General features: G+C 39.1%; 2 pseudogenes; both read left to right on the forward strand.

Moving 5' to 3' along the window:
• Positions 1-30,446: 30,446 nt before the first annotated feature.
• Positions 30,447-30,546, forward strand: LOC127109299 (uncharacterized; annotated as a pseudogene).
• A 3,588-nt stretch (positions 30,547-34,134) lies between these two features.
• On the forward strand, positions 34,135-34,699 carry LOC127101861 (uncharacterized; annotated as a pseudogene).
• Positions 34,700-72,089: the final 37,390 nt, after the last annotated feature.

Genomic DNA, 72,089 nt, shown 5'->3' on the forward strand with positions numbered 1-72,089 from the left:
ACTTAGTCTTTGTACTAGTGTTTTGTGCATAAACTAACTGTGCTTTGTGTTTCAGGTTCGGACATTTAGCATTGATGGTTGATTTGTTCTCACTTTGTGAGATACAAATGATTTGAGTTCTAACATATTTTTGTTTTGTAGGTTCTAATTGGTGTGCTTAAGCCCTTGAGTTCATTTGAGTGCTTGAGCATTGTTCATTGAGTTGTGTAACTGTGAATGGTTCCACTGTTTGTCTGTTGGTTTTTGACTGAAATATTAATTGTTTAGCTTTTGTACAGGTACCTTAGTGCTTGATTTTACCTCTTGCTTGAGCTTTGGATTATGGTTGATACACCACTTAGGTAGTTATCCTCTTACTCCATGTAGTCTGGAAGTCCTGTCACCTTTTTGGCAGGCATTTTGCTGGCAAGTCCTCCTTCAGAGGCTCTGTTTGTGATTGTTTACATTTGTGCCAAAGACCTCCAAGATGAGGCATGTGTTACTTGATAAGACCTCCAAGAGTTGAGGCAATTGACGAATAAAAGGGATTAGTAGCCAATCCCCTGTTATTCAGTGAGTCGTTCTCTATGCTCGCACTACGTGCTGATGCTTTTGAACATGTACCCAAGATCTTTGTCCAGTCTCTGTCAAGTGGAATAGGATCCCACTTTCTGGATCCCCACACTTTCTTTGTCATGAGCTCACCCCGGCCAGGGTTAAGAGCATGAGGTCTCATCCTCATTTCCATTTTGATCAGCTTCACCCTAACCCTCAATGTTAGTGGTTAAGAGCTCCAGATTACCCTTGTACAGTTTGGCTTGTTTATCGAGGTTGACATGACCCCTCTTGACTAAAGCCCACCCATTGTTTGAGCCTCTTGTATGCATATAGATTGTGATGTTTGCTTTTGATGTGTTTGCTTTTGATATTTGTTTGTTATGATTGGGAGTCGGATATAAGTCTATATATTGGCATTTTGTTTCCGTTTTGTTGTTAGGAGTCGGATATAAGTCCATGTATTGGCATTCTGTTTCCTTTTTGTTGTTAGGAGTCGGGTGTAAGTCCATGTATTGACATTCTGTTTCCTTTTTGTTGTTAGGAGTCGGGTGTAAGTCCATGTATTGGCATTCCGTTTCCTTTTATTGAGGATCTCTTTTGAGATTTGTGTGATTGCTTTTGCCTTGTGCTTGCTTATTCCAAAGGATGGGAACTTACTTGGATCATCTATATGATCTCAAGAAAGGAACTTCTAGTGTGATTTCATTTCACATCCCTAACCTTTTTGTTCTTTGGAACTTAACCTTTCCTTCATTTCTCCATCCTAACCCAAACCAAAAACTTTTGTGCAAATATTTTGACTTGTTTTCAACATTAGAAACCTAAGCATTATGCTTTTGATTTTCAAACTTTCTTTTTATAACACTCATTTTGAATTGAATCTTTAAGTCAACTTTGACCATTTTGTGCATACTTCTAATTGGTAAATATAACCCATTCAAATGCTTCTTTTGTGGTTTCAATGATCACTTCTTAATCAATTTTTTTCATAACCTTCAGCTATTAGGTTTGAGTTATCTTTGTGGTAGATGTAATACTCACCTTTGTCCTTAGTGATGGACAATGAGCCTTTCATGCTTATTATAGGGTTAACCCCTCACTAGCATGTTGAAGTTATCCTCACATGGCGGACTTGTGGTTTTTCAGGTTGAGTTTTCTCCCTTTGATAACAAAAGACCTTAAGGCTTTTGGACCAATCAATCCACTCATTTGTTTTGAAATTTTTTACCCGAACTACGAGGTTTTGATCCTAATCTTTTTATAAGAGGGTACGCAGGCAATGGGTTTATCCATCCAAACACAAAATGTAAATAAACTTGTATATTCTTTTCTCATCTCTTCAATCATGTTTCCACAAATAAATTTTCACAAACAATAACCTTTGCAACAAGCGTGAAAAGGGCTCCCTAGGAGTACCTAGGATGTTTTGGGTGCCTAACACCTTCTCATTGCATAACCAACCCCCTTACCCAGATCTTTGTTTCTTTTACTAGTTTTGTTTGTAAAACTTTTTTAGGTTTTTGTTCGCTTTCTAACCATTCTTTTGGATAAATAGAAGTGCGGTGGCGACTCGACTTTGTATGATTTACCTTGGATTTAGTCAATATCTCCAATGGTAACGAACACACCACTACAAGCGACAAGATTGTTTGTACAATGCTCCAACCTAACTACAACTCAAGTGCGATAACCCCCCGATGTGACAGGTTATCGCTTTTACAATGGTGAACTTTAGGCTTAGTGTTGTGAACTAAGTTGGATCCCTGGCGAGTGAAATTAAGACGCCTATTTATAGAGATTCTGAAAAGCTAGGAAAAGACAAAGCTGCCCTCCAACTATCCTTAGTGGGAACGAGCCAACAAAGATGGCGCCCGCCATCCCCACCATGGCGCCCTCCATGTGAACAAAATGAAAGGATCATGGGAACGTGGCAGTTACCACCGGTTGACATCTTACACGTCATGACACCCCCCTTGGTGGCTGCCATGTTGGACGCCATGTGTACAATTTTCCATAAAAACTTCTATTTTTTGCTCGTTTGGCTTCGTTTCTTCACAAAAGTCTCTTGTAGGGCAAAGTACCTGAAAATAGGACAAAAAGAAAACATAACACAAGAAAATGACAATAAAAACCTAATAAGCACGTGCAATCCAAGTCAAATACACAGTGTGTTTCAGTGTTATCAAATTCTTCCATACTTGAACTTTTGCTTGTCCTCAAGCAAAACTTTTATGGATCACGAAATAAATAAAAAAAGAAACATACAAGTATTCAATTTAGGCTAAAAGATTCTAAGCTCAATCAAGGATGTGTTGATAGGTACTAACTGATGAACCAAAAATATCGAGGTTACACTTCCCGCAAATGCGGTCATAAACTTCTTTCCTATACAAACCAATCCATATCATGTTACTATACTTAAGCCTACCTTTTTCATCCCTTTTATAAATCCCTTTTCATTCAGGCTCAATCACATTAAGCCCGTTATTCGTACATACTCATAGTAAGGTGACCGGTTAGTGATTCTGATCCTTTTAAATAGGGTTTTGGTACATAATTTTGGTAACCCTTTTTATTTTACCCAATTGCAGTTGCGGGGGATCGGACCGTAATTCGCCCCACCAAGTTCAGCACCAGATCCCTCTAAACCAACTAACAATGGGTATTATATTTTATCATTTTTTTTCTTTTTTCACGGGGCTCTGGTACATAATTGGTGTAACCCCTTTGTTTTCCCTATTGTAGTTGTGGGGGATCGGGTCGTAATCCGCCCTACCAAGTCTAGCACCAGATACCTCTGAACCAACTAACAACGGGTATTTTTTATTTTTTTTTGGCATACAAGAATTTTAGAATCATTCACTTATTTTCTTCGGTTTCCTTACGTAGAGTATGCTTAAGCCGGAGTTGAGTGCTAAAATAAACTACTTAAGGGCTTTATTATTTGAGATTAAAATTAAGGCTATAATATAGTAACTATCGGGATCAATTTCCAAAGTCAAGAAGCTTACGATGTTGAGAAGATATCTATTTTTTATAAAAGTTTTCCCAAGTCTTTAACATCTTATCCTAAACTTGTCTAAAAGCCCAAAATTTTCAAAATAAAAGTTGTTTTCTTTGTCAATTTTTTTTGTAAGGCTCAAGAAATGGGGAAGTAAGGATACACTACACAAATGACTCGTCTAACACATGCAATTTATTGAAAAGAAACTAATAAACTAAAATAAACTAAAAAGCGATAAATGCAAAAAATTAAAAGAAAAGGAAAGCATAGAAATCTCTTCCCACACTTAAACCGAACATTGTCCATAATGTTTTGATAAAAGACGATGAAAGAGTAACCTGGATGACACTACTGCTGACCACTGGTACCCTCGCCTCCTGGCTTTGAATGCCTGGGACGACAACTCCTGCTGCGACGACACTCCTCTCTTGAAAACTCTAGTCGATCAAATCTAGCTGATAATGTGGCATCAGATTCCCGCAACTGTCGAAGGTTACCCAGTATAGAGCCTTGAGTGGCCTCCATCAGGGTAAAGTTTCTCTGAAAGTTTGCTTGTTGACGCTGCTGATCAAAGAAGAGGGCTTGTTGGGATTGCATGATGTTGCAAAGAGAACTATCAGTTTGCCGCTGTGATTCACGCATGAAGTCCATGTTGTCCTTCAGCTGTTGAATCATGGCAGATAATAAGACATCCCGCCTTTCTTCTCAAGCTTGTAGCTCTCGTCATATTTCTTCAATAGTGTGAAATCCAGAGGATGTACCTGTAGAAGGGGGAGTAAAAGATGGTGCAGTGTGTGCAGGTGATGCATGGTGTGAAGGCATGGTCGGAACGGGAGACTGGTCTCTCTGCTCACACTCATCATCGGTCCCTTCACCTTCTTCAAAAGGTATGTTGGGTGGCAATGAGCCGGTAAAAGGTGGAGCTTGCAGATCATAAATCCAATTTCTCTCAAGGCGCACATCTGTACATCGAGAGTAAGGTAAAACTACACTTGGGATAGCTACACTATGAAGTTGATTGCATAGGTATCTTACACTTGCCTCAAGACATAAGGTTTCCATGAAATCGGGGTCATGGTACCTAGTGGGTAACATGGGACACTCAGATAGGACTGCATATCGCTTTCTCTGAATTTCATCCCTGAACACAACATGCATATCATCGAAACTCTGTATCCTGAAAAATATGGTTAGTGGAGAAAGCTACGGAGAGTGATAAGACCTGAAACCTGAAACATAAATATTACGAAGGTTAGTCCAGTTAAGTACATAAATAAAACATTGAATGAAAAACAATGCAAGAAAATAATAAAGTGAGAAAATAGAGAAAAATCATGGGTTGCCTCCCACGTAGCGCTTGTTTGACGTCTTTAGCTTGACGATTAGAGACTCATATTTGAGAAGTAGGGACAGGTGGATCGACCAGAGTGTGGCAAGAGTAATTAGTAGGGATGTTACCTCCTTGGTAGTGCTTTAGCCTTTGCCCATTTACTATGAAGGGATTACAAAAGTGGTTCTTGATTTCAACTGCTCCAGACTTTAGGATCTTTGAGACCTTGTAAGGGCCAGTCCATCTTGAGCGCAGCTTACTAGGAAAAAGTCGCAAACTGGAGTTAAAAAGGAGAACAGGATCGCCTATGTTGAAATCCTTTTTTACAATTCTCTTATCATGCCATGCTTTAGTTATTTCTTTATATATTATGGAATTTTCATAAGCATTGCGACGTAGTTATTCTAATTTATGAATGTCTAGAACGCGCTTTTCACCACCTGCTAGGTAATCCAAATTTAGGGTTTTAATGGCCCAATACGCTTTGTGTTCTAGCTCAAAAGGTAAGTGACAAGATTTTTCGTAAACTAATTGGTACGGGGTGGTTCCGATAGGGGTTTTATAAGCGGTTCTATAGGCCCATAATGCTTCTTTAAGCTTTTGAGACCAATATTTTCTAGATATTGAAACCGTTTTCTCTAAGATTTGCTTAATCTCCCAATTTGATACTTCCACTTGTCCACTAGTCCGTGGGTGATATGGTATTGCTACTCTATGCTTAACTCCATATTTGTCTAAAAGTTTATCAAAAAAATTGGATATGAAATGTGATCCATCGTCACTTATAACAAGGCGTGGTACTCCAAATATAGGGAATACGTTATTTTCGAATAACTTAATCACTACTCGTGTGTCATTTATAGGTGAAGCTATATCCTCAATCCATTTAGACACGTAGTCAACAGCTACTAAGATATATTTATTTCCCATTAATGATGGAAATGGTCCCATAAAATCAATCTCCCAAACATCGAAGATTTTTACTTCTTGGATATTTCTTAATGGCATTTCGTCACGTCTTGAGACGTTCCCAGTACGTTGGCACCGATCACATCTGACAATGTAAGCATGAACATCGCACCATAATGTTGGCCAGTAAAGGCCAGCTTGGAGAATTTTAGCGCATGTCTTAGATGTGCCTACATGTCCAACATAAGGTGCGAAGTGACAATGTTTTATGATGTTTTCTACTTCTTCTTCAGGGACACAGCGACGAAAAATATCGTTTGTCCCTCTTTTGAAAAGGAGTGGTTCGTCCCAATAAAAATATCTTACATCACCAAAGAATTTCTTCTTCTGTTGGTAGTTAAGGTCGGGGGTATGATATCAACAGCTAGGTAAGTAACAAAGTCAGCGTACCAAGGTTTGTTGGTCACTGGTAGAGTTTTTTCAATGTTCCAATCCATTGAAAAGTCGAAGTCATCATCCTGAATGGTTTCGATTTTAGCCATAAGTCTATCATATGTAAAATCGTCATTTATAGGCACTAGGTCTGGTTTTAAATATGCAAGCCTAGAAAGGTGGTCAGCAACTACATTTTTCGTGCCCTTCTTGTCTCGAATATCCAGGTCAAACTCTTGCAGTAAAATGACCCATCGAAGTAACCTAGGTTTAATGACCTTCTTGCTTAATAGGTATCGAATAGCTGCATGATCTGTATAAACTATAATTTTAGCTCCGACCATATAAGATCGAAATTTATCAATAGCAAAAACAATAGTGAGGAGTTCTTTCTCGGTTGTTGCATAGTTAAGTTGGGATGAATCCAGGGTTCTACTGGCATAGTAAATTACATGTAATTTCTTGTCTTTTATTTGCCCTAGAACAACACCAACAACGTAATCGCTAGCATCGCACATGATTTCAAAAGGTTGATTCCAATCTGGAGGTTGCATAATAGGTGCGGAAATCAGTGCTTGTTTCAAAAGGTTGACTTTGTGTTTTTGCTTTGAAAAGCAATGTTGCGGATAGCAAGAGTCGCCACCGACTTTTCTTTTATCCAATAAGGAAAGGCGGAAAAGAACAGGAAAGACCTTGATTAGATTTTGAGTTCGGGAGGTACATTATACAAAGGGAAGGTGTTAGCACCCTTTGTATCCATGGTTATCCATGGGCTCTTAATTGCTTAACTCACTTATGTTTTCCTTGTTTGAGAAAGTGTTTGAGAAATGTGGTGTGTTTAGAAAATATTTTGAGAGGAGAGTTTAACTTTGTAATGATTCTTGTACGAATGTATACAAAGTGTTTATCTCGTTTGATTTTGAAAGATGTTTAGAAAAATATAACTCGGCGATGATTCTGGTGCGAATGTATACCAAGTGGTGATTTTCTAAAAGATGTTTTGAAAAGTGTGCGGTGTGAAAAGTATTTTAACCTGTGAGCAAGCATCTAAGAGTTATACCTAACCAAGGTCTTTATAGGTATTTCCTATCCTTAGGAGGGTAAAATTGTCCTCACTATTGAGAAGTAAGTAGTCTTATCCTTTGGATGTAAAGGGACATCGTGGGGTCGTCGATTGGTCATTGAAGGCAACATTTGTAAGGATACCTTAGCATTCAAAGGGACGATCATCATTTAATCGTAGGCTACAACGAAGGGTCATCGAGGGACAAAGTCATATATTCGAAGGCAACGTTCGAGGGACAAGGTTTATCTCGTAGGGACATTGACCTTTTGATCGAAGGGACTATGACTTATCTGTTTAGGGGTGATGATGATTTAATCGAAAGGGTCTTTGCTAAGGGTATCCCCACATTCGCGGGACATGACCGTAATATCGTAAGGCAATAAAAAGAGGGATAAGATCACGTATTCGAAGGCAATGTAATTAGCCAAGTAATCAGAATAAATCTCCACAATGGTATCCCACAAATAAAGTGGAATACCGAGCTACCTCTTCAAGAATCATGGGAGCCCTTACAAAAACTCAGCAAACATGTTAGAATAACGGGATGGGGTGCAATGAAGAGTTGCACCGAACAAAAGAATCATAGCAATAATAGTGTCAGGCAAACAACGTGTAAACGCAATAGAAAACATGTCGAACAAATACAAGACAGATCAGAATGCAAATAGAAAAAAACAACTACTGTCGTGTTCGCTACTGCCTCGCCTAGCGAGGGCCTGGCGAACCCTCGCTACAGGTTCGCTTAGCGAGGTGCTAGCGAACGACTGCGGGTTCTGGGTTCTTCTTTGATACTGGTACGATTTTGGAAACCCCAAACCCTATGGCATCCATTACAGAAATTACGTGATCGAATATTTAAAGTATTGTTTTACACATTTATGCACATATAAACTCACATGCAAAACCTAACGATATTCGCCTTTCCAAATTCAACCATAATGCCTCATGCATTTAGAAATTTCAAATTGGGAGCATAGAGTAGTGGGAATAGGGCAAACCTGATTGGAGGGATCAAATGAAATTGAATTTGCACCGTTGGGGTTTGCAGGGCAATCTTAGGGTTTATGTCTGATAGGGTTGGTGGAGGTAACCTTTGTGCAGATGAGTTCTCTGAATTAGCTTCTAGGGTTTTCTCCGTTGTTTTTCTGATCTCTTGTTGTCTCCCCCCTTTTTTTTCAAATGAAGTTCTGGAATTTATAGCTGATTTTTTCTGTCTTGGTGGGCTCAGACTGAAGGCAATTCAGGCCCAGAATTTTTTGTATATCCGCCAGCTTCGCTAGGCGAGTGAGCTAGAGAAGGGTTCGCTAGGCGAACACTCAGCGAGTGTTCCAGCGAATGCTCCCAGACTTGGATAAAAGCATAGCTAGTACTTACTCGCTAGGCGAGCAGGTAGCGAGCAGGTAGCGAGCATTCCAGTAGCAAAATCAATAAGGTTCGCTGGAGCGAAGGAGAAAGCGTGGGCTTCGCCTAGCGAAGGTTTTGCTCGCCTAGCGAGCATGACAGTTCAGGTCATCTTCTGGATTTGGTAGCCTGTGCGCTGGATCTTTGTTCCTTTGAAAAATGAATAGACCTCTGTTGAAAGTATAAAAATTAACAGACAAATTTTGGGGTATGACAGCTGCCCCTGTTCAATATTCTTAACACGAGAGAATTAGAATGGTATGTACGCCATTCGTGATATGGAGGTGGAGGATTATTGAACACTTAGAATGCCCTGAAAATTTGCACTTGTTAATTAAAAGATAGTCTTGATGGAGATGGGCTTAAAGATGCCATCCAGAAAGTTTGATGATGAGAGCTTCAGAGTGCATTGTACATTAGACCATATCTGAAGACATGGGTGTCACACTGAGTCGTACGCTAGACCGTATGATGAATTATCCATTAGGTGATATTAGGGTGAGCTGAACCTGATGAGGCAAGGGTCAGAATGGGTCAAATGCTGGACCATATCTGAAGACATGGGTGTCACACTGAGTCGTACGCTAGACCGTATGATGAATCATCCATTAGGTGATATTAGGGTGAGCTGAACCTGATGAGGCAAGGGTTAGAATGGGTCAAACGCTGGACCGTATCTGAGTTGCAGAATGAGTCGTCCATTAGGCTGGCGACTTCACTGGGGATGAAAGATCAGAATGGATCATACGCTAGATGCATCTGAGTTGCAGAACAAGCCGTCCGCTAGGCTGTATCTGGAGAAATAAAGATCAGAATGGATCGTACGCTAGATCGTATCTGAGTTGCAAAATGAGCCGTCCATTAGGCTGTATCTGGAGAAATAAAGATCAGAATAGATCGTACGCTAGATCGTATCTGCATAGCAGAATGAGCCGTCCATTAGGCTGTATCTGAGATAAAAAGTGGTCGTACGCTAGGCTACATTTCAGAATGTATCGTACGCTAGGTAGTATCTGAGTTAGCAGAATGAGCCGTCCGTTAGGCTGTATCTGGAGAAATAAAGATCAGAATGGATCGTACGCTAGATCGTATCTGAGTTGCAGAATGAGCCGTCCGTTAGGCTGTATTTGGGATAAAAAGTAGTCGTACGCTAGACTACATTTCAGAATGTACCGTACGCTAGGTAGTATCTGGAGAAATAAAGATCAGAATGGATCGTACGCTAGATCGTATCTGAGTTGCAGAATGAGCCATCCGTTAGGTTGTGTCTGATGATAAAAGGGATAGTCATACGCTAGACTATATTTTAGAATGTACCGTATGCTAGGCAGTATCTGAGGGGATGAGTATCCAAATGGGTCGTACGCTAGACCGTATTGGAACAATTGAAGGAGGCATACATTAGGCTGAATCAAAATGAGCCGTACGTTAGGCTATATCTGATAATATTTGTATATGTTGTATTTGGCAATAAATGTTTGGGATGGGCTCAAGGATGCCATCATTAGGAGGATATCAGAATGCTTGTCAGAATGAATATTCATATGGATTATGTCTGAAAAATGTATCTGAATATTGAATGTAATTGATAAAGATCCGTCTGAATGAATCTTTATTTTGACTGTATCAGGAGGATAATTAACCTGAAAAAAAAGTTAGCTTCATGCCATGTTATGATGCATGAGATGTTTTATGCTCTTGAAAATAAATGCGAACATTGCATGTGTGCATATGCTATGAAATGATGTATGAATGAATTATGTGTCTGAAATTTTTTGTCATGGGAAAATAAATCCCGATATTCTGGTTGGAGACATTTGTATTGATGACCCTTTCTTAGCTGGGGATATTTGATTTCTGTCTGATGGTAGAAATATTCAACAGAACCTGACTGGGGATAACAAAGATGACCGGTCTGTCTAGTAGTGCCAATTTCTTCGGGGAATGACTGGTTTTGCCGGGGAATAGGATTTGCAACCGGATTTGTTGGAAAGCGTGGTTAGACCTTATCCTCGATCCTAAAGTCTTTTAGTAATTGCTATTTCTATTTTATGCATGTTTTTTTTTCCGGCAAACATCAATCATGTTCACATGCATATATTAATTCGAATTAAATCAATGGACGTTTATGCAAACAAAACGGAGAAAGTAAAACAAAAGTATCTTTTTTGGAAATAAAATTGTATTGATTTTGAAAGAGGGCCTATAAACAGGAAATTTTAATACAAGGAGACAGAAATCCTAGTAAGAGGAAATTGTCAAGAAAGCAAAGAAAAAACAACTATGAGAAAAAGTCCTATTGATTTAAATTCTGCTACTGCTATTATGCCTTCAAGCATCTCATCCCTTGTTGTCGAATGGAAGTGATTGGCTTGCTCAGTCCCTTTGACTTTGGTGAGGCTGATCGAGAACGGGACAAGTCATACGCTTTAATCCCTAATTTTTGCCTGGACCGCCTTTTCAGGTTTTCAGTCCACCAGGATACTCTTTTTTGCCCAAGCCGCCTTTTCAGGTTTTCGACTTGCCGGGTGTACATTTTTATATGTTTATCCCTAATTTTTGCCTGAACCCTTTTGGTTCGCCAGGATGCCCTTACTTTTGCCTAGATATGTCAACCTAGCGGGTCTCTTTTATGCGTAGTATTTTTTAACTATGTCCGCGTTCACGGGATGCGGGAAATCTTCGCCATCCATTTTAGTAAGCATCATGGCTCCACCAGAGAATACGTTCTTAACTACAAATGGCCCTTCGTATGTGGGAGTCCATTTGCCTCTAGGATCACCTTGTGGTAGAATGATACGCTTTATCACCAAGTCTCCAATTTGATACACCTGTCTCTTGACTTTTTTATTGAATGCATGGGTCATGCGCTTCTGATATATCTGCCCATGACAAACAACCGCAAGTCTCTTTTCGTCAATCAAATTTATCTGATCGAGTCGAGTCTGAATCCATTCATCTTCATCTAAGCCTGCATCTTTCATAGTTCTTAGAGAGGGAATCTGAACTTCCACTGGTAAAACGGCTTCCATTCCGTAGACTAAAGAGAAAGGAGTTGCCCCTGTCGAAGTGCGTACTGAAGTGCGATAACCATGAAGAGCAAATGGTAACATCTCATGCTAGTCTTTGTATGTTACTATCATCTTTTGTATAATCTTCTTAATATTCTTATTAGCAGCTTCTACAACGCCATTCATCTTTGGCCGGTACGGAGAAAAGTTATGGTGTCTTATTTTGAACTGCGTGCAGAGTTCGGTAATCATCTTGTTGTTCAAATTAGTACCATTATCAGTGATAACTCTTTCAGGAGAGAGCAGGTTTCCATATTAGAAATCAATAAAGTGGTATGATTCAACATATACTGTCTTAGTCGGCGAGCAGCCCAAGCCAAAGCACAACAAGTTTTCTCAAGCAGTGAGTATCTTGTTTCACAGTCGGTAAACTTTTGCTAAGGTGGTATTGCATGCTCTTTTCGACCAGACTCGTCATGTTTCCCCAGCACACACCCCATTGAATTTTCTAACACGGTCAAATAATTGATTAGAGGTCTTCCTTCAACTGGTGACATCAGAATTGGAGGTTGTTAGAGACACTTTTTGGTTTTGTCAAAAGCTTCTTGACATTCATCATTCCATATTATCTCTTGATTTTTTCTTAGTAATTTGAAGATGGGTTTGCAAGTAGTCAAATGGGAGATAAATCGGGCAATGTAATTCAAGCGTCCCAAGAGACCTCTGACTTCTTTCATGTCTACTTCAGTACCCAGATTTATAATTTCAATCGATTCCTCATGCGGCTGAATAGTCTTTTCTTCTTGCAGTAACAGTCTGGCAAGCTCTCCAGGCACTTCGCAATCTTCCTCACTTCCATCCTCGGCTTGGTAGATCGGATTTTCAAAGCCATAATTAACAGTAGCAGAATTATTATCAACAGGATCCAGAGTGGACATGGATCTGCAATTGGTTATGTGAGTGTGTGTAAGAAAACATAACTTATTTGAAAGATGACAGAAAAGATAAAGAGCGCAATATTTGAATGCAAAAGGTCCATTGATTTATTGAATGTGAATATGCTTATGAAAATGACAAAACCCTTGAAAAATTAGCTATTGTGCCCCGGGCATAGACACAATGCTTTAAAAAATTACAAAATTTGACACACTAAAATAGCAATAACAATTACTCCTGACTAAAGGAGATCGGGATAGTGTCTTCAGCCTTCCAATTATTGAGTCTGTCACCAATCGTTGGGAAAATCCAGTTATCCCAGTCGCAATCGCTATCAGCATCTTCTACAGCATTAACAGTCTTGTCATGATTAGGCAGAGAAGCGGTGATGACATTAGGAGTCTCCGGAGGATCAAAATCAATCTCTCCAGCGTCGATCATATCCTGAATCTTATTCTTCAACAACCAACAATTGTTTGTATCATGCCCGAGGCTATCAGAGTGATATGCACACCTGGCATTGGGATTATAACGAGGAGAAGTAGTGTTGGGATTTACAGGAGGATCTCTGAGGGTAATTAAATTTGCTTTTAGCATACCCTGCAGTGCTTGTGCTAAAGTCATATTGATCTTGGTAAACTGCCTTCTTGGCTTGTCCTGTCTGTGTTGGAAGTTTTGAGATGGTGGTGTTGCAATCGTAACTGCTCCAACAGTATGGTCACGATTTTTCTTGTTGTGACCCCTTTGACCGTACACAGCATTTGATTCATTCCTCCCCTGATAGGACTTTTTGGTGTTTACGGAGGTAGCCTCCTGTATCTTTCCACTTCGAATGCCGCTTTCAACACGTTCACCCGTTAATATAAGTTCAGTGAAACCCGATGAGGAACTTCCCAATAGATGGTTGTAGAATGGGCCAGTCAGTGTACCCATGAACATGTCCACTAATTCTCGATCAGTCATAGGTGGTTTGACTCTGCTAGCCAAGTCTCTCCATTTTTGAGCATATTCTTTGAAGCTTTCTTTAGAGCCCATAGTCATATTCTGCAGCTGTAGCCGAGTAGGCGCTAATTCAGAATTATACTGGTAATGCTTGTAGAAACCTGTCGCTAAATCAGTCCAGGTGCGGATGTTAGAGCTATCGAGCTGATAATACCACTCTAACTGTGTGCCAGACAGACTCTCTTGGAAGAAATGGATCCATAGCTTCCTATCAGTGGTATATGGCTGGATCTTTCTCATATAAGCTCTCAGATGCATCTGAGGACAAGACGCACCATCATACTTAGTGAAAGCGGGAACCTTGAATTTGCGAGGAATGACCACATCAGAGACCGAACCTAAGCTTTCGAAATCCAGACCGGGTGCCTTCTGACCCTCCATAGCTAGCATAGGTTCTTCCAGCAACTTATACTTATCATCTTTCGAAGAGTATTGTTCATTTTCATAATTTTCATAGTCGTCCTCAGGGTTGAAGGGGTCAGCATCCTCATCTTCCGAATCATTCTCTGTCTCATCTTCTTTATCCTTCAGAATTCCGATCTTGACTCCAGGAGCCTTTCCTATAAGCCTTCTTCCCGGGTTAATGTAACTCACCGATTTCATGTCTTTCTTCTTCTCGAGCAATAGAGCCTTCAGTTCCTCCTGCCCCTTGGATAAGTTCAAGATCATCTCCTGGAATTGAGCATTCTGAGCCTGGAGATCCTTGACAGTTTGTTTGAGGGCCATTTTCCTGATTGGAAGGAAGACCGTGAGAACATTGATCTTTTTAGAGCACCTGTTATGCAATGTTATGTTATGCTATGCAATGTATGAAATATTTTCAAGGACTTTTGGAATTTAACTTTGCGTAAGCCACCAAAAAGGGGAACTTTTATTAATAATTTCTTTAATCAATCTTCATTACAAGAAAAAACAAAAAAATGAAAGTTCAAGTCTCCCAGGGGCGACTTCTTTTTGGGCGGAGGTACGCATTGAGACTTCGTTCCTCCTTAAGCTGGCTGGTGAGCTCTAATACTTTCTTCCTCTCAGCACAGAACTGAGCTTCAAAAGTATACCTTTCCTCTCTCAACTGGACCCAAGATTTCTTCAATTCTTCAACATTGGTAGGCATATCTGGATAAGGAATGATCTGAGGGGTACCCCCTTCAACTTTTGGTTCAACAATCAGAGGTCCGATTGCAAGATATGGCATGATAAGCTCACGAGCTCTGGCGCGTACCCATCTGAGATAAGGTTCCATAGGAATAGAGTTTTTCTGTCCTAAAGTACTTCTTTTCACCATGCCCCAAGCTCGTACAAACCTTTGACGGAGTCCTTGAGAATCGTTGTCATAGTCAAACACAGTGCCTTGGATAATTATTTCATGTGGACCATCTCTTCGAGCATAACCAAACTGACATAGGGCTAAAGCAGGATTATAAGTAATACCTCCTCTTATCCCCAGGAGTGGTATGTTAGAGAATTCTCCACAACGGTCAATGATGATAACATTTTCTTTGGGTTGGGGACACCAATGGATGTTTGAATGGGAGAGCAACATTATCCTCCGAGACCATTTCAAATTTTGCTCATTCTTCAAGACTGATAGAGGGAGGTGCGAAATAAACCACCTAGATAATAAAGGTACGCAGCACGTGAGAGTCCCTTGCCTTTTCATAGTACGGGTGTGAAGGGAATGCAAAATGTCTCCAAGCAAGGTGGGCACAGGGTTATGAGTAAGAAATATCTTAACAACATTCATGTCTATGAATTGATCCGGATTAGGAAATAGCACCAAACCATAGATTAGTAAGGCTAGAACATCTTCGAAAGCGTGGACATTCCTAGCTTTTAGGAATTCTCGGGCCTTATTTATCAGAAATTTGGCAAGTAGACCCTTAACTTCACTTCTTGTTACCCAATTAGTTTTAATGTCGGACTTTGTCATGTGTAAAGCCGCGACAACCTCTTCAGACCTCAGAATCTTTTCTAAACCACTGAAAGGTGTTTGATCAAGGATAGGTATCCCGAGCAGCTTGGAAAATTCTTCTAATGTGGGTACCAACTGATAATCTGGGAAGGTGAAACAATGATGTTTAGGATCGAAGAACTGGAATAAAACTCACATCATATCTTCCTTGAACCCGGTGGTAACCAATTTGAGGAGATGACCATGTTTCTGGATGAACCGAGCATGATCGGAAAGTTCTGACACTAAATCCTTGAGTTGAGGAGAGATCGCTACAAAATTGATCCGGATGGTCTTCCTGGAAGCCATAGCCTTACAAAGAAAAACAAAGTTAAATCCCTAAGTCCTCGAAATGGTTAGTACAATGCCATGATGTCATGGTGTTATGATGTTATGATGTTATGATGTCATGATGTCATGATGTTATGATGTTAAGTAAGTAACAAACACAAACAAGTCACACCACAATCATTCCTAGGTTTTAAGGCTTGCATGAGTTCCATAGGTAAGTACCCTCCCCACTGAAGTTTGGTTGGTTCAACCTGTCCTAGAATAGTAACCGGGTTCTAGAAGGATCTCAAATCATTGACCTTTCCTTAAGTCCACTTCAGTGCAACACCAAGCGGTTGACCAAAATTTCCCTAAAGTCCAATCTCAAAGAATGTAGTATCGAGTATCAACCAACCCTAGTCGGAACCGAAGTCAGTTAGCTCACTACTTTCTAATGGCTAGGATGAGTCAATTAGGGTTCTAAAGGTCTGGTTAATGCTTTGCTGACACCACACAGATGCCAAATTTTTCCTCAAGTAAACATGAGGAACATCAGGACATCCAAAGTGTCACATTAACCGTAGCCGTCATTTTAACCATTCCAGTATACGCCGGACAGTCACGATGATCTCTTGCTACTTACCTAAGGTACACTAGATCTGGGTGTAGGATCTTTCACTCAAGCATAGAATACCCAAACAATCCCTTAAAAGTAAATCAGACAAAGAAACAATTCGAAAACATAAGTGATCTTATCTTTAAGGTAACCTCTCTTTTTAAGATTCCCCAACAGAGTCGCCAGTTCTGTGATACGGGGAACTGACTTTGTGTTTTTGCTTTGAAAAGCAATGTTGCGGATAGCAAGAGTCGCCACCGACTTTTCTTTTATCCAATAAGGAAAGGCGGAAAAGAACAGGAAAGACCTTGATTAGATTTTGAATTCGGGAGGTACATTATACAAAGGGAAGGTGTTAGCACCCTTTGTATCCATGGTTATCCATGGGCTCTTAATTGCTTAACTCACTTATGTTTTCCTTGTTTGAGAAAGTGTTTGAGAAATGTGGTGTGTTTAGAAAATATTTTGAGAGGAGAGTTTAACTTTGTAATGATTCTTGTACGAATGTATACAAAGTGTTTATCTCGTTTGATTTTGAAAGATGTTTAGAAAAATATAACTCGGCGATGATTCTGGTGCGAATGTATACCAAGTGGTGATTTTCTAAAAGATGTTTTGAAAAGTGTGCGGTGTGAAAAGTATTTTAAGCTGTGAGCAAGCATCTAAGAGTTATACCTAACCAAGGTCTTTATAGGTATTTCCTATCCTTAGGAGGGTAAAACTGTCCTCACTATTGAGAAGTAAGTAGTCTTATCCTTTGGATGTAAAGGGACATCGTGGGGTCGTCGATTGGTCATTGAAGGCAACATTTGTAAGGATACCTTAGCATTCGAAGGGACGATCATCATTTAATCGTAGGCTACAACGAAGGGTCATCGAGGGACAAAGTCATATATTCGAAGGCAGCGTTCGAGGGACAAGGTTTATCTCGTAGGGACATTGACCTTTTGATCGAAGGGACTATGACTTATCTGTTTAGGGGTGATGATGATTTAACCGAAAGGGTCTTTGCTAAGGGTATCCCCACATTCGCGGGACATGACCGTATGGCATCCATTACAGAAATTACGTGATCTAATATTCAAAGTATTGTTTTACACATTTATGCACATATAAACTCACATGCAAAACCTAACGATATTCGCCTTTCCAAATTCAACCATAATGCCTCATGCATTTAGAAATTTCAAATTGGGAGCATAGAGTAGTGGGAATAGGGCAAACCTGATTGGAGGGATCAGATGAAATTGAATTTGCACCGTTGGGGTTTGTAGGGCAATCTTAGGGTTTATGTCTGATAGGGTTGGTGGAAGTAACCTTTGTGCAGATGAGTTCTCTGAATTAGCTTCTAGGGTTTTCTCCGTTGTTTTTCTGATCTCCCGTTGTCTCCCCCCTTTTTTTTCAAATGAAGTTCTGGAATTTATAGCTGATTTTTTGTGTCTTGGTGGGCTCAGACTGAAGGCAATTCAGGCCCAGAATTTTTTGTATATCCGCAAGCTTCGCTAGGCGAGTGAGCTAGCGAAGGGTTCGCTAGGCGAACACTCAGCGAGTGTTCCAGCGAATGCTCCCAGACTTGGATAAAAGCATAGCTAGTACTTACTCGCTAGGCGAGCAGCTAGCGAGCAGGTAGCGAGCATTCCAGTAGCAAAATCAACAAGGTTCGCTGGAGCGAAGGAGAAAGCGTGGGCTTCGCCTAGCGAGCATGACAGTTCAGGTCATCTTTTGGATTTGGTAGCCTGTGCGCTGGATCTTTGTTCCTTTGAAAAATGAATAGACCTCTGTTGAAAGTATAAAAATTAACAGGCAAATTTTGGGGTATGACACCTCTATTTTGGCTTTATCAACCTCAATGCCTTTTTCAGAGACTATGTGTCCTAATATTATTCCTTCGGTAACCATAAAGTGACATTTTCCCAGTTTAGCACAAGATTTGCTTCCACGCAGCTTTCTAGAATTTTCTCAAGGTTAGGTAGACAATTTTCAAAACCGAATCCACATGCCGAGAATTCGTCCATAAAAACTTCCATAATCTCATCGAGGAAATCTACGAAGATTGACATCATACAGTGTTGGAAGGTAGTTGGGGCATTGCAAAGTCCGAATGGCATTCGTCTATAGGCAAATGTTCCGTAAGGGCATGTAAAGGTTGTTTGCTCTTGGTCTTCGGGGTGAATAGGAATTTGGAAAAATCCCGAGTATCCATCTAAATAGCAAAAGTAAGAGTGTCTAGCTATATGTTCAAGCATTTGATCTATGAATGAGAGAGGGAACTGGTCTTTCCTAGTTACCTTATTTAGTTTTCTGTAATCGATGCACATACGCCAACCATTTTCCACACGCTTAGCTACATGCTCGCCTTTCTCATTTTCCACAACTGACACCTCCTTTTTTAGGTACCACATGTACATGGCTCACCCACTTACTATTTGAAATTTGATAAATTATACCAGCCTCTAGTAGTTTTAGTACTTATTTCTTAACCACATCGCTCATTATAAGGTTTGTCCTTCGTTGATGTTCTCTGGAAGGTTTAGAATCTTCCTCCAGCAAGATCCGGTGCATGCACATGGATGGTCTTATCCCTTTGAGATCAGATATGTTATATCCTAAAGCTGAGGGATACTTTCGCAAGATATCTAAAAGTTGATTCGTTCAATCTTCATTCAAGGTGGCGCTCACTATAGTGGGGCGATTTAGTTCTTCATCTAAAAACTCATATCTTAGATTCTTGGGTAGTTCCTTAAGTTCTATAGATGGTTTCTTAGGACATGGCATATGGTTCGGGGTAAGTTCTAAGCATTCATAAAGGTTGTCATCCATGTAAGGCTCTATTCCAAATCCGTCGTCTTCTCTTATGGGAGTCGAGGGAAATTTCATTGTCTCGGGAGGTCCTTCTTGATCTAGCTCCCTTATGCATTCATCAATAATATTGATGGCATAACATGAGTCTTCTATGACTGGTGCCATTAGGAATTTGGAAAGTATAAATTATATCTTTTCATCACTTACTTCAAAAGTTAATTTTCCTCTTTTAACATCTATTGTGGATTCCGTTGTTGATAAGAAAGGTCTACTAAAGAGGATTGGGATTTCGTCGTCTTCTTTAATATTCATTACCACGAAATATGTTGGGATATAAAGTTGGCCGATTCTAACTGGAATGTCTTCTAATATGCTTATTGGATATTTTACAAATCTATCAGCTAATTGAAGAGACATCTTAGTCGGTTGCAATTCTCCTAGGTTTAACCTTCTACAAACTCCTAAAGGCATTAAGCTTACGCTTGCTCCCAAGTCTAGGAATGCTTTGTCTATAACATGATTCCCTAAAATACAAGGTATGGAAAAGCTTCCAGGATCTTTCTCCTTCTTAGCAAGTTTATTCTCAGCAATGGAGTTGCACTCTAAAGGTTTGGGATCATCAAGCCTACGTTTGTTGGTCAAGATGTCTTTAAGGAATTTAGCATAAGATGGTATCTGGGTGATGGCTTCGGTGAATGAGATTTCTACGTGGAGTTTCTTGGTCACCTTTATAAACTTTTTATATTGGTTATCAATTTTCGTCTATTTAAGTCTTTGTGGGTATGGAATTGGTGGTTTATAAGGAGCGGGTGGAACATAAACTTTATCTTTATCTTCTCCCTTATCTTTCACTTCCTGGTATTTTTGTCCCTCTAGTTGATCGCTCGACTTCGTGAGTCGAATTTGGGGTACAAATTGCAAGTGCACAGTTCTATCGTGTAGTTTTAAAAGATATCGATCCCACAGGGACTTATGAATCGATATACCATTATCTAAGGTTACTTCGTACAGCTAAGGTGGATAATGTTTGATTGTTTGGGGGAAAAGCTAAAAACTAAACTAAGATCTAGATTAAATATTAATAAAGCGGATATCGGTATGTAGTTCGTCGTAATTAGGGAATCAATTCTTTGTCGGTTTCCTGGTTTTAAAATAAATCTTTTCAGTTGACTTTATTGATTAAAAGTTTTATCTCAAACTCTCGCTCTGTTGAATAAACCATGATTTTATGTTAATGTAGCTGCCACTTATAATTAAGTCAAAAACCATTTTTTGAAAACAATAGAATCCGTAGAAACTCTTTTTAAGAAAACACTGACCGTTTAAACACCCTTATCTAAAACTCTCGCTCTGTTGACTTAGGTTATATAATTAAATTCGAATGCTTAACTCTCGTCCTCACATTCAATCTTTAAAAATACTTTTTGGAAAAGATCAGAATTTAATTAACTCTAAAACTTGCTCTCGCCCTGATCTAGAATTAATGTCTAATTTACACTGTCCAGTTAAAACCTCAAACTCCCGCTCTATTGATTTTAACTTCTTTATGTCTTTTACTTTCGTAAAAACCTTTGTTATTAACCCTGTAAATTGAGACCGTAAAAAGAGTGATTTTAATTTCAAATTTAATTAAACCGACTTAGTTTTGATTCCTTATTCCGCTTACTTTACATACCGATATCTAAGCGAATTAGCCAGACATGCTAAACAAACTTAAATACTTATCATGCATAAACAGACTCATCCCAGGCAAATAATATAAATAAATAATAAAACAAAGCATTAAATAATAATTAAAGAACCTGAATGAGTTAAACAATAGTCTTGAACACTCCACCACAAGCCGGTAGGATTTGTTCTTGGATTCTTCAATTAAACAACAAATTAAAACGAAGGAAATAAAAACTAGATTCTAACGTAAGGTTAGATCCGGTAAAAAGCTACACAATAGTTTCCGGTGTAGAAACTATTGTGCGAAAAGAATTTACTAAATGCTAAAAAAGGGAAATAGAAATTGCAAGGGAAATTGTGTAAAACTCGTAAAAATAATAAAGAAACAATGCCTAAGCTGCTGGAAGAGAAAATATGCAAAAGCGAAAACGGCAAGGAAAAAAAATGGAAAAAGCGTGGAACCCTTTTAGGTTTGGAAAGTGGCTATTTATATTGGTGCCTTGAGTAACTGCCTCCACTTCAAAGGTCTTCAACGTGCATAAAAGTTGGGCGTGGATATAGGGCTCAACTCTCCCTCAACGTTTCTGAAGCGTTCATTGCGCCAAAAATGTAGGGGAATGGTGTGACGTTCGTCACACCATGTGTGACGTCCGTCACAGGAGTGTGCAAGGCGTGACGCTCGTCACGGCCTCTGTGACGTCCGTCACAGGCACAACACCTGTGTTTTGTGCTTTGGGCTGGGCTTTGATATTTGGTTCATTTTCTCTCCTTTTTGCACCCCCTTTTCTTCCATTTTTACTTGTGCTTCAAATAAACCACCTGAGACAAATAGGAAGAAAATACCGCGTAATATCTAATAAAATGAAGTGAACTGAAATAAATAATAATATAATTTAATTGAATTAAGTCCTAAAATATGATATAATTTCATGTTATCAAACTCCCCCATACTTAGATCTTTGCTTGTCCTCAAGCAAAATACAGTATAGAACTTGTTAAGATTTTTAGCCAGATGAAATTTCAAAACACACGTCAATTCGTATTAGGCTGCATGTAAACTTTGTTTAGAGGTAACTTGAGTTAAATCTTGACGTTAACAACCACCGTCACAACCTAGATAACCCCACCTTATGCAAATCAGTTCAAGTACACTATGATAGCTATCCTAGTTCCTTCACTCTTATTTCACCCATTTTCATTCTAGCGAAATCACATTAAGCCCTTTATCTTTTCGCGCACATAATGGAGTAACCGGTTAGCGATTCTGATTCCCTTTTTAGCTTGAAGTTCTGGTACATAAGTCGGATAACTTCGTTATTCAGTCCATTGCAAATTGCGGGGGATCGGACCGTAGTCCGCCCTACCAAGTTCAGTACCAGAAACCTGCTGAACCAACTCATAATGGATCTTTCATCTTATGCTTTTGTATGATTGCAACCTTTAGATTAAATGATCTGGTAAGGATCACCCAACTTAATTAGTGCATTTTCTGATATATATATTTTTTATGTTACTTTTGGGAATCATTCACTTATATTCATCGGCCCTCCACGTAGTTTGCTATTAAGATGGTGCTGACTTCTCGTATAAACTACTCGGGGTTACTATAAAACTAAAAGTTCAAGGGATTGGTATAATAGGCACTTATCCTGATCTGACGTGTTGAGGTTCGTTTAGAGTGTTTGGCGGCAGTAGTCTTTGTCTTAATTCGTCTCAAGTTCGATAAAATGAGCAACCTTTATACTTATTGGGTGTTGAATTTTTGTTGTGGCTCATGAAAATTTGAGGGAATAGATAATAGAAATTTGTTCACACTCGGGACTTAACTTAAAATAATAGATTTTTTTTTTAATTAAAGAAATAACAATGAAAGGAAAGGTACATACTTGAAAAAAAAATGGAAATAGAAAGAACATGGTTTTCCCCCCCATACTTAAATTAAACATAGTCCTCAATGTTTGAAGGGAAGGAAATACAATAGGGAAAGGAAAAAGAAACTACAACTAATTATGCCTTCCGCCGGAGAAAATATCGGATGGTTGGGTTATGTATGTGGGAAAGAAGGAGTTCTTCCCAGTTGTAGGCATCTAGACCGGATATTTTCTTAAAAAGGGTTGAAACGGCAACTGTGCTCCAGTTTATTTCGGGAGGGATTCTGGGGTAAACCTGACCTTCTGTGGGAAATTGTAGCATGGTACTCAATTGGTTTTGGGTTAAGGAGTACTCGGTGTTGAACATTCGGAAGGTTGCGGTGCCAGTTAAAAATTCGTCTACACCGGCGGAAGTGGTGTATGCGTATGAACTTAAGAATTCTAAGGTTAGGGAGGGGTATGTGGGTTGGTTATGGGTGCATAGAAAGGTTAAGTCGGCTTGACGGAGCATCCATTCGATACCTTGGAGTAATCCTAATTGGTGTAAACAAGTAAAATCAGGGTACCTGGTGGAGACGACGCCTCGCTGTTGGAAACGCTCGAATTGCTCCCTTTGATAATTTTCATCAATGGATCGGAAGATGATATTTCCAAAATTCTAATTTCCCGCCATAGTGATGAATGAATTTGAAGGAGTAATTTGGAAAGAAAAGAAATGTATTTGATAGGAGAGAATGGTTTGTGGTGAATGAAGGGAGGTTTTGATGGGTATTTATAGGAAAAGAATTTGGAAGTTGGAAAAAAAGAGTGGTTGAAAAGTAAATAGATGTGGGTAAATGTGAATAAATGGGGAAGATAAAAAATTGAAGGGTGTAACGTTCTTCTCCAACGGCTATGTAACGTTCACCTAGTCAGAAAGGTGTTACGCTCGTCACAGGGGTGTGACGATCGTAACAGGCACTTGGCGTGCCGTCCGTCATAGATTGTGTGACGCTCGTCACACTTTCTATTTGGCAAGGCTTCAGTAGCGTTCTACAGAATTACTTTGGTAATGTAGTTATTTTTATTATTTTGTTTTGCTTTTAGATTATTTTATTTTGCTTTTAATTTATCTTGCATGCTATTCTACTTTGCATAATAGTGCATGAATAATTCAATAAGTTATAGGTAGCAACAGTAGAGAATATAATAGCTATTGCATAATAAAATTAAATAAATAGCTTCAATAAAATGATCATAATGTAATATTGGAAAGAAAAACAAAAGATGCGAAAGGGAAACAAATGCGAACATGAATTCAAATAACATTAATGAATAATCTAACTTAAAACTAAATAACTAAGAAAATAATTTCTATCCATCTGCACGATCTCTGGCCGGGGGAGCAAAAGAGTTAACACGGTGTAGCAACTCGTGAAACTGATTTGTCATACTGCTCATGTATCCTAGAACTTCGTGTCTCATTTCAGTAAACTCTTCTCTGAGGGCATCTTGTTCTGACATCAAAGCTTCAATGGCGGTGTTATAATCAGTTCCGGGCATATGATGTCGGAGGTCGGGTATTGCTGATTCTTCGGTCTGAACAGGCTGAGGAGGAGGGTCAATATCATAATAGCCGGATGGTGTCCGAGGGTCGGATTCGGCATAAGGGATCTGGTCATCACAAATCTCATAGTCCTGGATGGATTCAGTGGATCTAGCAGGAGTGGGGGTTTCGTTCAGATTGTAGAGCCAGTTGTTGCAGTTATGAACACTAGTCCTAGGATCGGGTAAGGTAAATAGGCAAAGAACCTGGTTATTAATAATAAGCTCAAACTCATCAGATCCTAGGTTTGCTATAAACAAGGTGTTGAAGAGGAAGGGTATACTCATAGTAGTAATGCCACAAAAAGGGCTTAGGTCGAGAATCGACTGACGTAACCCGATAACGTTACCAATCATGGTTATCAGACCGCCTATTCTAATAGGTGCTCGCTCATCTTGGATAAGGTGGTCTAAATTTGCTAGCATAAAGGTGGCACCGTTTACTGGACGGTTCTGAGAAGCACAGAATATGATGAAAAGTTCATCACGTGAAACTGAAGTGCTATTTGGCTTCTCTCCAAATAAGGTGTGGGTCAGGATCCCATGGAAGTAACGGAAAGCTGGGTTATGAATGTTTCCAGAGAGAAACTCATGGTCCTCGGGCTCATCATTCCCAGTCAAACTACCCCAAAAGTGTTCAAGTTCTCTATACTCAAAAAGTTCTTCCTGGCTTACTGTGAATGTGTCAAAGGAGGTAGGAAAACCCAATAGGTTGGTAAAGTCTCTAATATTAAATTGGTACTCCATGTTGAACATTCTGAACTAGATAAAACCTCTGCTAATTCCTTTTCCATGGATGGGTAGATAGATTAATGAGCTGAGGAATTCTAGTGTTAGTCTCCGGTAGGTGGCGAAATGTCTTAGGATAGGGGATGTCTCCCATCCTATCTGATTCAGCAAATACAGGACACTTTCTCTTAGTCCAAGGGCAGTCATAGCCCAATCATCAGCATATAAACTAGGTAGCATCTCTCTAGTGGCTAGTTCGTCGAACTTTTGTTTCTGAGCTATCCCTCTGAATTTGATACCCATACGATCAATATGTCCCATCTGGTTAGTATTAGCTAGAGAAAAGAAAAACATGAGTTTTAGTTAGGATTTGGCCAAATGCCGAAAGAAGAGAAAAGTTTTTAATAAATTAAAATAAATTAAGAATGAATACTAAACAGAAATTAAAAGAATAATTAAGGAAAAAGTAGAAAAATAATAATAATAATGTAAGGAAATAATAAAATAATTGTGGGTTGTCTCCCACTAAGCGCTTTGTTTAAATGTCGCAAGCTCGACAAAGAAACTGTTAAATATAATCTATTAATCCTGGAGGCATTTCGTCTAAGTGTAGGATTTGCGAATCTTCGTTGGTTTCCGCATAGTGATAGTGTTTTAGACGTTGCCCGTTTACGGTGAACGGTTCTGTGGATTTGCCTTTAATTTCTATCGCTCCACTGGGAAAGATGTTAGTGATATGAAAAGGACCTGACCATCTGGATCGTAGTTTTCCCGGGAATAACTTTAGTCTAAAGTTAAATAAAAGGACTGCGTCGCCTTTCTTGAAGATTTTCCTTGATATACGCTTGTCATGCCATTGTTTTGTTCTTTCTTTGTAGATTCTGGCATTTTCATAGGCGTCTCTTCTGAGTTCCTCTAATTCGTTTATGTCAAGGATTCTCTTTTCGCCGGCGGCCTTATAGTTTAAATTCAGATTTCTAATAGCCCAATAGGCTTTATGTTCTAATTCTACCGGGAGGTGACAGGATTTTCCATAAATGAGCTTAAATGGGGTCGTCCCTATGGGAGTTTTATAAGCAGTTCGGTATGCCCACAAAGCTTCTGGTAATTTCAATGACCAGTCTTTCCTTGAAGTGGCGACTGTTTTTTCTAGTATTTGCTTGATTTCTCTGTTAGATACTTCCACTTGTCCACTGGTCTGAGGGTGGTAAGGTGTCGCTACCCTATGTCTCACGCCATATTTAAACAATAGTTTTTCGAGTACCTTGGATATAAAGTGCGATCCACCATCACTGACTACTATTCTTGGGATGCCAAATCTCGGAAATATTACATTCTTAAAGAGTCTAGTTACTACTCGGGTGTCATTTGTTGGAGAAGCTATAGCTTCGATCCATTTTGATACGTAGTCAACTGCCACGAGTATGTATTTGTTACCGAAAGAGGATGGAAAAGGTCCCATGAAGTCTATTCCCCACACGTCGAAAATCTCTACTTCCAAAATACCTTTTTGTGGCATCTCGTCACGTCTAGATATGTTTCCTGTACGTTGACATCTGTCACATTCCTTAATAGCCGCATGTACGTCCTTCCATATAGTTGGCCAATAAAAGCCGGCTTGTAGGATTTTAGAGCAGGTCTTGGATGTACTTGTGTGTCCACCATAAGGAGCTGAGTGGCAATGTTGGATTATATTTTCTACCTCTTCTTCGAGTATACATCGACGGAAAATACCATCGGGGCCCCTTTTGAAAAGTAAGGGATCATCCCAGTAATAGTGTTTTATGTCGTAGAAGAATCGTTTCTTCTGCTGGTAAGATAAAGTGGGTGGAACTATTCCGGCAGCTAAATAATTGACGAGATCAGCGTACCATGGTGTGACAGATATAGCTAAGGTGGTTTCTACTTGTTTGTCAGAGTTATTCTCTTCCAAAGTAGCTATAAGTTTATCGTACGAGAAATCATCATTAATTGATGTTCTTTCCGGTTCAAGGTTCTCAAGTCTAGAGAGGTGGTCTGCTACTACGTTTTCAGTTCCTTTCTTGTCTTTGATTTCTAAATCGAACTCTTGTAGCAACAAGATCCATCTTAGGAGTCTAGGTTTAGCATCCTTTTTTGTTAAGAGGTACTTGATAGCAGCGTGATCAGTGTAAACTATTATTTTGGCTCCGACCAAGTAAGAACGAAATTTATCTAGCGCAAATACAACTGCTAGGAGTTCTTTCTCGGTAGTGGCGTAATTCATCTGCGCTTCATCTAGGGTTCTACTTGCGTAATATATAACGTGAAGCTTTTTATCCTTTCGTTGTCCTAAAACAGCACCTACAGCATAATCGCTGGCATCACACATTATTTCGAATGGTTCATTCCAGTCGGGTGTCTGCATTATGGGTGCGGAGATCAATGCTTGCTTAAGCGTTTGAAATGCTTCTAAACAGTTATCGTCGAATATGAATTCAACATCTTTCATCAAATGTCCGGTTAAAGGTTTAGTTATTTTAGAGAAGTCTTTGATGAATCGTCGGTAAAAATCGGCGTGTCCTAAGAAGCTTCATACTTCTCTCACGGTTCTTGGGGGTTGAAGGTTTTCGATTACCTCTATTTTGGCTTTGTCTACTTCAATTCCTCTATTTGATATGATGTGTCCTAAAACAATTCTTTCTTGTACCATAAAGTGGCACTTCTCCCAGTTAAGTACTAAGTTTACTTTTACACATCGCTCAAGAACTCTTTCTAGGTTTTCAAGGCATTCTTCAAAACTTTGTCCGCATACGGAAAAGTCATCCATAAATACATCCATGATGTTTTCGAGAAAGTCGGCGAAAATTGCCATCATGCATCTTTGAAAAGTTGCAGGAGCATTACACAGGCCAAACGGCATTCGTCTATAAGCGAAGGTACCAAAAGGGCACGTGAATGTTGTCTTTTCTTGGTCATCAGGGTGAATGGGTATTTGAAAGAAGCCTGAATAACCGTCTAGATAACAGAAATGTGAATGTTTTGCTAATCGTTCTAACATCTGGTCAATGAACGGTAAAGGGAAATGATCTTTTCGGGTTGCTTTGTTTAGTTTCCTATAGTCAATGCACATTCTCCATCCCGATTCGATTCGTTTAGTTATAGTTTCCCCTTTTTCGTTTTCAATAACGGTTATGCCTCCTTTCTTTGGTACTACGTGTACAGGACTAACCCATTTGCTATCAGATATAGGATATATAATACCTGCTTCTAATAACTTGGTTATTTCCTTCTTCACTACCTCACTCAGGATCGGATTTAGTCTCCTCTGGTGTTCCCTAGAGGTTTTACAGTCTTCTTCTAGCATGATGCGGTGCATACAAATAGAAGGACTTATTCCTTTAAGATCGGTGATGTTGTAACCTAGTGCGGTTGGATACTTTCTTAAAATGTGTAGGAGTTTTTCCGTTTCGAGTCTTCCTAGGTCTGCATTAACTATCACAGGTCGTTCAAGTTCTAAGTCTAGGAATTCATATCTCAGATTTTTGGGAAGTGTTTTCAGGTCAAGGGTTGGTTTGTTAAGACACTGCGTAGGGTCCGGTGTTATTGCTAAACATTGGTTAAATTTATCTTCTACAAGATAGTCGGATGATTTGTCTTCTCCTAACTCTGCTTCTTTTATGCATTCATCGACGATATCCATGAAGTAACATGTATCTTCTATTGCAGGTGCTTTCAAGAATTGGGAAAGAATGAGCTCAATTTTCTCTTCACCTACTTCGAAGGTGAGTCGTCCTCGTTTTACGTCTATGATTGCACAGGCAGTTGCTAAGAACGGTCTTCCCAGTATAATGGTTGTAATATCATCTTCTCTAATGTCCATAATTGTAAAATCAGTTGGAATGTAGAATTGACCTATGCGTACGGGAACGTTTTCAAGAATTCCTACAGGATATTTGATGGAACGATCTGCTAGTTGCACAGACATTTTGGTTGGTCTTAATTCTCCCATTTCCAGTTTCTTACATATGGATAAAGGCATAACACTAATTCCGGCTCCTAAATCACATAAGGCTTTGTCGATGACAAATTTTCCTATGTGACAGGGTATAGAGAAACTACCCGGATCCTTGAGTTTAGGAGGCATGTTTTGGATTATAGCGCTACATTCGGCAGGGAGTGTAACGGTTTCGCTATCTTCAAGTTTCCTTTTATTAGAAAGAATTTCTTTTAAGAATTTGGCATATGAGGGCATCTGCGTAATCGCTTCGGTGAACGGGATTGTAACGTTTAATTGTTTAAGGAGATCAACAAATTTTTTAAATTGGCCCGCATCTTTGGTCTTAATAAGCCTTTGAGGGTAAGGGATCGGTGGTTTGTAAGGTGGTGGAGGTACATAAGGTTCCTTCTTTTCTATGGTTTCCTTATTACTCTCTTCCTTCTCCTTAGGTCTATTTTCTTCCTCAGCTGACTTTTGAGAATTTTGGTTTTCCATCCTTGGATCAGACGGTCCTTCCACTTCCGTTCCACTTCTTAATATAATTGCATGAGCGTGGCTTCTCGGGTTAGGTTGGGGCTGTCCAGGAAATGTACCAGTTGGGGCAGCAGTAGGCGCTTGTTGTTGAGCTACTTGTGATATTTGTGTTTCCAGCATTTTGTTATGGGTAGCCAGGGCATCTACTTTACTTGCTAATTGTTTAATTTGTTCTCCAGTGTGTACATTCTGGTTTAAGAAATCTTTATTGGTTTGTTGTTGGGAAGCTATAAAGTTTTCCATCATGATTTCCAAGTTGGATTTCCTAGGGGCGTTATTGTTAGGCATGGATGGGTTCGGTTTCTGATATCCCGGAGGTATAGCTAGGGCTTGATTTGAAGATTGTCCGGGTGCGTATAAAGCGTTATTACTCTTATATGAAAAGTTTGGATGGTTCTTCCAATTTGAGTTATAGGTATGCGAGTAGGGGCTTCCTTGAGCGTAGTTTACTTGCTCTGCTTGGATTCCTGTTAAGAGTTGACAATCCGTAGGAGTGTGACCTTGGATTCCACAGACCTCGCAATTCTGAGTTATAGCAACCACGGCGGTTGGAGGTGATACATTTAAACTTTCAATTTTCTGGACCAGAGCATCCACTTTTGCATTAACATGATCAAGGTTACTTATCTCGTACATGCCAGTTTTCGTTTGAGGTTTTTCCACCATTGTTCGTTCGGTTCCCCACTGATAGTGGTTTTGGGCCATGCTCTCGATAAGCTGGTAAGCATCAGCATAAGGTTTGTTCATTAGTGCACCACCTGCAGCGGCGTCTATTGTTAACCTTGTGTTGTACAAGAGACCATTATAAAATGTGTGAATTACTAACCAGTCTTCCAAACCATGGTGTGGACAAAGTCTCATCATGTCTTTGTATCTTTCCCATGCTTCGAAAAGAGACTCGTTGTCTTTCTGTTTAAATCCGTTTATCTGGGCTCTTAACATAGCTGTTTTGCTTGGCGGAAAGTATCGGGCAAGAAAAACTTTCTTCAACTCGTTCCATGTGGTGACAGAGTTGGAAGGGAGAGATTGAAGCCATCTTCTAGCGCTATCTCTTAATGAGAAAGGAAAAAGACGAAGTCGAATTGCCTCTGAAGTGACACCATTAGCTTTAACAGTATTAGCGTATTGGACAAATACGGATAAATGAAGGTTTGGATCCTCGGTAGGATTTCCAGAGAATTGGTTCTGTTGCACTGCCTGCAACAGCGAAGGTTTAAGTTCGAAGTTGTTTGCTTCGATTGCGGGTGGAGCAATACTTGAATGCGGCTCATCTTGTGATGGAGCGGCGTAATCTCTAAGAGCACGAGTTGGTTCTGCCATCTCGGGTATCGAAGGAAAAATGTTTTTGAAATCAGGAAGTTCTACAGGAGGGAGATTGTTTGCAGCACGATATTCCCGAATTCGTCGTAAGACTCGGAGATATAGTTCGATATCGTTGATTCGTAAATAGAGTGGCTCGCCTTGTGAACGAGTGTGTGGCATACAAATCGACGATAGAAAGAAAAGAAAAAGAAACCTTAGTCTCTACAGCGTAACAGAAGAGTTACGATATCGATTAAATAAAAGTCCCCGGCAACGGCGCCAAAAACTTGATCGCTCGACTTCGTGAGTCGAATTTGGGGTACAAACTGCAAGTGCACAGTTCTATCGCGTAGTTTTAAAAGATATCGATCCCACAGGGACTTATGAATCGATATACCGTTATCTAAGGTTACTTCGTACAGCTAAGATGGATAATGTTTGATTGTTTGGGGGAAAAGCTAAAAACTAAACTAAGATCTAGATTAAATATTAATAAAGCGGATATCGGTATGTAGTTCGTCGTAATTAGGGAATCAATTCTTTGTCGGTTTCCTGGTTTTAAAATAAATCTTTTCAGTTGACTTTATTGATTAAAAGTTTTATCTCAAACTCTCGCTCTGTTGAATAAACCATGATTTTATGTTAATGTAGCTGTCACTTATAATTAAGTCAAAAACCATTTTTTGAAAACAATAGAATCCGTAGAAACTCTTTTTAAGAAAACACTGACCGTTTAAACACCCTTATCTCAAACTCTCGCTCTGTTGACTTAGGTTATATAATTAAATTCGAATGCTTAACTCTCGTCCTAACATTCAATCTTTAAAAATACTTTTTGGAAAAGATCAGAATTTAATTAACTCTAAAACTTGCTCTCGCCCTGATCTAGAATTAATGTCTAATTTACACTGTCCAGTTAAAACCTCAAACTCTCGCTCTATTGATTTTAACTTCTTTATGTCTTTTACTTTCGTAAAAACCTTTGTTATTAACCCTGTAAATTGAGACCGTAAAAAGAGTGATTTTAATTTTAAATTTAATTAAACCGACTTAGTTTTGATTCCTTATTCCGCTTACTTTACATACCGATATCTAAGCGAATTAGCCAGACATGCTAAACAAACTTAAATACTTATCATGCATAAACAGACTCATCCCAGGCAAATAATATAAATAAATAATAAAACAAAGCATTAAATAATAATTAAAGAACCTGAATGAGTTAAACAATAGTCTTGAACACTCCACCACAAGCCGGTAGGATTTGTTCTTGGATTCTTCAATTAAACAACAAATTAAAACGAAGGAAATAAAAACTAGATTCTAACGTAAGGTTAGATCCGGTAAAAAGGTACACAATAGTTTCCGGTGTAGAAACTATTGTGCGAAAAGAATTTACTAAATGCTAAAAAAGGGAAATAGAAATTGCAAGGGAAATAGTGTAAAACTCGTAAAAATAATAAAGAAACAATGCCTAAGCTGCTGGAAGAGAAAATATGCAAAAGCGAAAACGGCAAGGAAAAAAAATGGAAAAAGCTGGAACCCTTTTAGGTTTGGAAAGTGGCTATTTATATTGGTGCCTTGAGTAACTGCCTCCGCTTCATAGGTCTTCAACGTGCATAAAAGTTGGGCGTGGATATAGGGCTCAACTCTCCCTCAACGTCTCTGAAGCGTTCCTTGCGCCAAAAATGTAGGGGAATGGTGTGACGTTCGTCACACCATGTGTGACGTCCGTCACAGGAGTGTGCAAGGCGTGACGCTCGTCACGGCCTCTGTGACGTCCGTCACAGGCACAACACCTGTGTTTTGTGCTTTGGGCTGGGCTTTGATATTTGGTTCATTTTCTCTCCTTTTTGCACCCCCTTTTCTTCCATTTTTACTTGTGCTTCAAATAAACCACCTGAGACAAATAGGAAGAAAATACCGCGTAATATCTAATAAAATGAAGTGAACTGAAATAAATAATAATATAATTTAATTGAATTAAGTCCTAAAATATTATATAATTTCATGTTATCACTAGTTCCTCTACTTCATCTGTAGACATAATGTTTTTCTTAGAAGCTTCTGATCCACTCAAGGCTGGTTTTACAAATTCGTCATAAGTGGTCCCACTTTGTAGGGTAACAACGTTAGCTTGCCCTCGGGGGTTAGGTTGAGGTTGTCCAGGAAATTGCCCTTCAGGTGTGGCCTAAGGGCCTAATTGTGTGATCAGTTCACTTACATGAATATCTTGGTTTAGGAACTCTTTGTTTTGCTGAGTTTGGGCCGAAATGAAGCTCTCCATGATTTTCTCAAGGTTTGGCTTTTGAGGAACGACCTGCATAGGTTGGATTGATTTTTGAGCTTGAAAAGATTTTGATTGATTTAAAGTGTGTTGGATTGAACACGTAATTAGATTATATTCTAACGGTTAAACATTGGCTTGCATACTCACGGTGGAGACTTAAGAGTTAGTTTGTATACACATTAGAAATGATTAGACAAATGTTCTCTTGTGAAAGATTTTCGATCGCATGAGGGTGAGGAAATAAGTTTGATGTGTTTGAATGTTTTTTAAAGGTGAATGATGAATGCTTGATAAGAACATGACGTGAGTCTCGGGACCAATTATTCAGGGTATTACCAAAATGTTATACTCCAATGGTACCTTTTTCATTCAATGTATTTATGAAATTTGTTTAATGGGCAACGAACATTCAAAAAGATTGTTCAAAGGTGTCATACCCCGATTTTGGTCCTGAATTTTTTATGTTTTCACTTTTGTTTAGCACGTCTGGCCTAACTTTACTTTGGTTTTATATGAGGATTGGTCTTGGTCCAAAGTCATGGTGTTTGTTCATGTGATTGTTAATGCACATATGGTCTTGGTCATCTGAACAATCAAGCTTCTTGTGTTTCAAGCCACTTGCTAGTCATGTTATTGGTTCATGGATACTATATCAAAACCCTAACCTTATGGTCTCATTTCATGGTTCTGTTCATTATCAGTCAAGTCATTCAAGTCATAAGGCAAAAACAATTTGGGAACCAACTTCAAACCATTTGTTAATCCATTTCAATTTATTTCATGTCATTTTAAACCATTACATTTGATTCTACATAAGAAAATACAAGTCTTGACATTTTTGACCAATTGTTGACTTTGGTCAACAGTTGACTTTTTGGTCAACGTTGACCAAACTCAACCCAAATCCAAAAAAAAAACTCTAAAATTACACATGCCCATTATTCTTCAGTCTGCCCTTGTTTCCAATCTCTACTTCCTTTCCCGGCTGCTACACAGAAAGTATGCCGGAAACTTCATTGTGGATCTGTTTGGAAAATGGAAGGAATCTAAATATGGAGGCGGTCACTCTATTCCTGTTGATCGCATTGCATACTATATAACTGCACCCTCTAGCTTAGCTGATATGGCAGCCAATCCTTTCCATGCACTGTTCTACCTGGTGTTTATGATGTCAGCCTATGCCTTGTTCTCCAAAACTTTGATTGAAGTCTCTGGTTCATCTGCTAGGGATGTTGCCAAGCAGTTGAAGGAACAACAAATGGTTATGCCTGCAGAAAGAGCTTAACCGATACATTCCCACTGCTGCAGCATTTGGAGGAATGTGTATTGGTGCCCTGACAGTATTGGCAGATTTTATGGGGGCGATTGGTTCAGGAACCGGAATCTTACTTGCCGTAACAATCATCTATCAGTACTTCGAGACATTTGAGAAGGAGAGAGCCAGTGAGCTTGGCTTCTTTGGTTTCTAAACTTAAGTCATCCTTGTTGGTGACGCAATCGGGTTATCCTGTACCAAGCAAATGTCAAGTATCAAACTAGTGACACTTATCCAAGTGAAGAAAGTGAATAAAAAAAAAACATTAAACCACTTGAGTGTAACACCTCAAAATTTGCCCTCCTCTCTTGGGACTAGCTTAACATATTGCATATCATTTTTAGGTCATTAGTTATTGCATATTGCATATCATGTGGTTACATTGTGCAAGTCATCCTCATAAGTCTTGATCAGAAGATGAAGAGGTGGAGATGCAAGCCTAGGGTTTTATTAACTGATCATTGGCCATCTGAGGATTGGGCTATGAAATAGGGTTTCATGATTTCTCAAGGAGATTGGTCTTGATCTTGGTTGCAATGATACATCATCATCATCATGGTCTTGATATCATCAAAAGATTCAGAAGATTGATCATATACCTTGGGATTAGGGTTTTGACCACTAGTCAACCCTAGTCAGTTGCATTGGGCCAATCAGGGCATAGCGAGGAGATGGGGTCTATGATGGATATGGGGATCATTTCATGATTGTATTGAGCTTATGGAGGCTAGGGTTTCATCCTTGAGCCATTTCATCAGAGAATTGGGGCTCAGATTGATCAGTGCATTGCCAAATTCATCTATCAGTTGAAAAGTCAACTGTGGTCAATTGTGCTTGATTTTATGGATTTGGAGGTGGGAGAGAGTTGGATACACTTCATTCATGTTGAAACAAGTTTCATTTGACATTTCAAAGCTCAAGAATGAAGAAAATAAAGTCAGGACAAAAATTGCCAAAAATAGAAAGTGACTTGTAATGGAAGTTTCCAAAAATGGAAAGTTTTTCACCACAAAATTACATGTCCAAAAAAGATTCAGATGAAAATTTGTTCAACATGAAAGTTGTAGATCTTGTTCTCACCTTTCCAAAAAGTCCAAGAACTTGAATTTCTCATGTATGGTTGGCAAGTTATGGTCCATTCATTTTCCAAAAATGCCTATAATCAAAGTGGCATAACTTTCACATGGAATGTCCAAAATGGATGATATTTTTATGAGCAAACTCCATTTCACATGTACTTTCATGGTGTATGGTCCAAATTCATCAAAAATGGTCAATGCAAAAAGTCAAAATTCAAGTGGACTTAAGTGTATTTTTGGTGTGAACATGTGATTTTGAGATTTACAAGGCCAATTGACATGAGACCAAAGCCAACACACTCCAAATGCCAATTGAAAGTTGTTTGAGCTGTCATCTTGCTGTCACATAGCCAATTTGGAAAGGTCACTTTTGCCCTTGCATTAAGAAAACACATTATGCTAATCCAACTCATTTTTGCTAATTTGAGATTAAGAAGTGATTAAGGTGTTGGTATAAAGCTCTAATTGTAACAGAATGCTAATCACAATTGCACATTCCAAGAAATCTAACTGATTTTCCCTCCATTTTCTCCATTTTCTCTCAAATTTCATCAAGCAATTTTTGATCAAAACTTCATCAATTCTTCACCAAATTGAACAATTCTTTTTTATTCGTGCTCCATGAACATCAATCTCCAACTGTTTTGGTGAATCCATGCAAGAAACCTCAAGGATCGCAATTGTTCATAATGTGCACAACAATGGTAACTTTATGATTCTTCCAACTGAAGCATCTTTGAGCTAAGGCACGAGTGGCATTCATCTTCCTATACATCAACCTCGATCTGTTTTGGAAAATTGCACGCGAAAGCATCAAGAACAACAACTGCCATTAACACAAGGTCAATTTTCGAATCTCATGATTTCTTAAATTATCATATGCGTTTTGTAGTTCGTTCATCATAGATCAACATGCTATGCTTGGTTTGTGAATTGGTTAACTGTGGAGAGAGATATCACGATTTGAATGTTTGTGTTCATAACTTAATTTGCTCGATCCCTTCGCCATGGTTAGAATTAGGAAATTTCAGTTGCATATCTTGAATCCTTGTGGAAAGACGGTTCCAATGGTTATACGTTTGTTGATTTTGGTTGATGTTTGATGTTCTTCGAAATCTGGAAGTTCTGAGTTTGTGTTGATGAAGAACACGATGAAATATGTTGTTTGATCCAAATTTGCCTTGCCTAAGTTTAAAATGGTGTTTGGCGCCAGCTCTGGCCAATCAGAGCGTGCCTTGTAATCTAATCCAAACGGCGTCGTTTTGGATTAGTTGTTCAAATTTACCATCGTGCCATTGCCAGATTTATTTAATTATTATTTCATTTGCTTTTTCTTTTGTTTTCCAATTTTGATACATGAACTTCAAAAATTCATAGAGGCTTCAAAACTCATCCAAATTTTGTGAAATTTTTTGCATTGTTCTCATGATGATGTGTAGAATTTGATTATGATTTTTGTGGATTTTTTGCACGTGTGGAAAATTAATTGACCTAGGGTTTGTTGAATGTGTCACATTTATGTATGTTTTGCCAAAACCTTCATGAAATAGTGATGCTTGCAAAGAAATGGATGAAAATTTTTGTGCTTGTTCTGGACATGTTGATGGTGATTTTCATGTAGAGTTTGTGATTTTTGGATACTTGGTTGATTAGATATGATTTTTTGATTAGAGGTGTGACAATTTGTGTCACACCAAGCTAGGTCAACTTCTTGATTTTATTTAAAATGCTTAGAGATGTTGATTTGAGCTGAAATTTTGTGTGGATGATCATTGATAGGTCAAGATTACATGAGAAATATTGCTGGAATTTTTGATGGAGTTTTCTAATTGATTGATAATTTTCTTCTCTGTGTGCTCATTTTGTGACATTGTATGACACATGTTGGTAATTCATTTGTGAAATTCTCATGGTGTATTGGATGAAGATGAAATTTGACATGGGGATTGTAGACACATTATAGGACATTATGGTTTTGATCCCATTCATTTCTTAATTGTTGTCACTGTTTTATGATTTATGGAATTTGATGCTTGTGTTGATGCCTTGAATTGGCTTGTATAAATGTGTCTGGACTTCTTGATTTTCATTGACCTACTTTCTTTTGTCCAATTGAGCTGAAAATTGACATGCTATACATTGAATATGTCCTGTTTAGGTGTGAATTTTTGTGGAATTAATTGAATTGTTTTGGTATACTTTTGATTGAGATAGTTCTGTTTGGACTTTTGGTGTTGCAAATGACCTAGTTTGTGATAAATTGTGCATGAAATGATAATGGTGAAGGGTATGAGCATGGGACCAATTGCATTTGTTTCTAATTTGTTTGAATGTGATTTTGGATAAATTTCACTTGCTGTTTTGATTTTTTCATCCCCTTTGGACCCTAGGCTTGGCCTAGTGGTCTAGTTTCTCACATTTGGCTTGGATTTTCAGGTTGAAATGCAAAAGGCTTAAGGGAAAAAGTGCAAGTTGATTAAATTGAGTTTTGTTTGATGTTGTGAACTAACATTGGCTTTGTGTTGTAGGTTTGATGCTTGAGCTTGAGCTCATGGCTTGCACTTATGTGCATTAACTTGTGTTATCTGTATATATTGACTTTTGCTGTTTATTGTTGGTTTGTCTGAGTACTGATGATACTTGATTGATTTCAGGTACATTTAGTCGCTTACAGTTCTTTAAGAACTTGCTTGCTGCTGCTTGGTTGCATAAACCAGTTGAGGTAGACTCTCTTGTCTTCATGTAGTCTGGAAGACCTGGCTTGTTATTTAGCCATGAAACTGTCTGAAGTCCTCCTTAAGAGGCGATGTCTGTGATTGTTTACTTTTGTGCCAAGCAGGTAAAGACCTCTATGAGGCAATTGGCGGAACCCAAGGGATATGCAATCTATCCCCCGCTATTCTGTTGAGTCGTCCCTCTGCTCACACCACTGTGTTGACGCATTGGGACATTAACCCAAGATCTTGTGTTGTTGCACAGTCGAGTCAGAGTCCTTGAGCGTAGAAGGGTCCCTCCATTCTGGACCCACGCTCCTTTGTCTAAAGCTCTCCCTGATCAGGGATAAGAGTTGTGAAGTCTAATCTTCACTCACCTTTCATCAGCTTCACCTTAGCCCCTCAATGGCAAGGTTAAGAGCTAACGCTACCCTTGTACAGATGACTTGCTTCGGCAGTCGAACCCTTTGTTTGAGCCTCACTTCTGACTGGATATAGTGTGTGCTTTGTGAATATTGGTTTGAAATGTTTGTTTTATTGTGATTGATGCTTGCATGCTTGCTTTCTTCCTGGATAGGATCAGCTTGCTGTTGTGCAAATAGGTAGAAACCACAACATAGGGCAATGATGCATGATAACACTAGGCTCGAGTACAACTCCCTGGTAGTGTGTCTCCCCTTGGTTTCTGGCTAGAATTTCTTTCCCTTTTAGGGGAACTACATCGCCCTGATCCTCGTTCCAGACGAGGTATGTAGGCAGGAGACCGTGCGAGGTCTTTCCGGGCACTTTTTTTTCTTTTTGTGTGTGTTTGCTTGTAATCTGCTTGTGTGTCAGGATATGGACGTAAGCCCAGCGATTGGCTGTACGTATCCTGATTGTGTTTGTTTGGTTCGGAAGCCGATGTAAGTCCAGCGATTGGCATTCGGGTTCCATGTTTGCCTGTGTGCTTGTTTGTTTGTTTGGCGTGCGTGAGCCGAACTACGGCAGCTCTGATTCTCGTTCCAGACGAGATACGTAGGCATAGGATGCGATGTCTTATCGAGCTCTCTTCCTCTTAACCCCACCTATGTTGTCTTCGGTGCGTGTGTGTGTGGTGTTTTAGCAACCTTTTCTTTTCTTAGAGCGTGGATCCCGTCGAGTACGACGGACGTGAGGGGTGCTAATACCTTCCCCTTGCGTAACCGACTCCCTTACCCTTTCTCTTTGGTCGCGAGACCATGCTTTTTCCAGGTTTCTCTGAGCGTTTCCTTTCCCTATCTTGGGATAAATAACGCGCAGTGGCGGCTCTGTTTGTTTTTGTTTCAGCCCGCCGGTTGTTTTTCGCGGATGCGACAGTTGGCGACTCTGCTGGGGAACCCGAGGTTTTGACCTATGCTGGTCCATCTTCCCTAAGCGAGTCTCTCCTAGCGTTCTAGGATAGTTTAGGTTGCTTGTGTTGCTTTATTTATTGCATTTATTATTCTGATTGTGTATATATTAGCATAAATGTCTGCATGCATCATACTATCATGTTGCCGTCCTCTGTGCAGGTGGTTCCTCTGTGGGGGTGGGTGTTCTGAGTGGGGCTAAAACCCAGGCCCGAGTATACACCTAGGACTAGTGTGGTCTCATGTTGCCTCCTTCATGTTAGGCCAACATGTGCCTGGCAACGTGATGTACCACAAGCCGGACGAGGTTCATTTGATAGTGCTTTCCTCTGTGGGGTACTCCACTTTGGTTGAGTTACTTCATTTGAGCTGTTGACTCTGGTGACCGATCATGTTCCGGATCTTTGGTTTAGACAATCTCAGGAGAGCTACAATGGCACACCCGAAAGGGCAAACCCATTGAGTATCTCTGCCCGATTGTCGAGACTATTATCCGCCTTAGGGTGACCTGTTTAGAATTTACCTGTGAGGGGAGGGTGATTCTTACAGATGCATTGTTCTGTTGGTGACTTTGATGGTAACTATTGGTTCCGTTGATCAGAGTCCTATTTATGAGTCGGATTTATGGCCATTTCTTGCTGAGACGCCGGAGTGCTGTCCGAGTTATTTATCAGTGGGGATCCGTTTATTTCAGGATTCCCCGGGCCGATTCAGAGGTTGCGGGTATCTGTTCAGAGATTGTTTGGTGATGATGATGACGTATCTGTCTTCCGTTTATTTCGGAACCCTTGAGTTGGATTTGTGGTTACATGTTCCCTCAGATGGTTGTGATCAGTTCAAAGATCAGAGGCTTCTGTACAGTTGATGATCAGATGACTTGGAGGATGGCAATGCATTGCATTCATACATTTGCATCATTCGCAGTTGGCATTCATCTGCATCAAGCCTCTGTCTGGCCATATGGGGAGTATTATGGATTGAGAATTTGGTTGAGAGACATTCGGATGTCAGAATGTTATTGTCAAAATATTATCTGTCTCGATGAAACCAGAATCAAAGGACAGAATCTTCCTCATATGGATAGACGTTGCATTCATGCATATTAACCTGTTTAATGTTTTGTAGGTGTCGGGTTCTAACGTGCTTGACTGTTTCAGGAACCATTGCTCGCGCTCGCAGAGTCATACCTTTGCACTCAACCCGTCCTCACAGATACTTCACCAGACGCAATACTCCCAGACTGATGGATCTCCCAAACACAGATATCCTCGAGCTGAAAGACAAGATGACTGAGCTGATCAACATCATGCAAGGTTTTGCAGTTGGTCAGAAAGCTCTAGCTGATAAGGTCGAGAAGCTCGAGCGAGCTTCAGCTGCTAACAATGTTGTTAACCTGGATGGTGTCTCCAACCAGGGGCTGGGTGGATCCAGAGACGGTGAAAAAAGAGCAACTGTAGGTATGGTGAACAACAATGCTGGTGGATTTGGTGCTGCTACTGGTGGTGGGCCCGGTCTGGGGCATAATCTGAAGGATAGTCTGTTCCCGCCTTTCTTTGGGGTCGATGATGACAGAGAGGAAGACAGAGAAGCGGATCAGTTCTCCATGCACAACGAGCCATTTGGTCAGTATGGTGCCCCGCCACAGAACAAAGAGATTCAGCTGCTGGCTGAGAAGATTAGAGCATTGGAGAGTTATGCCACTCCCGGTGTGGTAAACATGTCGAATATGGGGCTAGTCGAGGGGGTTGTGATCCCACAGAAGTTTAAAGCGCCCTCATTTGACAAATATAATGGGAGTTCCTGCCCGGAGACTCACCTTCAAGCCTTTGTCCGCAAGATCTCTGCATACACTACAGATCAAAAGCTTTGGATGTACTTCTTCCAAGACAGTCTGTCTGGAGGATCCTTGGAATGGTATACCAAGCTGAAATCTTCTGACATCAAGAGCTGGCAAGATCTTGGTGACGCGTTCTTTAAACAGTATCAGTTCAACGCTGATATGGCTCCGAGTCATACTCAGCTGCAGGGTATGTCTCAGAAAAATAACGAGGGGTTTAAAGAATACGCTCAGAGGTGGAGGGAGTTGGCTGCCAGAGTTCAACCTCCACTGGTGGACAGAGAGATGTCTGATCTCTTCATGGGTACCCTGCAGGGGGTTTTTGCTGAAAGGATGGTGGGTTGTCCCGTCACAAATTTTGCCGACATTGTGGTGGCTGGGGAGAGAATTGAGAGCTGGCTGAAGCTCGGGAAAATCCAGGGTGGCAATGCTTCGTCATCGAGATCGAAGAAGCCCTTTGGGAACGGTCAGCGTAAAAATGAGGGTGATACCAGTGCGGTCTACGCTCAAAGAGGACCCAGTAGGGATTGTTACTTCCAGCACACCGCTGCGGTAACTATTCCTGCTGACAATCAGCCTGCACAACAACAGCAACAACCGCAACAACAGCGTCAGCCATTCCAGCAGAGGCCTTAGAGGGATGGATATCAAGTCAGGGGGAGGATGAATGATCGGCATTTTGACAGGCCGCCTGTGACATACTCTTTCCTATTGAAGAAGTTGAAAGATCTGGGGCTGGTACAGTTGAGGACTTTGGCACCTTTGAGACCTGATCAAAGGCCAGCCAAGTTCGATGAGAATGTCAAATGTGAATTCCATTCGGGTGCTCCCGGGCACAGTGTAGAGGACTGCAAAGCTTTTAAGCACGTAGTCCAAGACCTGGTGGATTCTAAAGCAATCAACTTTGCTCCATCTCCCAACGTGAATGCCAATCCCATGCCGGCACATGGTCAGGCGATGGTGAGTGCAATTGCTGAGGATTCAGATCGCGTTTGTGCGGTGGGGGAAGAGACTGACAGCGACTGTGAACTGGAGTCGTGGATAAAGCCGTGTGCACCAGGGATGGGAATCCAGAACTGGAAGGCCTAAAAAGATCATCACTGTCACTCTACTGAAAGAGTAATATTTTCCTGTTTTCAGTTTTATCTGCATGAAAGCCATACGTGTTGCCCGACACGTAATGGTTCATTGTAAGGGCCATCTCATGTTCATAATTTGCAACATTTCTGCATCATTAATAAATGGATGTTTTTCAGTCAAAAAGCGGTGTTCCCTGTTTTTCATTTATTTTTGAAGTTTTAAAAACAAATAAAAATGGCAATGTTTATTTTCATTTTTCTCTTTTTTTTTATTTGTCTCGTTCCGAATTCCAAAATAATTCTCCGGATCTCGTTGATAACAATTTGGTTACACCTCATATGGCTTCGACAAACCGATTTATCATGCCAAAGAAGAAGGCGAAGAAGATTGTGATCTGTTGGAATTAGCCAGGTTGTCAAAACAAGAGGAGAAGGTGATTCAGCCGCACGAGGAGCGGGTTGAGGTTGTTATTCCAAGCACCGCCGAGGTCAGGAAGGAAAAAAATTGGAGCCGCTTCGGAGGCAAGTCGAGAGCAGAATGGTAGTCCTGTTGAAGGGACATGTGGATACCTTCGCCTGGTCATGTCAGGATATGCCAGGGTCGGATACCGATGTCGTTGTGCACAAGCTGCCATGGAGAGAAGATTGTCCTCTAAAGAAGCAGAACGCCAGTGCTTGTATCAGAGAGCCATGGTGACTTTGTTTCATGATATGATTCATCATGAAGTTGAATGCTATGCTATGACATGATAGCAAAGTCCCAAACAGGAGAGGGGCATCTGGCAGACCGGGGCAAGTCGTTTGACCGGTTGAGACAATTCAAACTGAGGTTGAATTCAAGTGAGTGCACTATCAGAGTGCGATCCGGTAAGCTGTTGGGATTTATTGTAAAAGAGGAATCGAGGTTGATCCTGCTCAAAAAAAAAAAAAAAAAAAAAACCAAAAAATAAGAAATGCCTGAACCGAGAATAAAGAAAGAGGTTTGTGGTCTCTTAGGCAGATGGAACTACCTGTCATGGTTCACATCTTATCTAACAGCCACGTGGGAACCCATTCAAGAAAAAGAAATCAAACGGTCAGGTGAAATAATGATTGCCAAGGGGCATTGAAAATAAAAGAATAAGTTGCAGGAGCCTCTGATTCTGATGTTTCCCTAAGGAGCAATTGTTAATCTGGTACTTGACAGCCCTCGAGGGGTCTATGAGGTGTGTACTGGGGCAGCATAACGAGTCTTGTCGAAAAGAGCATGCAATTTACCTTAGCAAAAAGTTTACCGACTGTGAAACAGTACATTCACTGTTCGAGAAAACTTGATGTACTTTGGCATAGGCTGCTCGCCGACTAAGGCAGTATATGCTGGTTCATACCACTTTATTGATTTCCAAGATGGATCCGATCAAGTATGGGTTTGAGAATCTAGCATTGACCGGACGGGTTGCAAGAGTGCAAAAGAATATTGACTGATTTGTGATGCTCTCAGAAAGCAATTGAGGGGAGTGTATTGTCTGATTACCTCGCTCAGCAACCTATTGAGGATTATCAATCGAGGAAGTTTGAGTTCCCTGATGAGGACATCTCGAGGTGCTCTAATCGAAAGATTGAGAGTAACCGATCCCGGAGGAGGGGCCTGACCCTGAATCCGAACGGATTCTGATGTCTGATGGGGAGGTTAAGGTGAATGAGCTTTTATTGCCCGGCTAACGTTTGAAGGCACTGACGGTGTGATTGAGAATGAAGCTTGTATCCTGGGTATTGAACCTCGGTGCGTACATCTACTGGGGCAACTCTTTTCTCATTGGTATATGGAATGGAGGCGGTGTTACCTGTTGAAGTTCAGATTCCCTCTTTGAGAGTCCTGATGGATGTAAAGTTGCAAGAGGCTGAATGGGTAAGGACCCGGTATGAAGAGTTAAGCCTGATAGAGGAAAAAAGGCTAGCAGCCATCTGTCATGGGCAGTTGTACCAGCAACGGATGAAGCGTGCTTTGGACAGAAAAGTACGACCTCGGGTATATCACGTTGGTGATATGGTGCTGAAAAGGATCCTTCCTCCTCAAAACGATCGTAGGGGCAAGTGGATACCCAGTCATGAATCCCCAGCATGGTCAAGAAGGTTTTCTCCGACAGAGCCTTGTTGTTAACGACCATGGATGGCGAGGATTTTCCATCCCCTGTGAATGCGGACGCAGTTAAAAAATACTTCGTATAAAGAGACCCGCTGGACGAAAAGAATAAAATAGTCCAGGCAAGAATGGGCATCCTGGCGAACCAAAAACAGAAAGAAAGGTTCAGGCAAAAATTAGGGATAAAGAAGAAAAACTGTACACCCGGCAAGTCGAAAACCTGAAAAGGCGACTTGGGCAAAAAAGGGGTATCCCGGTGGACTGAAAACCCGAAAGGGCGGTCCAGGCAAAAGAGGGATTGAAACGAACAACTGCGTCCCGCATGATCGTTTGCGCTTTGGTTAAAGCATCATGGATAATACCCGGTAGGGATCAATCAGGAACGTCTTGTTCAGAAGGCAGAAAGCACGGAGAGTCTGAGGACATATGGGGTGTAACCGAGTTGGAACTCGATGAGATTACGGGTTTCACATTGCCATCAGGATAGATTTTTCCTTTTGTGCGCAATTACCTCTTTTCAGGAATTGCTTCCTTTGTATTGCTCAATTTGAGCCACACTTTTCCAATCAATAAAATGCATATTCAGTCAAATGATTTTGTTTTTGTTTTTCATTACCGCTTTGATTGCAAAAACATCCAATTATTTTTTATAAAGAATCTTGCATTTTAAGACATACAGGTCCCTTCCAATGCATGTTTATAAGATTGAAAGCTTGAAATCTTATTCGGAAGGTTGAGTGACCCAAGTGTTGAAATCTTGACACGCCTGGGGCACGGTTTTATCTAACGATCTGTTTTGCAGGTGCTGTTAGTTATTTTCACTCACTTGCAGGTGGTGATGTGGAAACTGTCGACAAAAAACAAATCCCCGTGGGAGTCCAATCAGGGACGAATGTATGAAGGAATGACGGAGAGACGTTGAGACGTACGCCGATCCTTGAATGATAATCAAGAAGACTCTTCAAAATCGGAAGATTGGAAAGTCTGTAGAAATTCCCCGCAGAGTCCAATCAGGGACGAATGAACAGAAGAACGATGAAGAGACGGCAGGACGTACGACAATCCTTGGAATTAATCAAGAAGACTCTTCAAAGTCGGAAAATTGAAAAGTCTGTATAGTCCCCAGGAGTTCGCTTTCCGTCGAGCGCGAAGCGATTGGGAATACAAGATGATGGAGCAGAAAAGGTCCATACGAGTCTGGGAGTTCTCAAAAGTGGAAAGACGATACGAGATTGGGAGGTGGATACCATGGTTCGATGAGTCGACGGGTGTTCTGTACCAGCTTTTCTCATTTCCCCAGCTATATCCCAAGCAGAATTAGAGGACTAACTCCCCAGCAGATCCAAGGTCTGTGGATCCCCTAGCTGGGTCGGGATGGTTATCCCCGGCAGGTTTAAAACGGTGTTTCCTTAGCAGCCAGGCCCGAAGGTTGCTATTCCCCGAGTGGAGCGGGTTTCAGTGAAATATATCTCCAGCAGTGTTCATCCTACCAGTGGATTGGATGAGTTTCCGTAGCAGACTGATATCTGCATCCCCAGCTGAGTTGATTCTACCTATGGATTGCATGGGTTGTCCCCAGCGGAGTGGCATTCGCTTCCCTAGCAGGGTCAGGATGGTTATCCCCAACAGGTGTCAAATCGATGTTTTTCCAGTCGCCAGTCCTGGAGGTTGCTGTTTCCCAGCAGAGTATCTGTGAACATTTCCCCAGTGAAGTCGTTAGGCATCTGTGAGAGTTCCCCAAAGCAGAGTCGGGATTGATATCCCCAGCAAGTCAAAGACTGTTGTATCCCCACAGAGTGTTGGTGGTTCTTACTCCCCAGCAGTTTCTCGAGCGGATTGGGTGCAAAGGAGGTTCTTCCCCAGCAAGGGTTACCTTTTCCCAGCAACAGTGTTATTCCCCAGCAGGGCGGAATCGGAGTATCGACGAGTTCCTCAGCAGAGTGTCTCGAGCTCCTCAGAAGAGTCCCTTGAGGGGGATGCTTTTTATGCATTCATCATGTAGAATAGCATAGCATGTTGCATAGAAAAATAAATCGCGTAGCATTTCCATAATTGTGGAACATTACGCAGAGAAAATAAGTCATGCATCATATTGCAAGCATAAGCTAGTCTCAAACCGTGGTTACTGTTTGAGAGGTGGTTTGTTCAAAGGTGAAGATGTTACTCCGAGGAGTCTAGCATCGTGGTTTTAATCGCAGTAATTCCCCAGTAGTGCGATATTGGAGGAATTTTTCCGTCGGACAGAGATGGGAAATGTTATGTGATCAGCATAGTTCAAGCCGTGGTTACCGCTTGAAGTTTTTGTTTCACCGGATGGTGAAGATGTTACTCTGAGGAGTTTAGCATCATGATGTCAGATCGACAATGTTCCTCAGTAGCGCGATACTGGAGGAGATTTTTCCGTCGGACGGAGATGGAAATGAAATTGAAGGATATTACGCGATCAACGCGATTCTGGGGTTCAATTGGAGAAAGGGAAATATTGAGACATTTTCTGGAGAGCGGGGTTCAAATGGAGATTGGAGATGAAGATTTTATCCAGGATGAGGTCCTCAGGATTGTCTCCTGTTCATGTGTCACCTAAGACTTTGGCGGATGCCAATGGAGGTCGTTATAGGTGTCTTCGGATGAAGAGATGCACATGTTACCTTCCTTTTGTGAAGGTGTACCCTCTGATATGTCGCCCTCAGAGTGGTGTTTGGTGTTATTTCCGACGTTGCCAGCGGAATTATCACAAGAAATGGGAGAACGGGGTTCAAATGGAGAAAGGGAAGTGTTGAGGCATTTTCTGGAGAGCGGGGTTCAAATGGAGAAAAGGGGACACGAGGTGTTTTCTGGAGATGGGGTTCACAATGGCGATCACAAGTTATCGTCAGGCGACTGGGGTTCAAACTGGAGAATGGGGTTCATTATTTTGGCAAACAGGAGAACGGGGTTCAAATGCAGTGATCGGGGATCATTTGCGCAAAGAGAAATTTTGGGGTTCAAGAAAATAAAAAAAAGGGAGAAATCATCAGGAAAATTTCGGGGTTCGAGAAAAGCATAAAAAAGAAAATAATAATCCCCAGTGGATGTGGTGTTCAGGCCATGATTATCCCTGCGTTACCATTTATTTTGGTATCCAGGTCGATGTTGCTGTTTCGGTGATCAGGCCGACTTTCTCCGTACCAGACGGATTTTTGTTCAGAGATTGTTTCTTCGCCGATTCTGACAGGCGTTGTTAATTATTTTCCCATCAGAGTGCAAATTGTTCGTCTGTTCTTGGTATTCAATCACTCCTCATCCTGGTCATCTGAAAGCCGAGGCTATTCATATCGACAGGTTCACAGTGGATTGAATAGGGGCAGCTGTAACACCTCAAAATTTGCCCTCCTCTCTTGGGACTAGCTTAATATATTGCATATCATTTTTAGGTCATTAGTTATTGCATATTGCATATGATGTGGTTACATTGTTCAAGTCATCCTCATAAGTCTTGATCAGAAGATGAAGAGGTGGAGATGCAAGCCTAGGGTTTTATTAACTGATCATTGGCCATCTGAGGATTGGGCTATGAATTAGGGTTTCATGATTTCTCAAGGAGATTAGTCTTGATCTTGGTTGCAATGATACATCATCATCATCATGGTCTTGATATCATCAAAAGATTCAGAAGATTGATCATATACCTTGGGATTAGGGTTTTGACCACTGGTCAACCCTAGTCAGTTGCATTGGGCCAATCAGGGCATAGCGAGGAGATGGGGTCTATGATGGATATGGGGATCATTTCATGATTGTATTGAGCTTATGGAGGCTAGGGTTTCATCCTTGAGCCATTTCATCAGAGAATTGGGGCTCAGATTGATCAGTGCATTGCCAAATTCATCTATCAGTTGAAAAGTCAACTGTGGTCAATTGTGCTTGATTTTATGGATTTGGAGGTGGGAGAGAGTTGGATACACTTCATTCATGTTGAAACAAGTTTCATTTGACATTTCAAAGCTCAAGAATGAAGAAAATAAAGTCAGGACAAAAATTGCTAAAAATAGAAAGTGACTTGTAATGGAAGTTTCCAAAAATGGAAAGTTTTTCACCACAAAATTACATGTCCAAAAAAGCTTCAAATGAAAATTTGTTCAACATGAAAGTTGTAGATCTTGTTCTCACCTTTCCAAAAAGTCCAAGAACTTGAATTTCTCATGTATGGTTGGCAAGTTATGGTCCATTCATTTTCCAAAAATGCCTATAATCAAAGTGGCATAACTTTCACATGGAATGTCCAAAATGGATGATCTTTTTATGAGCAAACTCCATTTCACATGTACTTTCATGGTGTATGGTCCAAATTCATCAAAAATGGTCAATGCAAAAAGTCAAAATTCAAGTGGACTTAAGTGTATTTTTGGTGTGAACATGTGATTTTGAGATTTACAAGGCCAATTGACATGAGACCAAAGCCAACACACTCCAAATGCCAATTGAAAGTTGTTTGAGCTGTCATCTTGCTGTCACATAGCCAATTTGGAAAGGTCACTTTTGCCCTTGCATTAAGAAAACACATTATGCTAATCCAACTCATTTTTGCTAATTTGAGATTAAGAAGTGATTAAGGCGTTGGTATAAAGCTCTAATTGTAACAGAATGCTAATCACAATTGCACATTCCAAGAAATCTAACTGATTTTCCCTCCATTTTCTCTCAAATTTCATCAAGCAATTTTTGATCAAAACTTCATCAATTCTTCACCAAATTGAACAATTCTTTTTGATTCGTGCTCCATGAACATCAATCTCCAACTGTTTTGGTGAATCCATGCAAGAAACCTCAAGGATCGCAACTGTTCATAATGTGCACAACAATGGTAACTTTATGATTCTTCCAACTGAAGCATCTTTGAGCTAAGGCACGAGTGGCATTCATCTTCCTATACATCAACCTCGATCTGTTTTGGAAAATTGCACGCGAAAGCATCAAGAACAACAACTACCATTAACACAAGGTCAATTTTCGAATCTCATCATTTCTTAAATTATCATATGCGTTTTGTAGTTCGTTCATCATAGATCAACATGCTATGCTTGGTTTGTGAATTGGTTAACTGTGGAGAGAGATATCACGATTTGAATGTTTGTGTTCATAACTTAATTTGCTCGATCCCTTCGCCATGGTTAGAATTAGGAAATTTCAGTTGCATATCTTGAATCCTTGTGGAAAGACGGTTCCAATGGTTATACGTTTGTTGATTTTGGTTGATGTTTGATGTTCTTCGAAATCTGGAAGTTCTGAGTTTGTGTTGATGAAGAACACGATGAAATATGTTGTTTGATCCAAATTTGCCTTGCCTAAGTTTAAAATGGTGTTTGGCGCCAACTCTGGCCAATCAGAGCGCGCCTTGTAATCTAATCCAAACGGCGTCGTTTTGGATTAGTTGTTCAAATTTACCATCGTGCCATTGCCAGATTTATTTAATTATTATTTCATTTGCTTTTTCTTTTGTTTTCCAATTTTGATACATGAACTTCAAAAATTCATAGAGGCTTCAAAACTCATCCAAATTTTGTGAAATTTTTTGCATTGTTTTCATGATGATGTGTAGAATTTGATTATGATTTTTGTGGATTTTTTGCACGTGTGGAAAATTAATTGACCTAGGGTTTGTTGAATGTGTCACATTTATGTATGTTTTGCCAAAACCTTCATGAAATAGTGATGCTTGCAAAGAAATGGATGAAAATTTTTGTGCTTGTTCTGGACATGTTGATGGTGATTTTCATGTAGAGTTTGTGATTTTTGGATACTTGGTTGATTAGATATGATTTTTTGATTAGAGGTGTGACAATTTGTGTCACACCAAGCTAGATCAACTTCTTGATTTTATTTAAAATGCTTAGAGATGTTGATTTGAGCTGAAATTTTGTGTGGATGATCATTGATATGTCAAGATTACATGAGAATTTTTGCTGGAATTTTTGATGGAGTTTTCTAATTGATTGATAATTTTCTTCTCTGTGTGCTCATTTTGTGACATTGTGTGACACATGTTGGTAATTCATTTGTGAAATTCTCATGGTGTATTGGATGAAGATGAAATTTGACATGGGGATTGTAGACGCATTATAGGACATTATGGTTTTGATCCCATTCATTTCTTAATTGTTGTCACTGTTTTATGATTTATGGAATTTGATGCTTGTGTTGATGCCTTGAATTGGCTTGTATAAATGTGTCTGGACTTCTTGATTTTCATTGACCTACTTTATTTTGTCCAATTGAGCTGAAAATTGACATGCTATACATTGAATATGTCCTGTTTAGGTGTGAATTTTTGTGGAATTAATTGAATTGTTTTGGTATACTTTTGATTGAGATAGTTCTGTTTGGACTTTTGGTGTTGCAAATGACCTAGTTTGTGATAAATTGTGCATGAAATGATAATGGTGAAGGGTATGAGCATGGGACCAATTGCATTTTATTCTAATTTGTTTGAATGTGATTTTGGATAAATTTCACTTGCTGTTTTGATTTTTTGATCCCCTTTGGACCCTAGGCTTGGCCTAGTGGTCTAGTTTCTCACATTTGGCTTGGATTTTCAGGTTGAAATGCAAAAGGCTTAAGGGAAAAAGTGCAAGTTGATTAAATTGAGTTTTGTTTGATGTTGTGAACTAACATTGGCTTTGTGTTGTAGGTTTGATGCTTGAGCTTGAACTCATGGCTTGCACTTATGTGCATTAACTTGTGTTGTCTGTATAGATTGACTTTTGCTGTTTATTGTTGGTTTGTCTGAGTACTGATGATACTTGATTGATTTCAGGTACATTTAGTCGCTCTCAGTTCTTTAAGAACTTGCTTGCTGCTGCTTGGTTGTATAAACCAGTTGAGGTAGACTCTCTTGTCTTCATGTAGTCTGGAAGACCTGGCTTGTTATTTAGCCAGGCAACTGTCTGAAGTCCTCCTTAAGAGGCGATGTCTGTGATTGTTTACTTTTGTGCCAAGCAGGTAAAGACCTCTATGAGGCAATTGGTGGAACCCAAGGGATATGCAATCTATCCCCCGCTATTCTGTTGAGTCGTCCCTCTGCTCACACCACTGTGTTGACGCATTGGGACATTAACCCAAGATCTTGTGTTGTTGCACAGTCGAGTCAGAGTCCTTGAGCGTAGAAGGGTCCCTCCATTCTGGACCCACGCTCCTTTGTCTAAAGCTCTCCCTGATCAGGGATAAGAGCTGTGAAGTCTAATCTTCACTCACCTTTCATCAGCTTCACCTTAGCCCCTCAATGGCAAGGTTAAGAGCTAACGCTACCCTTGTACAGATGACTTGCTTCGGCAGTCGAACCCTTTGTTTGAGCCTCACTTCTGACTGGATATAGTGTGTGCTTTGTGAATATTGGTTTGAAATGTTTGTTTTATTGCGATTGATGCTTGCATGCTTGCTTTCTTCCTGGATTGGATCAGCTTGCTGTTGTGCAAATAGGTAGAAACCACAACATAGGGCAATGATGCATGATAACACTAGGCTCGAGTACAGCTCCCTGGTAGTGTGTCTCCCCTTGGTTTCTGGCTAGAATTTCTTTCCCTTTTAGGGGAACTACATCGCCCTGATCCTCGTTCCAGACGAGGTATGTAGGCAGGAGACCGTGCGAGGTCTCTCCGGGCACTTTTTTTTCTTTTTGTGTGTGTTTGCTTGTAATCTGCTTGTGTGTCAGGATATGGACGTAAGCCCAGCGATTGGCTGTACGTATCCTGATTGTGTTTGTTTGGTTCGGAAGCCGATGTAAGTCCAGCGATTGGCATTCGGGTTCCATGTTTGCCTGTGTGCTTGTTTGTTTGTTTGGCGTGCGTGAGCCGAACTACGGCAGCTCTGATTCTCGTTCCAGACGAGATACGTAGGCATAGGATGCGATGTCTTATCGAGCTCTCTTCCTCTTAACCCCACTTATGTTGTCTTCGGTGCGTGTGTGTGTGGTGTTTTAGCAACCTTTTCTTTTCTTAGAGCGTGGATCCCGTCGAGTACGACGGACGTGAGGGGTGCTAATACCTTCCCCTTGCGTAACCGACTCCCTTACCCTTTCTCTTTGGTCGCGAGACCATGCTTTTTCCAGGTTTCTCTGAGCGTTTCCTTTCCCTATCTTGGGATAAATAACGCGCAGTGGCGGCTCTATTTGTTTTTGTTTCAGCCCGCCGGTTGTTTTTCGCGGATGCGACATTGAGGAATCTCTTGAGAGATTGAATGTGCATGATGATGAGCCAAAAATCCAGCCACCTGTTGCTGACACGGATTATCCTGCTTCTGCTGGAAGCCATGATACTCCTCAGTCTGTGTCGCACTTCTTTGATGCATCAAAAAGTCATAATGAATTTTCCCAAGAAACAGTATCCAAAAATATCAATAAAAACCATGAAATCCCCTCCGAAACAGAAAGAATTTTTTAACACCGTCGCCAACACTGCTGAGAATCAACCAGGTTATGAAGAGTCAGTGGAGACAGAACCATTACCTTAGGGAAAGCCACAAACCCGCCGAGACAATGCCGAGGACAAATGGTCATCCATATCCATTGTAAAATGGCTGCTACCGACATTGTGCCAGATCTGTTACCGCACTACTACCACAAGCTCAACATGGAATGGCATTGAATCAACACACCATCAGCCTGCAAGTAAACCCAACCAAAAAAAAAACTAGTTAGCTGCATGTGAAGGTTGAAGCCAAACCATGATCATTGGATTTTCCTGCAGCAAAATCAGTGTGAACATAATCCAACAACCACCACAAAATTTCCTTGCAGTAGTGGGCATTACTGCAGGACGGGTTCCACATCTGAGAAAAGATGTTTCAAGCTAAGTTCATGCAATTCAAACACAGCAACCCAAAACATGCATGCATATGGAGTTATGCTCATTGCAGCTTTGAGTACTTTGCTACTCATTATTTACAACTGTTCTGACCATGTTCTCACTACTAGGGAAAGGAGAGTAGCAAAATCAAGAGAAACAGCAGCTAGAAGTGCAAGGAAAACTGCAAATGCACACCAAGGATGGAAACTTCTCGTAATGCTGTGATCACTGGCATAACAGTCGACAAATCAGTTGAATTCTCATATGATGAACTAGAAGCTGCCTCAGATAACTTTAGCATGGCTAATAAAGTTGGTCAAGAAGTTTTTGGCTCTGTCTATTATGCAGAGCTGAGGGGAGAGAAAGCTGCAATAAAAAAGGATGGATATGCAAGCAACAAAGGAATTTCTTGCTGAATTGAATGTCCTGACACGCGGTCATCATCTTAACTTGGTGCGGTTGATTGGATATAGTATTGAGGGCTCTCTTTTCCTTGTCTAGGAATACATCGAGAATGGAAACTTGAGTCAGCATTTGCGTGGTTCAGGTAGAGATCCACTGCCATGGGCTACACGAGTGCAAATTGCTTTGGATTCTGCCAGAGGTCTTGAATATATCCATGAGCGTACAGTGCCCGTATATATCCATCGTGATATAAAGCCAGCAAATATATTGATAGACCAAAAACTTCCGGGGGAAGGTTGCTGATTTTGGATTGACCAAACTGACAGAAGTTGGAAGCTCATCACTTCCCATTGGTCGTCTTGTCGGCACATTTGGATACATGACCACCAGATCTGCAATAAAAGAATAGAGACAAGTGATTTGCAAGGCGTTGGAAACCTAAACCTGTTGACTAGCTGGAAGCAACAATTAACCAAACCTCTCAACCAAGTCATAACCAACAAGAAACACCATCAATGCACAAGACATGAAGTGTTGTTGACATACCATGAAACTAAAGCCTTAAGTTTGTTGTCAATGTCCAAGTCATAATCTGTTGTGAGCATAAGCAAGCAGGACCTAATGCGAAATTGCAACCAACATTGCCTAGCTGAAAGGTCATCCTACAATACAAAGACAGTCCAACAATTATTCAAAAACTCAATCACAACCAATACCTGTAGACAAGCCAATCATCAATCCAAATTGCAATTGCTGTAATGAGCATATTAAAAGTACAACCTGCAACGTGTTACCAACCCAATTCCACCTGACTGCAAAACCACATCAGTCTTGCATCCTGCAGCATCCATGTTCATCATCAAGCCAAGGCATAACAGCTACAATGAGGTTCTTAATGAAAGCAGTCAAGTTGTTCAGTCCAAAGAAACATGAAATAAATTGGCAAATGCAATCCATCATCAGTGGAAATCATGTTGTTGAACCTGTTTTGAAACCCTGTTGCAGAAGCAAATTGAAGCCAAGCCAAACCTCCAAAGCCATTGAACCTCAACCGAAACTGCTCTTGAGTTTTCACAAAAAAGTCACTGCAGTAAAAAGAATAAGGTAATTAGCAAAGGCAGTAATTCAAGAATACCCCAATTTGGCATAAAGACAAAAATGAAGAAGAAAGAGTGGGTTCAGAATACCGTTTCCGGTTTTAGCATTAAACAAGCCCATCCGAGTCTGAACAATCAAAAAGGTATTTTGCAGGATGCTCCAGTGAAACACCAAATGCACCTTTGAAACCCTAAATCAGGAGGCGTAAATAAAAAGGGTGAATCAGTAAGAGGGGGCGACGATTCGAAACAGGAAAACTTGGAGGCGGAAAATCCCAAACAAAAACCTAAAAACCCCAAAATCGTTCACCCGGAGGCCAGCTTCTGCGCATCCTTCACCACCACCGCAGTGACACTTTGTAAGAACCTTTCTTTCTTTCTCTTTATCCTTCCCATATGCTTGTTGATTGAAAATATTTGTGAGAGTTGAGAGAGTTTGATTCGCTGAGTTTGAGAGCGTGAGAGGGTTTCGTTGATGAGTGATGTCATAAGAGGGACGAGAGGGGCGAGTTCGTGAGATTGCCATTGTTGGGGAAGGTTTAGTTCGTGAGGTGGGGGAGAAGAGAGGAAGACGAGTTCCTGTTTCGTCGTCTCCATTTCGTTATTTTTTTTCTTTTTTTTAATCTTTTTTTAATTTATTTAATTTAATTTGTTTTAATAGAAATAAACAAAAACATAAAAAGGTTTTATATGTTAATATTTTCTGTTATTGTCCTTAATCTTTTTTTATTTATTTTTTATCTCGGTTTATATATTTAACATAGTATCACAGTAGCAGATGATCATAAGTGGTCTGGTGGAGAAGGGCAGTGTGTATATTCTTGAGTGGGGTGGGTTCAATACTCATGTGTGGCATTTTTTGGCATTTTATTTCTTTTAGCTATATTATTTTTTCTTTTAGCATTTTCGTTTCTCTTTATGTTTATGCCTTTATTACACTCATATGTTCATTTTGTTAATAATGTAAAGTTGTTGTATTTTAATTTAATTCAAAACCATTTTAAAACTATAAAAATCATATTTTTCTCGATTTAATATCGAGCCCATCTTTTACACCCTTGTAAGTCGATTGCTTTTTAAGCATCGCCATCGACCTCACATAGCTTACTCTTGGGCTTTCTTACAATGAGCCGGTTCCTTTGCACTTACACTCATACATTGTTTAATGCTTCATTATTTCATTCTTTGATTATTTGATTCGATTATATACTTGTTTATATCTTACTTGTTTGATTAACTGAGGCATGTATTATTATTGTTTGTTTGCCATGAACAATCCCCATTCATAACAAATGTATCCCTCTCCCATGAAATGTATAATATTCTTTCATTCTTTATTCATCTGTAAATACAAGAATTAAAATGAGCATTCGATAACCATTTCAAAGCAAGATCAAAACCTCGACCCAACGTCGAGTAATCATTTTTTTCAAAACCTAACAGAACCAGCACGTATTCATCCACCCTTTTGTAAGTCGATTGCTTTATGCATCGCCATCAACCTTGTAAGCCGATTGCTTTATGCGTCGCCATCAACCTTGTAAGTCGATTGCTTCATGCGTCGCCATCTACCCTTATCCCTAACACCTCTCCTTGCTCCACTCGTCAACTCTTGTTCCGATTAGGTAGCACCCATTAGATATAACACTTTGTATGATAACATAGGTAGGATTCCCATATCCTTTTTGTATGATAACATAGGTAAGATTCCCATATCCTTTTGTATGATAACATAGGTAGAATTCCCATAATCTTTGCATGCTAACATTAGGTAGATGTTCCCATTTGTAAATCCTAACACCTAAGTACATATTGCATGACAACTCTAGGGAAGAGCTTCCCCATTCCTTTTAGACCTTCCGTGCGTCTCCGATCTTGTGGCATGTAGTCCGTTCTATTGCAAAGAGGTAACTGCCTAAGACTCGATTCAGCGAGCTGCGACACCTACTGCTAGGACGTGAACACATTGCCCACTCTCCTTTGACACAACTGGTGTCCTCCTTTGTAAGTCCATGTTCAGATGGCAATCCCTATGTAGGGGAACTACGCTTGCTCTGATCCTCATACCAGATGAGGTACGTAGGCAGGAGACCGTGCGAGGTCTCTCCGGGCACCCTTTTCTTTTTTGAGTGTGTTGTGCTTGACAGCTATTAGGCTCGAGTTCCCGACTCCCTGTTAGTCTGTATGTTCACTCTTTTCCTTTTCTTTGTGTGTGTTTGCTTGACAGCTAGCAGGCTCGAGTACCAGACTCCCTGTTAGCTTGTTTGCTCAACTTTGTTGTTGCTTCTGACGATTCAGCGTCCGGTTAAACCCTTTGTGTGTGTAGGAGTCTGACATAAGTCCAGCGATTGGCAGTTGGTTTCCTGTGTGTGTTTGTTGGTTCGGAGTCCGATGTAAGTCCAGCGATTGGCATTCAGTTTCCATGTTTGCCTGTTTGTGTGGAGTCTGACATAAGTCCAGCGATTGGCAGTCGGTTTCCTGCGTGTGTTTTGTTTGGCGTCCCTATGTAGCCGAACTACGGCAACTCTGATTCTCATGTTCAGATGAGATACGTAGGCACAAGACGCGATGTCTTGCCGAGTTTGACTAACGACTAACAACTAATCCTTGTTTTCTTTCGCCCTCGTTGCGATCCTTTCTCTCGCCCTCGTTGCGATCGAGACCTTCCCTTTCTCTTGCCCTAGTTGCAATAGAGACCCTTTGTTCCCGTAGTTAGCTGAACTACGTTTTTGCTCTGATTCTCATTCCAGATGAGATACGTAGGCATAAGACGCGATGTCTTAGCGAGCACACTTATCCTTCACCCTTAGGTAGCCGAGCTACGAAGACTCTGATTCTCATATTCAGATGAGATACGTATGCAGTGGATGCGACATCCGTGGGAGTCATTTTCTTTGACCCCTTTCTTTTAGTAAATAGTACATTAGATATAACACACACCCTTTAGACAAGAAACAACAAGAGTGGATCCCGTAGAGTACTACGGATGCGTAGGGGTGCTAATACCTTCCCTTCGCATAATCGACTCCCGAACCCAAGATTTGGTTGCGAGACCTTGTCTTTTCCTTTCCTTTTCTCCAGGTTTACTTCGAGCGTTTCCTTTCCCTCCTTTAGGATAAATAACGCACGGTGGCGACTCTTCTGTCATTTTCTTTCGCCGGTTGTTTTTTCGCACCACTGTATTTTTCAGGCTGCGACAAAAGGTTCTACCGGAGTGCTAGACTCCAACGGTCTCTCTTTTTGTCCAAGTTTTTATGTTAAGTGTTTTTAGAAACGAAAAGAGTGAACAAAAAGTTAACCCAAGATGCGTGCCTCGAGAGCGTTCATTCAAAGATTCAAGGAATGCGAGATTCCAAGGATCCATTTCTTTCGTATTTGTTTAAGAAAAGAGTGTAATGTTATGTTTTAATCGGGAGAAGATTTGTATCGCATCGAAACAAAATTAATCGAGGGAAAAGTGTTTGGAAGATTCACTTGACGTTAGACCAATGGTTTTGATGTGTTTGAAAATACCCATTTAACTATTTATCTATATTTATTATTATTATTATTATTATTATTATTATCTATTTATTTAATTAATTATAGCAATTAGAAATAAAAAAATAAAAATCAATAATAATAAAATTAATAAAATCAAGGGATTTTGAAAATCCACTTGGCGTTTGACCAATGGTTTTTACACTTATAAAGAGGTCATTAGTGTTAGTCACACAACGGCATGTGGCTCACTCAACATGCATTAGAAAAAAGAGAAATCAATTTGTGTGATTAATTCTGGGTTTCTTCAAAAACAACAACATTCATATTTAATAAAATTCAATAGAGTTAAAATAAATGACAAGCATAAAAACACAATAGAATTAAATAAATGAGCAGCATACGAGTGTACCTTAAATAAAATTTAATAAAGAAATAAATAAATTACTTGAAGAAAAATGAAGAGAGTTTTGACTTAGTTTTTATGAGTGATTGGTGGTGTCATTTGTGAATGAAATGAGGTTTATTTCTAGGCTCTAGAAAAGATAGTTTATGAATTATGCAAAGAGTGTGACTGCCTTCTAGAAATTTATTTAATTAAATATTGAATAATAATATAATATATGCATAGAATAATAATGTAATATATGTATAGAATAATGATGTAATAAATTAGACATATTTTGGACCTTCTAGAAACATTGACTTTTGTTTTATGTTGCATAAAAATGATTAATAAAATTAAAATGGATATTTGATGATAAATCAAATTATCATGAATTTATTTTTCAAAATGCATAATGGGAAAATGAAAATTTAGACAATTTCTTCAACATGTAAAATGTTACTTTATATTGATTTTTTTACTACAATGCATATATGCGTGATTATGGTGAATTTATTTGATGATAAAAATGCATATGGCTAAAAATAAAAATAAAACATGATAAATGGACATGTATCAGATAAATTTAAATACCCGTAGAAAATTGGGGTATGACAGTTGTCCCTATTTAATTACCTTAAATCAGGAGGTATGAATGACAACAGTCTTCGTACATTCATGGTGGAAAATAATTATATACGAAAATACCCCAAATTTTATCCTTCGAGATGTAAAGGTAAAATGTAGAGATGAAATACAGATGAGAAATGTTGATAAAAAACTGAAGATGATTTTACCGACAAAGTTCTGCAGGGGAAAAGATCTTAGGATACTTTTTAGGGTAACCTCTGCTTGGGGAGTAAAGTAGTGTAAATGTTGGGGAATATCATTATCAACACAATGTTGAGGAATGACTTGCTAAGAAATAATTCTATGATACAGGGTAAATGCTCACTTAGAGAAATATTGCCTACTTGGCTGAGGCTAGTTCTGGATACTCATGATTAACCCTGGACCCTGATTTATGTTATGTAAGTTATGATATTGTTCGGTATTCCACTTTGGATGGAAATACCATGCATTGAGTGATGCATGCGATGTATGCAAGGATATGACTGCTGGGGATTTATAAAAGCATGTAGGAATGCAAATGATTTGCTTTCATTTTTTATGAAGCTTCTTGTTTCGGCTGGAGGGTTATCTATGTATGTATACGAGCATGTTAATGATTAATAGAATTGTTTTTGATGAACTTCTTATTTCAGAAGGAGAACCATGGGAGTGTAAATGGGTAGTTGGGTTTTTTCTAAAAACTTCTCGTTTCGGCGAGAAAGCTCTCTTTTGGATGGAATTTCCTGTGTCGACAGGAAAACTGTGTATGAAATGAGGTATGGGATTGAATGAAAAATTATCGTTTCGGTGAGAGAGTTCTTTTTGATGAATTTTCTTGTTTCGGTAGGAAAGTTATGGATGCACTTTTTTGTTTCGGCAGAAAATATGTGCATGAAATAATTCATGTTTGAAAAACTTCTCGTTTCGGCAAAAGAGTTCTTCTATAAAACTTCTTGTTTCAGTAGGAGAGTTGGGGATGAAGTTTTCTGTTTTGACAAAAAATCTATGCATGTAGTGATGCATGTTTGGAAAACTTCTCGTTTCGGTGAGAGAGTTCTCCTATGAAACTTCCTGTTTCGGCAGGAGAGTTTGGGGATGAAAATTTCTATCTCGGTAGAAAATTGATGCATGCAATGATGTATGTTTGGAAAACTTCTTATTTTGACGAGAGATCTTTCTATGAAACTTCCTGTTTCAGCAAGAGAGCCGCACATGAAATTTTTTGTTTCGGAAGAAAATATATGCATATAATGATGTATGTTTGAAAAACTTCTCATTTCAGCGAGAGAGCTTTTTATGAAACTTCATGTTTCAGCAGGAGAATTATGTATGTAATGAGGAAAGTTTCTTGTCTCGGAGAGAGAGTTTTTATGAAAACTTCTTGTTTCGGCAGGAGATTTATGAATGTAATGAGGAAAACTTCTCGTTTTAGCGAGAGAGTTTTCATGAAACTTCCTTTTTCGGAAGGAGAGTTATGAATGCAATGAGGAAAACTTCTTGTTTCTGCAAGAGAGTCTTTTATGAAATTTTGCGTTTCGGAAGGAGAGTTATGAATGTAATGAGGAAAACTTCTCGTTTTTGAGAGAGAGGTTTTCTAGGAAACTTCATGTTTCAGCAGGAGAGTTATGATTGTAATAAGGAAAACTTTTCGTTTCGGCGAGAGAGGTTTTCTATGAAACTTCCTGTTTCGGGAGAAGAGTTATGAATATAATGAGGAAAACTTCTTGTTTTAGAGAGAGAGTTTTTATGAAAACTTCCTGTTCGGCAGGAGAGTTATGAATGTAATGAGGAAAACTTCTCGTTTCGGTGAGAGAGTTTTTATGAAAACTTCCTGTTTCGGAAGGAGAGTTATGAATGTAATGAGGAAAACTTCTCGTTTAAGAGAGAGAGTTTCTCTATGAAGCTTCTTATTTCGGCAGGAGAGTTATGAATGTAAAGACGAAAACTTCTTGTTTCAGAGAGAGAGTTTTTATGAAAACTTCCTGTTTCGGCAAGATAGTTATGAATTTAATGAGGAAAACTTCTCGTTTTGGAGGGAGAGTTTTCTAATGAAACTTCCTATTTTGGCATGAGAGTTATGAATGGAATAAGGAAAACTTCTTGTTTCAGCGAGAGAGTTTTTATATGAAAACTTCTTGTTTCGGCATGAGAGTTATGTATGTACGTGGTTAATATGATCAATGAACCTTCATTTTTCGGCAAAAGGGTTATGTATGTATGAAATTTCCTGTTTTGGCAGGAAAGCTTATGCATGATAAAATTTCCCATTTTAGCAGGAAATGATGTGTGCAATGCATATGAGAATGCAAATGAGTACATATTTTTTTGGAAACTTCCCGTTTTAGCGGGAAAGTTATGCGTGAAGCGATGTATGGAATGCATGTAAGAATGCAGATAGGTGATTGGATTTTTGGATTTGGTCTCCCTATTTCGAAGGTGATATATTTTCGGGGTACTAATGTTGATTGGATTTTCGATGATGATGCGAGCAAGGTAGACTTTTGTTTTGAGAAACCAATGGAGTTTGGAATTTGGTTATTTGGTAGTTGCCAATGTGGATTGGACTTTGGTAGCTAAAATAATTTGACTTCTCGACACTCGGTATTTGACGATGCGATGATCGGAGGATAAATGTGGATGCTCTTGGTGCCCCCAAGTTTGGTCCCTTGCTGATAAGATGTGTGTTCGTTCCTAAGAGAACCTCAACTTTTCAACATGATGGGCCATGACCGAATGCAAATGATTTCATGAGTGTAGCAACATGATTAGCGCATGACAACTATGTTTTTACTATTCCCTAAGGCTTCTTCTTGTCAAGATATAATTTTGTACCAACATGATCTTTTGGAAACGTTATTTGAACTCAATGATTACTAGTGCATGGCATGGTTTGCTTGACCATCTTGAAAGTATGGAGGGCACTGACCTCTTTGCAACTTATCTTTCCCCATTCTGTAGGGTATTATAAGGAACTTGTCTTGAAAGGAAGCTTTAGGAGTATTTATACCATGACATGGTCTGAGATGATTTGCCCTAATTTCTTAAACTTATAGTGTCATGCCCCTAATTTAACCGGTTCTCGAAATAGTTAATGTCAGATCAACTGATCTTTGGTGGTTTGGCTTCATTGTACTCTTGAGATGACTTGCCCCTGATTGAGCCTTTGAGGGAATTGCCTCTAATTAATTGATGCTCGGAGATTTGTTTCAAACTAACTAATTATTAGGTCAACATAGTCAATGAGTTCCATGCCTCTGACCATATGGTTATGAGGTGGTCTTGATTCAGGTGAATGATCCAATTCCTCGTTGATTTCCCCTTGTTGGAACTTCCATGATATCAAGTAATGACTTGCAGTTAAAATAGTTCATTCAAAAAATGGTAATTCTAATGCGACACTTATGCAGGTTTTGAAAAAAAAATCATTTATCGGGATGATGTGATAGTGTGTGACAAATGGACCATTAGTCCAAATGCATTGCTGATTTAGCTAGTCTGTGAAAGATACAGTGAGAGTATGATACCAATACAGAAGATTAGAAAATCTCCAGGAGTCAGCTTACGCAACCTTGCTGTAGTATTCTTTCAGAATAAACCCTACTTTATATAGGTCTTTTGAGGGTTGTAACGTGGCTTGGTTCATGGTTTTTTGAAACAAAGGATATAAAGCTCAAAATTATTTTTAACCCATCTCATCTTCGAGATGATCTCCAGTCACACGTTCAATTAATTCAACACACACATTTGCCTTCCAAGAGAGTTTAACGGTGTAAGACTGAAGATGATGGTTCAAGATTTTCTTGAAATGACAGTCACCTTATTTTGTTTTTGTCATAGATGTAGGTGACCTTTTAATTTTGATTTGGTGATCAATAAACCTTGTTTTGATTTGTTTGAGGATTTGATGACCTCTTTTAATTTCTTTTGATCTTTTTTTTGTATCCCTAATTTTTTCCAGGACCATTTTTCGAAGCTTTTCGTCCATCGGGATTACCCTATTTTTGTGCCCAAGTCGCATCTTTGGTTGTTCGAATTGGTGGGCTTCTCTTTTTTCTTTTGGTTTGGAAAGGCTTGTGAATGCCGTGTCATTGGTTATTGAAGAACAACCGACATAAATTTTGGATTTTGCATGGTTCTTTTGACACTTCAGGACGTATGCGAAGAATATCATATGGTTAATCCCCATATGGGATGTATTATCTTGTAATTGGAATACAAAGTAGGAATAACTAAACATTACCCTACCCCGGGTTAAGTGTAAGGGTTTTTAGACCCGAAAGAAACACTTACTTTAGGCTCGAAGTTGTTAACTAGGGAATAACTCCTTATCTCTCCTGTGTTTGGGGATTGAAATAACGCATGCACATCATTAGCATGATTTTATTTGAAAGCATATTGTCAATAATTATGCATATTTTATTTTTGTCATTCTCCCTCCAATCTTTGCTGAAACAACAGTTTGATAAATGGAAGTAAAGTGGAGAAATATGTATATTTTTTTGTTTTGTTTTTGATATAAGAGAGAAAAATGAGTGAACGCAAAATGATTGATTCATAAAATGCATGATCACTTTATTAATATTATCATTAAAAATAACAATGTTTAAAAACAAGTATTATTCTACAGACAAGAGAAACTACAAATGCAGTGATAAAAATGCCCAAAGATTGTTATCATTGAGGATGACTTCATGTCTGAACCATTGGCTTTAGGATGTGCTCTTCAAAGTCTTCTAACTCATTCACACGAGAGTTTGACATTCACCACCAGGTTTCCTTCTAAAAATGTTATATTCTTGTCGTAGATCAATTATTATGACCGTACGCTGGGTTAGTCATCATAGATAAATCTGATGTAGGACCGACATTCTTCGTAACAACATGCTGACTGAGCTAGCAGAGCTTGCAACATCTGGTCCATCTTGCCTTTCATGTCGTTCATATTGTTTCTCAGCTCAACTTGATTTTGTTCCAAGTGCGCTATTAACCTTCAGTAGCAACCACGAGCTCAAATGGATGCCAGGAAGTCAACTTGCTGATTATGGACAAAAGGTGGGATGCGCTTTTTTTATTTTAGAAAAATGATATGCATGCATGCTAATGAAATGTGAATGCATGAATTTTTTTGTCAATTTTGTTGATATGCAAAAGGTATGATGTCACGCTTACGCATGGATGTAATGAAATTCCATGTGTAGTTGTAAGGATCTAAGACAACATGAGTATCACTGAACAATCCTAAGACGGAGGTCTCCCAATAATGGACGATTCTAGGTTTTCTACCCATAAAACTGCTCACAGTATAGTTTCTAGGTTGATGGATAAGGCTTCCAAGGTCATAGACTCTAATCGTATCAACTTCCTACAACAGGCTAGCTGTTTTATGACGAGAGTGGCGAAAAGGTTTATCCTAGGTGGGGTTTTCATCTTAAGCACACAAGGAGAGGTCCTTGGAGTCTAACATTGCGTAACCACCAAGACAAAAACTAGTTCTAAGAGTGGTTCCCAGATTCATGGACCCTTCATGAATCAACTCATGTGACATGCTAGCTATCTTATAACGAGATCTATGAAAAGGTCTACTATAGGGGAAGTCTTCATGCTAGGCATACAAGGAGAGGTCCTTGGAGACTAACATTACACAATTTTCAATTCTAAACTATGTGTTATCTCTTCTTTTTACAAAGCTTGGGTGTAGAGTTTTACTCATGATACCATCCCAGGTTCCATAAATAAACATGATAAATATATAATATGAAAAGAGAAACCAGAAAGGAAACAAATAAGCAAGCATATACAACACGAAAGAAACAATTAACCAAAGCCAACATTTATCGCAAGGTTAACTAAGTTAGGCTTGACTCTCTCTTGCATGGAGAAAATGTCCCCACAGAGTCGTCAGCTATCGCATCTCGAAAAATACGAGCCTTCGCAAAGCCGTAGAAAAAATGATTCGAACAGAGTCGCCACCAAACTTTATTTATTCCAATGAAGGAATATGGAAATATCGATAAGACCTTTTAAAACAAAAGAGAATGGTCTTCGCAACCAAATTCGGGTTCGGGAGTCGATTACGCAAGGGGAAGGTATTAACACCCCTAATGTCCATTGTACTAAACGGGAACCTTTTAGTTAAAATTGCGATTGAATATTGGCTTCTGTTAATTGTTTTCTTCGAGTTATTAAAAATGTAAAAGAAAAGGGGTCGTAAAAATTTGTTTGTTAGGGTCCTTGACAAGATTGTGAGTCTTACTCCTACGTATCCTCAAGTACAATGAGGAACTCAAAGCTTCATAGTTCGGGGGAAAAGCTATAGTTTGTTGGTTGGTTTATTTTAACGAACAAGTACTTAGATCACATTCTAAGGGTTAAACAATGACTTGTCTACTCTCGGTGGAGGCTTAAGCACTAGTTTGTATATGCATTAGAAAGGATTAAACGTCTTTCTTTTGAAAAGATTTTGATTGATTTAAAGTGTGTTGGGTTGAACACGTGTTTAGATCGCATTCTAACGGTTATATGTTGACTTGTATTCTCGTAGTGGATACTTAAGCGCTAGTTTGTATACGCATTAGAAATGATTAGACAAATGTTCTCTTGTGAAAGGCTTTCGATCGCACGAGGGTGAGGAAATAGGTTTGATGTGTTTGAATGTTTTTTAAAGGTGAATGAAGAATGCTTGAAGAGAACGAGACGTGAGTCTCAGGACCAATTATTCAGGGTATTACTGGAATGTTAGACTCCAACGATACCTTTTTCATTCAATGTATTTATGAAATTTGTTTGATGGACAACGAACATTTAAAAAGATTGTTCAAAGGTTCTACCGGAGTGCTAGACTCCAACAATCCCTCTTTTTGTCCAAGTTTTTATGTTAAGTGTTTTTAGAAACGAAAAGAGTGAATGAAAAGTTAACCCAAGACATGTGCTTCGAGAACGTTCATTCGGAGATTCAATGAATGCGAGATTCCAAGGATCCATTCCTTTCGTATTTGTTTAAGAAAAGATTTTAGTGTTATGTTTTAATCGAGAGAAGATTTGTATCGCATCGAAACAAAATTAATCGAGGGAAAAGTATTTGGGAAATTCACTTGGCGTTGGACCAAATGTTTTGATGTGTTCGAAAATACCCCTTTAACTATTTATCTATATTTATTATTATTATTATTATTATTATCTATTTATTTCATTAATTGTAGCAATTAAGAAAATAAATAAATAAATAATAATAATAATAAAATAAATAAAATCAAGGGGTCTTGAAAATCCACTTGGCGTTGGACCAAAGGTTTTTATACTTATAATTTTTTTTTAAGATTGATATAATCATTCATTTAATTTTCATTTTAAGAAAATAAACCAATAATAATAAATATAAGTTTAAATGAGTAAAATGACAAAGATGAATGCATGAGTATGAATGGCGTGATAATTAAACAATACGATATAATTAATTAACTAAAGATGATTTAAATTAATTACTTATTATAATAACAACGAAAGATTTAAATAATAAAAAAGAAGAAAATAATAAACAAAAAACTATGAATCGAACGGTCAATATTGACTCTGAAAGGCTCGGTCGTCTGGTTTCCTCTAAGCGGGATAAAAAGCAGTAGCACATGGCTTATCCTCAGTGTACTCAGGCACACTCGCCCAACCAGAGATACACAACAGTAACCGGTCATGCAAAAGTCCTTCAAACCAGATAAGGACAAAACTGAGTGAAAGCAATCCTCATCCGGCCAAGGCAATGTAACAATCTTCCTCCCATGGTTAACAAATTTCTGCGAATCACACTCCTTAAATTTGTCAGAAATAATCAATGTCAGAAGTTAAACAATGTCATAAATAATCAATGTCAGAAATTAAAATTAGCGTAAAAATAAATAAAGAATCCAACTAATGTTACATCTCCGTCCCAAATATGTCTGGCAGTATGGTCTAGATACAGAGCCAGTAAAGACAAATCAACTAGACCACCTTCAAAGCCTCTAACTCAGCATCTACAGTAGCCTCACCCTCTGGAGGTGGCACTGGATCAACATGCGCAACAGTAGAAGGTGGGAGTGGATCAATAATAGGTGGTGGGAATGGATCAACAGTAGGTGGCACTGGTGTAACCTAACGCTTGCAGGACGATGGGGGAGTGATGCGCCAGATGGTGAATCTCGTCTTCTAAGGGAAGAAGAAGATTGAGTGGCATGAAGAGAAGCACGAGCCCTAGAAGTAGACGGCTCTACCTGACTAGAGGAACCAGGAATATCCAAAACCTACTAACTCTTCTTCCGCCGAACGAATGCGTGCTGAGTAGCTCTGCCATGCCTCAGTCTATCATGTCTGTCAGCCATTATGCATATAAGTTATAGTAAGGCAGACAATTAGTGCATGCAAATAATACAAGAAAAAAAAATATAAAACACTGGGAAATTTTCTGAGATGCATCTTCGGTTCATGGGAAACGTTTGAAAAATTACGGAGATGCATCTCCGGTTCATGGGAAACTAAAACGCTGAAAAATTCCGGAGATGCATCTCCAGAATTTTCTACAACTCAGAGGTCGCGACAATGGCGTAATGTACCTCAATAAAATGGAAAAAAATTGTTTTGATCATCAATTTTAGCCAACAAACAACTACTACACTATGGCTAAACTATCTTAAATGTGATTTCTACTCATTTCTAACCCTAATAATTGATTTCTACTCATTTACACCAAAACTCAAACATTTGTCGAAAGCTCGAAAAACTTACAAGAAATTGATGTTTTTGATGAAGTTGGGTGATGTTACAAATGAAGATTGATGTTCCCTTGAGCCTTGTTGAATGAAATTTGATTTGGTGTAGAGAAGAAATTTGAGAGAATTTTTTTGAGTTAAGAGTTGAGTACACTGTGAAATGAGGAAGGAGAAGAATATGACGCGACTTAACCTCCAAATTATTTTGGAGATGCATATGCAAAATATTTTAACATTAACTTGCCTTTATGTGCGTCCGGAGATGCATCTCCGTAAACGGGAGATATTTTTGGATTTACGCATGGTGCATAAGAAACATATGGGGTGTGTAAAGAAATCCTCAAAATAAATAAGGCAAAATGGGGGGAGGGGCAAGCAAACTGGGCCCAATTAGAAGCTCATTAGTGCTAGTCATACAGTGCCACGTGGCACGCTCAACATGCATCAGAAAAAAGAGGAATGGATGACTATGATTAATTCTAGGTTTCTTCAAGAACAACAACAACATTTATCCTTATTTTGGTCGTAACTTGCTCAAATTTTCATGAAATTAAGACAATTAATAATAAAATTTTATCTACTCAATCTCAAGAACAACATGGAGTGCTCAGTATTAAAAAATAAGCCATGAAAAATGAAAATTAAATTTTATTTAATCATTTTTTCTCATGGAGGTTCAAGAACACTTTAAACTCTTGATTTTGAATAAATGGAGTTTCCATGCAAAATGGTGATGATTAAGATACTAATTAAGTACATAAAGAATAATAATGCAAAGAAAATTAAATAAACAAAAATTAATCACATTTAATCACTTTTGCTCATGGAGGTTCAAGAACACTTTAAACTCTTGATTTTGAGTCAATAGAGTTTTCATACAAAATGGTAATGATTAAGGAACTAAATAAATGAAGCAAGAATAAAAATAAAATAGAATTAAATAAATGACAAGCATAAGAGTCTACCTAAAATAAAATTCAATAAAGAAAGAAAGAAATGATTTGTAGAAAAATAAAGAGAGTTTTGACTTTGTTTTTGTAAATGATTTGTGGTGTAATTTGTAAATGAAATGCGGTTTATTTATAGGCTCTAGAAAAGATAGTTTAGAAATTATGCAAAGAGTGTGAGTGCCTTCTAGAAACTTATTTAATTAAATAGTGAATAATGATGTAATATATGTATGAAATAATGATGTAATATATGCATATAATAATAATGTAATAAATGAGAGATATTTGTACCTTCTAGAAACATTGATTTTTGTTTAATGATGTATGAAAGTGATTAATAAAATTCAAATGGATATTTTGATGATAAATCAACTGATCATGAATTTATTTTTTCAAAATGCATAAAGAAAAATGCAATTTTAGTCAATTTCTTCAACATGTAAAATGTTTACTTTATGTTGACTTTTTTAATATAATGCATATGTGCATGATTATGGTGATTTTATTTTATGATAAAAATGCATATGACTAAAAATACAAAACTTGACAAATGGATATGCATAAGATGGATTTAAAATACCCGAACAAAATTGGGGTATGGCACTACCTATACCAACAAAATGCATCTTCCTTTTGGTAGCCTAACAAATAAGAACTTCATAGTTAAGTATGCTTAACTTGGAGTAGTATTTGGATGAGTAACATTCTGGAAAATTTCTTGGAAAGCGTATGAGTGAGGACAAAGCATGCTGAAAAGACTTGTGTTGGTTTGTGGGGTCTGTCGGTAATCCCGAAGGAAGTATGAGGTGTTACATAATGCATCTCACCATGTCCATAAGTATGTGGTTACGTCTCTATGCAACTCCGTTATGCCGAGGAGTGTTTGGTATATTATATTGAGCCTTAATCTCAAATTTATCTAGAAATCTAGCAAATAGTCCTAGATTTCTTTCAGTCTCATCATATCTACCATAATATTCTCCTCATCTATCAAACTTCACACATCTAACATTATTTCCTATTTTCAATTCAACGACAAATTTAAAAGATTTGAAGGCATCCAATGAACTAGACTTTCCTTGGAGAAGTTCTATCCAACCAAATCTAGAGAAGTCATCTATGCAAGTGATAAAGTACCCATATCCATCTGTTGTGTTAGGTAATAGGCCCAGGCATGTTTGTGTGAATTAATTGCAGAAAATCTTCACATCTATTCGCTTTTGTATTCCTAGTTTTGGTAATGAACTTTCCTATGAGGCAATCAACACAAGTTTCAAAATCAGGGAAGTCGAGATTAGGGAGAATACCTTCCTTATTTAGTCTTTCAATACGAGGTCTAGAAATATGCCCTAAACATTCATGCTACAATATCGAAGAACTCTTATCTTTCCTATTGCACTTAGTCCCAACAACAGAATTAACATACATATCATTCAGATTCAACATATACAAACCATCACGCAAAGTTACAGAACCAACAATAGAGGAGTTAAAACAAAAATCAACTTTTCCATTACCAAAAACAAAAGAGTAGCCACATTTATCCAAAGCTAAAATAGAAATCAAATTCCTTCTTATTAAAGGTATATAAATTGCATCTTTTAAGATCAAAAAGTGTCTAAAAGGTAAAAACAAGGAAACAATTCATATCTTCATCACTAGCAGTCTAGCTCCGTCTCTTGCAATGACCTTCGCCTTATCATCATTTGGTTTCCTCATACTTGTGAACCCCTGCAAAGAATTCATGACATGAATAGTGGCACTTGAGTGCAACCACTAAGTATTGGAAGGACATATACTATATTTGGTTCAAAACAAGCTAGATCTATGAGTGTACCTTGCTTTTCAAGTTTCTTTTTCAAGAAGAAACAATCACTTGCCTTATGTCCATACTTCTTCCAGTACTTGTACTCCCCTTTAAATAATTTCCTCTTAAAATACTTCTTCTCAGGCTCTAGATGTTATGTTGTCCTTTTTCCTTTCTTATCATGAAAATAATATTTTTTGTTGCGGAAGTTTTTCTTAAAATCCTTTGCTCCGAAGGTAGATGCAACAAACTGAACACTTTAAGCTTTTTTCCTTTTCATAGAGTCTTCCTCTTGAGTTACTATTTCTATCATCTTATCCACATACCATTCAACTTTTTGGGGATTATAGGAGGTCCTCATAACATCAAATTGATGAGGTAAAGAATCAAGAACCCTCCAAATCAGAGTACTCTCACCAATTTCAACCTTTAGAGCTTCCAATTTATTATAATAGTACATCAATTTCATAATAAGCTCGCACACACCATTAACACCGTCATACCTAGTTTTGTCAAATAGAGAGAGATACTCATACTTCTTTGCTTTATCAAAATGAGTGAACTTCTCACCAACAGTCTTAAGATCATCTTTAGATCTCTCACTTTTGGGTATGCTTTTGTCAAATGGATTTTCCATAGTGTACGATATCACCTTAAGACACGCTCTATTAGAGTGTTCCCATTTTTCATAAAGAGTCCTCTGAACTTCAGTAGACGCATCAATAATAGTGCCAAAATTTTCAATTCTCAGAGCTAATCAATGTTGGCTATAGCCAAATAAAGGTCGAGAGACTCTTTTCAATTCTCATAATTTATGTAATATAAAAAATGATTCCCATATACCAGTCAAATATTTCCCTAATAAAACTCTAACTCATTATGATCTTACATCAGAAATACAATAATAAACAAAAACTTATATTATCAAAATTCCAATATCAATAAGATATTTAAACATGACATAATAAGTATAAATTGTCAACAATATTTTGTATCATAACAAAATTATACTAATAATACATCGAAAAGATATAATAATTATTATAATACAAATCATAATTACTAATAAATTTTATTTAT

This window comes from Lathyrus oleraceus, chromosome 7 (genome assembly GCF_024323335.1).
Source record: "Lathyrus oleraceus cultivar Zhongwan6 chromosome 7, CAAS_Psat_ZW6_1.0, whole genome shotgun sequence".
Lineage (NCBI taxonomy): Eukaryota > Viridiplantae > Streptophyta > Magnoliopsida > Fabales > Fabaceae > Lathyrus > Lathyrus oleraceus.